At 35.7% G+C, this 72089-nt stretch overlaps 2 protein-coding genes across 3 annotated transcripts; one reads left to right on the forward strand and one right to left on the reverse strand.

The window, feature by feature from the left end:
* Positions 1-625: 625 nt before the first annotated feature.
* On the reverse strand, positions 626-33249 carry LOC100920881 (zinc finger protein 665). The gene is made up of 7 exons (XM_031944724.1): positions 32992-33249; positions 32736-32903; positions 31733-32228; positions 29455-29540; positions 15919-16045; positions 15282-15377; positions 626-3627 (listed from the first exon to the last, which is right to left on the reverse strand). Exons 1-7 carry the CDS (start codon positions 33247-33249, stop codon positions 1667-1669), a joined length of 3192 nt encoding a protein of 1063 aa, XP_031800584.1. The 3' UTR covers positions 626-1666.
* A 22118-nt stretch (positions 33250-55367) lies between these two features.
* On the forward strand, positions 55368-68025 carry LOC105749486 (zinc finger protein 483). Of its 2 annotated transcripts, XM_012542721.3 has the most exons (6): positions 55368-55700; positions 56878-57362; positions 58584-58663; positions 63095-63221; positions 63842-63937; positions 65846-68025. In XM_012542721.3, the coding sequence occupies exons 2-6, from the start codon at positions 56978-56980 to the stop codon at positions 67099-67101; spliced, it is 1944 nt and encodes a 647-aa protein (XP_012398175.1). In that variant the 5' UTR covers positions 55368-55700; positions 56878-56977; the 3' UTR covers positions 67102-68025. The 2 variants fall into 2 exon arrangements, with proteins under 2 accessions (XP_012398175.1, XP_031798986.1); XM_031943126.1 differs by lacking the exon at positions 63842-63937.
* The last annotated feature ends 4064 nt before the right edge of the window (positions 68026-72089 follow it).

A 72089-nucleotide genomic window follows, 5' to 3' on the forward strand; every position in this document is an offset into this window, starting at 1 on the left:
TACTGATTTCAATCTTCAAAAGGTAAGAAGCAATAGAGGAAACTGATCATCTGAATCTAATCTTGCCCAACAAAGAAGCAACTAACCTTCTGTAGCAGAAATGACAGGAACCTTGGAGACTAATGGTCACTCCTTCTTAGAGTTTGTGTTTGTGGAAATGAAAGTCAAGCAAAATTTGGAATGCAACTGAGATTTTAGTAGCACATACTTCAAAGAGTTAAAAGAAAAAATAAGTAGGATCCAATGACCCATTACTTAGCAGAAGTTAGCCCAGAAGGAACATAAAGCTCAAGAATGATATTCTGAAGACAGAATTTCCAATGAGTAGTGCAGATACACATGAAACTCATCACTGCAGTTCTTAAATCAAATGGAAGAACTGAGATTGAACACAAAAAAAGGACAGCCCTATAAATGTAAAATGTAAATGTAAAATGCAAAAGCCTAGGATGAGCTGCAACTACCAATGATGCTAAGGATAACAAAAGGGTTGTTTTAATTATGTTTTTGGATAAGACGAAGATCAAAGAAATAACTGCAGCTAAGAGTGGACAAATGGTAACGTGCTTTTTAAAATTTAAATTTATTTTTAATTTGAACTTAAACATTTCAATATACAAACAAAAAAAAAAAAAAAAACCCCAGAAATATAAACTTCTGGCTTACATTTTAAAAATATTAAATTTAACATGATTGAAACAAAACTACCCTTATTTATAACTCTCTTTTTTCTGTTCTATATATTCTTAAATGTTTCATTAATGTTTTTCTTTTCTTTTGTGCATCATAAATTATCACTATCTTCATTCCACCCCAATGTCTTAAAAGTGTGTGTCTCATTCTGTTTCACTAGTCTTATCATTTCAGTCCAGAAGTGAGTGTAGTTCATCATTAGAAGAGAAGACTGTTAAATGACTGACTGATCTACTTACCTCTTAAATTGTTTTCTCTTCCAAGAAGCGTTATGGACTGGGAAGACTAGAAGAAAAATTAATAGCATCAAGTAAACCCAAGATAAATGAGGAAACACTCAAGCAAGCAAGCATCTAGCCACTCTCAAATAGTTCAAATCACTAGTTGATACACCCTAGCACACTAAATGAATTGGTAGATCTCACAACTGAGCCACTATCAATAATTTGTGAGAGCTTTAGGAAGAGGTTTCACAGGACTGGAAAAGGGCAAAACATCCCCATTTTCAGAACTAAAGGAGTCTGCAAGCTGATCTATAAATGCATAAACAACTATTTCTGGAAAAAAAATAATCTTAGGGCACAGTATCAGTGGGTGAACCATAAGCTAGAAAGGGAAGTTAAACTAATTAAAAATTGGTGTGGCAAAAAAAAAAAAAAAAAAAAAAGTTGATGTAGTTTTATTAAGAACCTTTTCTTCTTTGACAGGGTAACTAAACTAGGTAGAGCATAATAATTCTGTAAACCAAAACTGTTAAAACCTGTTCTGGAATACAGCAACCAAATTAAAATGTAATTGAGAAATACTGAACCAAATAAATAAAAACACAATAATATGTTAATAACATTTCATTTTAAAATTAAGTCAATATGTTAGCACAGGGACAATATGTTGGTTACATATCAAAGCTCCCATTTCTATTTGAATCTGACATTACTACAGTAGACAGAGGCTATCAGGAAAACATTTTAATTCACTTCAATTCACAAATGTTTATTAAGCTCCTACTAGGTGTAAGGCACTTTTCTCCCAAATGAATTCTCTGATGTTGAAGAGCATATGCTCTTTGGGTGAAGGCTTTTCCACAGTCACTGCACTTAAAGGGTTTCTCTCCACTATGAGTTAGCAAATGTCGACTAAGGTGTGCCCTCTGGGTAAAGGCTTTCTCACATTCATTACATTTATAAGGTTTCTCTCCAGAATGAATTCTCTGATGTCGATTAAGGTCTGCCCACTTGGGGAAAATTTTCTCACATTCATTACATTTATAAGATTTCTCTCCAGAATGAATTCTTCGATGAATATTGAGCTGTGAAATCTGGCTATAGGCTTTTCCACATTCATTGCATTTAAAATGTTTCTCTCCATTATGAGTAAATTGATGTTGAGTTAGATGTGCTCTTTGGGTGAAAGCTTTCCCACATTCATTACATTTATACGGTTTTTCTCCAGAATGAATTCTCTGATGTTGAGTAAGACTTGCCCTTTGAGTGAAAGCTTTCCCACATTCATTACACTTATATGATCTTTCTCCAGAATGAATTCTTAGGTGAATATTAAGCTGTGAAAATTGACCATAGGCTTTCCCACATTCATTACACTTAAATGGTTTCTCTCCACTATGAGTAAACTGATGCTGAGTAAGATGTGCTCTCTTAGTAAAGGCTTTCCCACATTCATTACACTTATAAGGTTTCTCACCAGAATGAATTCTGTGATGTTGAGTAAGGCTTGCCCTCTGAGTAAAGGCTTTCCCACATTCATTACATTTGTAAGGTTTCTCTCCAGAATGAGTTCTCAGATGTCTAGTAAGTTCTGCCCACATGGGAAAGACTTTTGAACATTCATTACACTTATAGGATTTCTCTCCAGAATGAATTCTTCGATGAACATTAAGTTGTGAAAGCTGACTATAAGCTTTTCCACATTCATTACACTTAAAAGGTTTAGATCCACTGTGAGTAAACATATGTTGTGTAAGGTGTGCCCTCTGGGTAAAGGCTTTCCCACACTCATTACATTTAAAAGGCTTCTCCCCAGAATGAATTCTCTGATGTTGAGTAAGATTTGTCCTCTGGGTGAAAGCTTTTCCACAATCATTACAGATATAGGATCTCACACCAGAATGAATTCTTTGATGAATATTAAGCTGTGAGATCTGGATGAAGGCTTTCCCACACTGATAACACTTAAAAGGTTTCTCACCATTATGAGTAAACAAATGTTGAGTTAGATGTGCCCTCTGGGTGAAGGCCTTCCCACATTCATTACATTTAAAAGGTTTCTCTCCAGAATGAATTCTCTGATGTTGAGTAAGGCTTGCCCTTTGGGTAAAGGCTTTTCCACATTCACTACATTTATAGGGTTTCTCTCCAGAATGACCGGCATGCTGAAGGTTAAATTGTGAAATCTGGCTGAAGGCTTCCCCAAATTCATTATACATCAATCTATAATTTCCTGTGTAGATTTTTTGACATTTATTTAATTCTGAGTTATCTTGGAAAGTCTTTCCATGTGTGTCAAAGCTATAAAGATTTGGAAGTGTCTCATTTATTTTATTTGTATTCCCAGTGCCTAACACAGTGCCTGGCACATAGTAGGCATCTAATAAATGACTGCTGATTGACTGATTTACTATAGGAACTCTCTGTTGTGTAATTAGGATTGAGCTCAGACTGAAGCATCCTCCAAATTCACTGTTTTCAGAGTCTCTTTCCATACTTAAAGTTTCTTCATGTGTGATTGTTACTTGCTTCAAATGCCTTTCCTGATGACTCTGATGCCTCATTAGTGAGCCATAACATTTAAAAGCTTCTAGTCTAGAGTCCCAGGAACTATGCCCCATAGTTCTTTCCATTAGTGTCTCCTGAGATGATTCGTCTATAGTAGTTCCCCACACTGGAATGAACGCCACTTCAGGTCCAATGTCCCAATCTGAAAGAAATTTGAAAATATAAACACCCTCTTTGCTAGGAGAAATAAAATTATTGTCTCAAGAATTAAATAATAAAATGTAGAAAATGTCTCATGAAACAACTTGTACTTCTATAGTCCCTTTAATATCAACAAAATGTTTTCCTTATAGAAATCCTGTGTGGTAATTATTATAATTATCAACAATATAATTTTCTATAAGAAGAAAAACAAACTCAAAAAAGTTAATTAAATGGTATACTCATAGGGGAACAGTTAATAAAGAACATAATTCACCTAAAATCAATTCTAAAGTTCTTTCCTATTAAAGTAGTAAGTGTATACTTTTTACTATGTATCTTATAGACACAGCTTTAAAAAACTAAAAATGCCATTTATAGGCATATATTTTTTGACTGTTCTCATAACAGTCTTGCCATCCAAAAATAATATGAAAAGAGAAAGGAATAAACAAGGGTATTGACTAAACAAAGGAAAATTAAGAAATATTAAGATGAACAAATACTGGTGAAAGCAGGATATGATCAGAAGAAAGGACTTTTTTATCACACATTTTTCCAAATTACAAAGAAACCCAAATGGCTAGTATCAGATATAATAAATTCCTAGACTATCCTGTTTGAAAAAAAGTGATTGTGAAGTTGGAACTCTTTGGTCCATCCCTTAGACCTCTGTGCGTCTTTAAACAATCAGTTTAGTTCCATGGTCTCATCCTCTGGGGAAGTCTTCTAGTCAGAAATCCAAGTTATGTCAAACTGAGACCCACCTAAGAAGTCTTACCTTGCCATACCCTATCAAAAATCCCAGTCATGTCACTGAGGTTAAATTTTCCCTACAAAATCTACTTAGGACCATCCCATGGTTCTTGTCTTCCTCTGGGTCACTCTGCCTTGTGAAACCCTTCCCTTTCCCTTTTCTTTTCCCCTTCCCCTCCCCCCTAGTCACATGGTATCTCTCCTAACTCTGCTATGCTTCCCCATCCCATTTCTCCTCCTTAGAGCTAACATTTTTTTATGGCGATAAGTCCCTTTCAGGATTTAGCCTGCCAGCCAAGGGCATAACCCAATCTCATGGGGTCCTCCCTTTCTAATGGGTAATTGCAAACTCCAGAGGAACTTGCCTTTCTATGGTCTCCCAACTCTATTTCATATTTACAATTCCTGCTGTCTACTGTATCCCTTCATTTTGTCTGTAACCTTTTCCCCAAATAAATCTACATTTTGTCAAAGAAAATAGTCACCGTGAATTCTTCACATGACCAATGCCCAATTTTTGGTGCTTCCTATTATCTGGGTCTATATCACCCATATTATCATCAGTTACATAAAATTGATGTGAATTATCTTCCCCTATCCAGAAGAAGCCCAACTGGTATTAACAGATATAACCAATTCCCTGACCACTCTGTTTAAATACAGTGATTGTGAAGAGGGAACTCTTTTGTCTGAGCATCTTTAAACAATCTTTGATTAGCATATTTTTAGATAGGTCTGGATCTTGGTCAGCCAGGTGCATTCCAATTGGCTCCTTGATCCCCCATCTTTGAGTTCTCCAATACTTCCTCTCTCTTTGACCCCCTCTCGGAGTTCCCACCTTTACTTCTCTGGTCTCCCTGAGAAACCCCCAAAGCTCTATTTCCCCTATAAAAAGATCTGTTTATGATGAAGAGCTTTCTTTGCTAAGCCTACCATGAGGATACTTTCTCTCCCTCCTCATAGTGCCTTCCTTTTAATGGCACCTTTCTCTTTATTCTAGCTAACTGGTTAGTGTGCTAAATTCCTCTCTGGATCTAACCTGCCAGTCAGCGGCTTCCTCCCACACCTCATGGAGTATTTCCTTATTTCTGGTAGTGAATTCCCCTGGGGCACTTATCTTTTTCCTTGCTAACTATATGCTCTCCCAACTTCATTTCATATTTGCCATTCCTGGTGCCTATTTTACCTTTTATTTTGTTCTGTAACCTATTACCCTAAATAAACCTGCCTTTTGCCAAACAGAACAGACATTGTGAACTTGTCACATTTATCTCAAACTAGAATTTGTTACCCTGACCTCATCAAAAAACCATCAAAGTAAACCTATGCAAAAGCCATCAGAGTAACTTTATGATAACACTAATTTCTAAAAAGTACAAAATTAAGTGGAAAACAATTATATTGATTTATCCCATAATTCAGTAAATTCAAAACTTCTTTATCTAATGTTGGCAATACTACACAATGAGGTATAGAGGAGCACTGAACAATTTCTTTAACCTAAAAATTAAAGGCAAAGAATCCAACTTTCACTTTACAATATGGGAAGTACATTTTTAAAAGTAGAACCAATTGGAAGGTGACATTACTAAATGATTTTTCTTCCACTAGCCACAACAAACTTCTAAGATTAACTAGTGTAAGGCCAGATCTAACTTGGGTTAGTCTGGTGATACAGGCTTGGAACTGGACTAAAATAAGACACTTATGTATCATTTAACAATTAACAAATTTGCATAGCCATAGCACAGAAAGGATACTTAGCAAAGATCATTGATTCAATTGGACAGAGTTTCACAGGCTCTGCACCAGCTATGCTGGCACAAGGTTTAAAAGCTTGCCTTAAGCCTAAGGGAGAACCTCCTTATTTCTTATAAGCTGGCTTCTGTACTAAGACATTAGAAAGCCACATGAATAATACAAGTCTTGCCAAAAAAAGGTAAGTCTTTTAAGGGAAAACTAGCTTAGTTTGTGATGCGGATCTGCTCCTAAAACAATTAGTTTCAAGGAGTCAATCTTACAAAGTTTAAGATTTTGGTTTAATATTCAGACATAAGAATAAAATTTGTTTGGGGGGTACTTACGTAATCATCTGAAATGTTATACTGGACTATAACTTACTGGTTTTCTGTATATTGACCTTCTAAATACAGGATAATTTATAATTTATTTTAAAAGGTATCATGATGCAATAGGTCAAAGTGAGGGGGGTGAATCTTGAAACTTTCCTCCTTGAATTTTGAGGTGAACTCTGAAACTCTCCTCTGACAGAGACCCACCCTTCAGGGCAGTTAAGTGAGTTCATTAAGATTAGCCCAAGACCAAGCTGATAAATGGTCAAAGGATATGAAGACAATTTTCAGATGAAGAAATTGAAACTATTTCCAGTCATACAAAAAGGTGTTCCAAATCACTATTGATCACAGAAATGCAAATTAAGACAACTCTGAGATACATTACACACCTGTCAGATTGGCTAAAATGACAGGAAAAAATAATGATGAATGTTAGAAGGGATGCGGGAAAACTGGGACACTGATGCATTGTTGGTGGAGTTGTGAACAGATCCAACCATTCTGGAGAACAATCTGGAATTATGCCCCAAAAGTTATCAAACTGTACATACCCTTTGATCCAGCAGTGTTACTCCTGGGCTTATACCCCAAAGAGATACTAAAGAAGGGAAAGGGACCTACCTGTATGTGCCAAAATGTTTGTGGCAGCCCTGTTTGTAGTGGCCAGAAACTGGAAAATGAATGGATGCCCATCAAATTGGAGAATGGTTGGGTAAATTGTGGTATATGAATGGTATGGAATATTATTGTTCTGTAAGAAATGACCAGCAGGAGGATTTCAGAGAGGTTTGGAGAGACTTACATGAATTGAAATAAGCAGAACCAGGAAATCATTATACACGGCAACAACAAGATTATATGATCATCAACTCTGATGGATATGGCTCTCTTCAACAATGAGATGATTCAAAGCAATTCTAATTGTTTAGTAATAAAGAGAATCAGCTATACCCAGAGAGAGAACTATGGGAAATGAGTGTGAATCACAACATAGCATTCCCATTCTTTCTGTTATTGTTTGTTTACATTCTTGTTTTCCTTCTCAGATTTTTTCTTTCTTTCTAGATCCGATTTTTCTTGTATAGAAAGATAACTGTCTAAATACATATACATATATGGATTTAACATATACTTTAACCATCTAGGGGAGGGAGTGGGGGGAAGGAGGGAAAAAGTTGGAACAGAAGGTTTTTCAAGGATCAATGTTGAATAAGTACCCATGCATATCTTCTGTAAATAAAAAGCTATAATAATAATTTTTTAAAATAAAAATCTACCAAGAACTTTCATCACACAACAAAATTTAAAAAAATATTCATAGTAGCTATTTTTATGATATAAAAAGTTGGAAATTAAAGATTCCTTTAAGTTAATTTAATTTAATACCCATCAGTTGGGAAATGACTGAACAAGTTGTATATATGAGTGTGAGTGAATACTATTTTGCCATAAAAAATGAATTGAGAAAAACACTATTAGTAATATAAAGTGAAATGAGCAGAACCCTGAGAACAGTATCCATGGTAATATCAATATTGTAATTGTGAAAGTCTTAACTACTTGATCAGAATAATGATCCATGACAATTCCAAAGGAATCATTATGAAAAATGTTATCTACATCAAAAGAGAGAATTGATCAATATTCTTGACTTCAGATTTTTTCCTCTACACTTTTCTAATTTTTTTTGGTAACATGGCTAATTTCAATTCCTTTAATAAACATTTACTAAGCACCTTCCAAAAAAAAAGATTATATGATGATCAACTCTGATGGATGTGGCTCTCTTCAACAGGGAACTATGAGAAATAAGTGTGGACCACAACATTCTTGTTTTCCTTCTCAGGTTTTTTTTCTTTCTTTCTAGATCCGATTTTTCCGGTGCAACAAGATAACTGTATAAATATGTATACACATATTGGATTTAACATATGCCATCTAGGGGAGGGGGTGGAGGAAAGGAGGGGAAAAGTTGGAACATAAGGTTTTGCAAGGGTCAATGTTGAAAAATTACCCACAATTAAAAACACACAACTTCCCCTCTCTCCCCCAACATGAACTAAATCCTGGGACTTCTAGCTTTTCTCCTCCTCCTCAGGATTTGTTAAATCTCTCCCAGACTGCAGGAAACACCTGGCCATTACTCTTAAGGACCCCACCCAGTCTTTTGAAGGATCCAAAGCCAAGCCCTCCTTTATCTGTCCTAGGGAGATGTTAATGTCAAACAATCTGCCCCAGATATGGGGAGGAAGCTGCAGAAGCCAGATTTGGTCCCTCATATTTCTCCCTTAAAAACAGTTGTTGGAGTCTTTCATGATAGGAATTAGGCTTTAGCAGAAGAGAGTGGCCACAGAACTAAAACAAGATTTGGAGAAAAGTCCCTATTCTTTGGCTGCTATTTCCGGGAACCCCCAGATGTCTGTGCTTTATACTCCCCAATCCTTGTCCTGAGTTCAAGCAGGAGGAGCAATGGTGGAGGCACTGCCTACAGGGGACAATCTGTCTCCCCAATGCCCTGACTTCCGGCAGGAGTTTGGGGCTTGATCAAGCTCCCCCTTGCTCTAGTTCCAACATTGACATCAGCAGTGGATCCACTGGATTTCTTTTTGCTGTGGGAGGGGCTTCTCCACTCTCACTCTGGCACTCTGGTCTCACTTGCTCCTCCCCGCATAGAGTGGGGATTTCAGGAGCTGCCTTGAGACCTCTCCTCTGCCTCACCAGCTTGATGACCTGTCATTTAAATGCTCGTTTATTATTCCCTCCTACCCTGCTCCTTTGTGATTTAATGGTGAAATTGGGGACCCAATTTTCTCAGACCTCCAGAGAAATTTTTTTATGCATGAACTTTTAATTAGAGAGTTAAGAGATCTTAAGAAGCTTAATGGAATCTTATCTTGATTTGCAGTCCAGACGGGCAAGCCACACCTGGGCAATCCCAGACCTATTTTCTATTCTCTAGCCTCAAGGGGCTACAGGGTCTCCTTACCCAAAGCTCGCATAGCCTGACAGTCTGTCAAATATTTGGGCATGGCTGGCTTTTGCAGGATCTGGATTTCCAATTTGGGGATTATTGCCAAACCTCTCTGATTCTATTCAAGGCCCAATAATCTTCTTGACTAGGGACCTGATCAGGCAAAGGCTTTTAAAACCCTGAAGGCCAAACTGACCTCGGTGCCTGCCCTTGCCCTGCCCAACTTAGAGAAGCCTTTCACTCTGCATGTGGATGAAAGGCATGGACAGGCTTTGGGGGTCCTTACTCAAACTCTGGGACCTGACCCCAGACCAGTTGTTTACTTCTCAAAGAAACTGGACTCAGTTTCCCCAGGATGGCACTTCTGCCTCAGAGCAGTAGCTGCCATAGCCCTTTTAATTGAAGAGGACTCAAAACTGACCTTGGGACAGACATTGGAGATTTTAACTCCCCAATGGGTCCAGAGCAAAGCCAAAGGGCATCAGTGGCTCACAAGTGGGAGACTTACTAGATATCATACACTCCTGTTAGATAATACCCCCAAACTGACTCTCTGAGTATGCCACACCCTAAATCTTGTCACCTTGCTCCCTGATATCTCCCAACCGGGAGAAATTATCCATAATTATGAACAAACTCTAGATTCTCTCTACTCCAGCAGGCCTGACTTAAGGGAAATTCCCCTTGAGAACCCAGATGGGGAGTGGTTTACAGATGGCTCAGTCTTGGACTCTAGGCTACTTAAGTGCTCCTTTCACTGTATACAATGCCAGCACCCAAAACACAATCCCCACCCCTTCAAGGAGATAAAAGTGGGAATTTGGGGAAAATGTTCTTTGGTTCTTAAATAAAGACACAGCAATGCTAGTCCCCTGGGTGGGACACTTAGAACATCCTTTCCAAGCTTACTGGCCAGTGAAACTTCTAGCATTTCCTCTCCTACTTTTCTTGATTAGCATTCTATGCCCCTGCCAGCAATTAACTCCTTAACTAGTTTCAGCTAGGGAATTTTGTAAGCAGTGGGGATTGTTCAGCATTGTTAGGTGGGCTAGCATCATCCTTAAGGATGACACCTCACTTTTAAATTTGTTCCTGAGGTTTCCTCTAGGCTTCAAGCTGCAAGTTTTCAACTGCTCCTCCAGCCTGGAGATCATGGGATGACTGACAGGGACACACAACACCTCTTGTATGCTGCTGCTGCTGCTGCTGTCTTCAGATCTCATATTTCCCCTCCTGGCATGAACCCCAAGTGAACTCAGTAACATCTCTACGATCCTTGCCAGCTTGAAGCAGTTACAGAAGAGACCTTCACCCCTTTACCCCAAATGAATTTGGGTGTGACTACTTGAAGGGGGGAAATGACGAAGTGAACCCTGAAACTGTCCTCCTAGATTTTTGTGAACTCTGAAACTGTTTTCTGACAGAGACCCATCCTTGAGGGCAGTTAAGTGGTTTCATTAAGATTAGCCCAGAACCACTCCCTACTTAACTCAAACATAAGTGGTCTCATTCAGCTGGAAATTTAGGCCTGGGGGCAGTGATAACATTGAAGGAATCTCATTCAATTGAAACCCCAGTCTCAGATTTCCTATAAAAGACAATTTTAAACTCCAATTCTTGCAGAAGTCCAAAATAGTATGCTTTGTCAAGGGACCTCTCTTCTTGGCACAGCTGCCTACTAAAACTCCTGCCTGCTGTGAAGAGACCTTCTTCTCAGTGATAACCTTTTGTTATTTCTCTGCCAGGACCTTATCATGAAGAAGTCTGCCTTCCTAGCAGAGCTGGCTTCTCAGTGCCAACAGAATTAACTTCCCTTTTGCCATTCAAACTTTTTGGGTTCGTGAATTCTTTCACTTTGGACCTGTGTCTCCAACCAATGAGGGCTTCCTACAGTTTTCTAAAATGCCACTCACTGCATCAGAGTCAAGAAGTCTAGGTTTAGACACATTCTGGATATGTTACCATGGCCAAAGCGTTCTGAACTCTAAGAAAACCCTACCTCTATAAGTCACAGTGGAATTTTTGATCAGCGTTTGTAGAAGTTTCTAAAACCAGGAATTCTCCACATGTATGAAATAGTGTAATGCCAAAGTTCACTTTTAATGGGGTGACCAGTCCCTACAATTGTCCTATTTCGTAATTCTGGCTTCAAGGTCATGACCGTCCCCTCTTAATGGTTGAGATAAAGGTGTTATAGACATTCCTTAATGTCATTAGAATATCAGTAACCTCCATCTATGAGGCTATCCCCACCTAGGTTTCTGCATTATGTCATTATTCTTGTTATTCCATAAAAGGTTTGCTGTCCCCATACTCTGGGCTAGACTCTTTGAGAGATGATAGTCTCTTCTAGCTCTGGGATCCATTGGTCCCAATATTTCTCTCCATTTAATAAACTATTGAATTGGTCTCTAATCTCTGTCTTGCTCAGTTTCTTTTGGCATTACAATAGAAGGTTAAAAAAAATTAAAACATAAATTTCATAGTTGTCTGAACTGTAAGGTATATCAAAAAAAGTCCTAAATCAAAAATTAATAGATGTTTTTGGGGAATTAACAGATAGCTCTTCAAAGGAGGCCTCCTATATCACACAGATTTAGGTTTAGATATTAATTGCCCTTGATGGCCTCTGAAGTACCTTTCAAATATAATATTCTAGAAAGTACTTTAAGTACTTTGTCCAAATTCTAACTTCTAATTGCTCATAAGGAAAAGAGCTGAGGTACAAACTATGGGGAAATTACCTTATTTATTGGTATTGTTTGATTCTGAATGTATAGGTTATATTGACCCCCAAGAAATATACTAGGGTAGTTTTTGTGGCAAGAAATGCTTGGATTGGGACCTTAATCAAAAGTCGTTAGACTTTCTTGCTGACATATATCTCAAGCAATTCATGTACCTTATCTGGAAACTTCCAAGTACAGTGCTCTTGTTTTAACTTAAATTTTGAGGTTTCAGGGAGTAAGTCAAATCTTTCTTCTGGGTCTCCCCTCTGCCAAATCAACTTACTAAATTTTTTTCTAAAAATCTTTTTAGGTTTGGGATTAGTTCTCAATCAACAAAATAGAGGTCTCCTAAATCCAAGTCAAAACTCTTTTCCACTAAATCAAAGAGTAAATTTTGTAAAACCTATCTTATAAAGAGCTTTGAAAGATTAAAAATGATAGCATTTAACAACTCTCATGAGCCTTGGCATTTAAGGAGAGTCTAAAAAGTTAAAGAAATGAAGGTACTGCTAAACTATGGAGATTTTGAAGAAATGAAGATGAACCAAGTGTTGCCAAGACAGGATGCAGGACGTCATCAATTCATACTTTGAAACCTTCTAAAGTCCCCTGCATATAACTTGTCATATTAAACTTATTTTAACATTGATTTCAATGTCTCCATGATCCACCAATGCCTTCATTCAACCTAAGAAGTACGAAAGAACTACTAAGGTAAAAGTTACATGGGCTCCTACTCAGAAGGTAGTAGATTCCTATTCATGAAAAATCTTCAACCAAGGATAGTCTAAAAGGAGTGGTTATATTATAAAAGGGATTCTTGTTCAAGTATGGGTTGAACTAGATGGTTTCTAAGGTCTTTAAACTATGACACAGAAGCATATGACAACTCAATACCATTTCATAAGAGAAAGAAGTATAACATAAGATGATGAAAAGATCCTAGATTTAAATAGAAGAAACCAGTGATGCCTTTTAAGAACAGTTTCCAAAAATAAATGCACACTGAAGCCCAGTTCTAGGGTATAAAGAAAGGAATATAACTAGAGGCAAAGTCCTTAACATCTCTGAGTCTCAGTTTCCTCATTCGTAAAATGAGACAGGGGTGTCCTCTAAAATCCCATCCCTTACAGTCTACATCTAGGATCCTAGGACTGAGTGTTGAGAGATTAGACACATTGGGCAGATATTTAGTGATAATGAAAATATATGTAATAGCTCAAACCAATTTATTTCACCCCTTCTCTAAAAATTTGGAAAACTTTAAGGAAAGGTTGTTGGAATAATATTTTAAAAATGTTTTCTCCCTGATTGAATATCTGAGCAAGTGTTGCTGTTCATCTGCTGTTTAGTCATCTCTGACTCTTCATGATCTCATTAAGGATTTTCTTGGCAAGGATACCAGAGTAGCTTGCCATTTCCTTCGTCAGTTGCTTTTACAAATTGAAAAAACTGAGATGAATAGGGTTAAGTGACTTGCTCAAGGTCACACAGCTATTAAGTTTTTGAGATTTAGATGTGAGCTCAGGAAGTCTTCCCGATTAGAGATCCAACTCTATCCACTATATCATCCATGGGAACAGGTTATTATTTGTCCTTCATTCTCAAAGATGATACAACATCAGGTTAAGTGATGCCATGACAGGCAAATAAACTAAATTTAAATGAAGAAGGGTTGTGCTAGGTTACCTGCCTCACTTTCCTTTCCAACTATCTGGGTCCAGTGGAAAGATAGATCAAGATGACTGGAGATCTGTATGAAATGGGAGAGCTTGCATTCTCCAATTGAAAAATGGTCAAAGGATATGAACAGACAATTCTCAGATGAAGAAATTGAAACTATTTCTAGTCATATGAAAAGATGCTCCAAGTCATTATTAATCAGAGAAATGCAAATTAAGACAACTCTAAGATACCACTACACACCTGTCAGATTGGCTAAGATGACAGGAAAAAATAATGATGATTGTTGGAGGGGATGCGGGAAAACTGGGACATTGATGCATTGTTGGTGGAGTTGTGAACGAATCCAACCATTTTGGAGAGTAGTTTGGAACTATGCTCAAAAAGTTATCAAACTGTGCATACCCTTTGATCCAGCAGTGTTACTACTGGGATTATATCCCAAAGAGATTATAAAGAAGGGAAAGGGACCTGTATGTGCACGAATGTTTGTGGCAGCCCTTTTTGTAGTGGCTAAAAACTGGAAACTGAATGGATGTCCATCAGTTGGAGAATGGCTGAATAAATTGTGGTATATGAATATTATGGAATATTACTGTTCTGTAAGAAATGACCAACAGGATAATTTCAGAAAGGCCTGGAGAGACTTACACGAACTGATGCTAAGTGAAATGAGCAGGACCAGGAGATCATTATATACTTCAACAACAATACTATATGATGACCAGTTCTGATGGACCAGGCCATCCTCAGCAACGAGATCAACCAAATCATTTCCAATGGAGCAGTAATGAACTGAACCAGCTATGCCCAGAAAAAGAACTCTGGGAGATGACTAAAAACCATTACATTGAATTCCCAATCCCTATATTTATGCCCACCTGCATTTTTGATTTCCTTCACAAGCTAATTGTACAATATTTCAGAGTCTGATTCTTTTTGTACAGCAAAATAACATTTTGGTCATGTGTACTTATTGTGTATCTAATTTATATTTTAATATATTTAACATCTACTGGTCATCCTGCCATCTAGGGGAGGGGGTGGGGGGGGGGTAAGAGGTGAAAAATTGGAACAAGAGGTTTGGCAATTGTTAATGCTGTAAAGTTACCCATGCATATATCCTGTAAATAAAAGGCTATTAAATAAAAAAAATAAAAAAAAAAAAAAAAAAAGAAATGGGAGAGCTTGGCCTTTTTAAGATAAGGTCTTCAACAAGTCTCAATCTGACTATGGCTGCATTCATTCAGGGATGAAGACTAGGTAGCAATTGAGGCAAAGAATCTTCTCTTTCACCTAATCCAAAAATTAGTAAATAAATGAATAAATAAAGTAGTAAATAAATGAATAAATCTGGGAGGAGAAAACCCTCAAGGTTTCTGGCCAAAACAAAAACATTACTGGTTATTAATTCCCATTTAATAGTTTTTCATTCACTCACATGGGCAGATGCCTCTTGAAGCTTCATTTTTCAACAACCATGGCACTTCTCCATGTTCCAACTGAGAGAACATATCTGGTCTGGAAATTGAAAGTCCTATACATGGAAAAGAAAAGCAAAATGGATAGTCACACCAAGAAAGGAGTCATTCAGAACATAAGCCAAACCCTTTAATGGCTAGTAAAGAGAAATATGCTAAGAAGACCAAAGGATACTTCAAAGAATTTCAGGAGGATATTCAGTAATGAGTTCTTAAAACTTATAGGGAAAATGGATCACAGAATTGATTTCAGCTCATAAAGACATCCAAGTTTTTTATTTTTTCTCATAGACAAATACACATTTCTTATTGCACTAAGATACTGACAGAATCCTGGACAAAGAAAAGCAATTGATTGGAAAAGGACATTATCAAAATTAGCAATGAGGAAGTTAGTTCTACAAGGCAAAAATCTTTAACTGGGGAAGAATGAATAGAAAAATCTTACAGATTAGCCTGGAAATGAACCAAGAATTCCTGTCATCTATATAGTAATTCAAAATTCAGCTAATACTTTCAGCATCACAGCATTTTGAATAATCAGTACAGCAAAAACATTGCAAAGTGAAAACTGGGAGTCACAAGGAAAAGTTTTACCAATAAAGATCAAGTTTCGATAGTTTTCCATCAGCACATCCCTACAGAGATCCTGTTGACTGGGGTCCAATTGTGTCCACTCTTCCCAAGTGAAGTCTGGAGCCACATCCTGGAATGTGATGGTTTCCTGAAGGAGCAAACACATTTCTGCTTATCTAGGATTTACTTGTACCTTGTTGCTTATTCACCCCTGTGTCAACTATAATATAAAACTGGTGGTGGATGGACAGTGTTCAGGCTGCAGAATCATCCTACATCATTTGTTATTGCATGTCTACCTTCTATACATCACTTTATGTCATATTTGAAGCACAAAAGGATAATGCAATATATTCTCTATTTATTATAAGGTACTTCCATTCTTTAAGAATCACTGAATCTTGTTAGCCAAGAGGAACCTGCATCCCATAAACAATCACTAAAGTCTAGTAGTGCTGAAAGATCTTCCGAGAGGCACAAGGCACATAAATAATCCTGTTCATTTGCTGAAGTTCATCTTTATTAACTGTTGTATAAATAGTAAAAATAAAAATTAAGTCATGTACTTCCTTCCTAAACCTGCAGATTTAACAATCGTATTATAATTACAGAAACTCACTCTCAAGGAAATAAAAGATTATTACTCAATAGAAATACATTTGAGTTATCTCACTAGAAAATTCCAGGTGGTATATGTGCAAGAATGTTTGTGGCAGCCCTCTTTGTAGTGGCCAGAAACTGGAAACTGAGTGGATGCCCATCAATTGGAGAATGGCTAAATTAATTGTGATATATGATGGCTAAATTAATTGTGATATATGACTATTATGGAATGTTATTGTTCTATAAGAAATGACCAGCAGGATGATTTCAGAAAGGCCTGGAGTAACTTACATGAACTGATGCTGAGTAAAATGAGCAGGACCAGGAGATCATTATATACTTCAACAACAATACTATATGATGATCAATTCTGATGGACGTGGCCCTCTTCAACAATGAAATGGACCAAATCAGTTCCAACAGAACAGTAATGAACTGAACCAGCTACACTAGTGAAAGAACTCTGGGAGATGACTATGAACCACCACATAGAATTCCCAATCCCTCTATGTTTGTCCGCCTGCATTTTTTATTTCCTTCATAGGCTAATTGTACACTATTTCAAAGTCCGATTCTTTGTGTACAGCAAAGTAACTATATGGACATGTATACATATATTGTATTTAACTTATACTTTAACATATTTAACATGTATTGGTCAAACTGCCATCTGGGGGAAAGGGTAGGGAGAAGGAGGGGAAAAGTTGGAATAAAAAGTTTTGCAATTGTCAATGCTGAAAAATTTATCCATGCATATATCTTGTAAATAAAAAGCTATAATTAAAAAAAAAAAGAAAAAGAAAGAAAATACCAGGTGGTAATATACAGAAAGAAAACTATCTCTGCTCTCAAAGATTTTATAATCAACTGGAGATAAACATATCACATAAGTAAAAGCAAAGCAGATACAAATCAAATAAAGACCTCCTTTAAGAATTGGCTCTAGAGTTGAAATCTAAAGGGAGCTAAAGATGACAAGAAATAGAGATAAGGAGAGCAGGGTGCAAGTATGAAGAGGTGTAGGTATAGAGGAAAGCCTGACAAAAGGAAAACCTTGTTACAGGAATATAAAATTCATTAATTTCCTTGAAATTATCAACCTTTTGCAGGAGATGAAACCCAATGCAAAGGGAGCAGTAAAAGAAATTGACTATTTAAAAAATTTTTTTATATCTTTTTGTTAATTTACATTGCCAAATTTTTCCCCCCAGAATCCTCACTTTCCCTTTCCAGAGAACCATCCCATAAAACAAATTATGTTTTTAAGAATAAGAAAAGAGAAAGAAAAATCAGCAATATGATAAATACATCAAAAAATTGTAAAAATAGACATGGGCCACACCCAACAAACTTCTACCTTCACAAGAGAATGAAGTTGGGGCATATTCTCATGTCTCTTCTTTGAAAACATGCTTGCTTTTTTGTAATTCTGTTATGTTTATGTTGTTTATATAGTTTCATGTTTTTTTTTCTATTTACACCTTAGGGGTTGTGTACATATTTTCTTGACTTTATTTCCTTCTGTCCTAGTGCATGTAAATATTTCCATGCTTCTTTGTATTCATCACATTCATAATTTCTTATAGCATAGTAACATTCCTATTCATTCATGTTTAGTTGCTGCTCAAATGAAGAGCATCCTCTTTGTTTCAAATTTTTTTTTCTGCTATAAATATTTTGAGGTATATATAAGGACTTGTTAATGCATTGGGGTATAAAACTAATAATGGAATCTCTGAATCAAAGGCATGGAGATTTTAGTCACTTTTATTTGCATAATTTTAAATTGCTCTCCAAAATGTCTTTATCAATTCACAACTCCACTGGCGATTAATTTTTGTTTCTATTTTCCCACAATCCCTCGACAACTTTTCCATCCTATGTCATCTTTGCCAACATGCAAGTTGTTAAAGCAAAACTTTAGGATTGTTTTCATGTGCACTTCTCTTTTTGTTAGTGATACGAACATTCATATGGTTGTTAATTGTTTATAATTCTTTTAATAACTCTTTGTTTATATCCTTTGATTATTTGTATATTGGGAGATGAAGTAACACTTGAAATATTTCAATAAATTTTGTAAACTATCCCTTTGTTAGCATAAGTATATCATTAAAATTAATTTTGGTAAAATTAATTTAATTCCTAATTAATGGTTATTATTAACCAAAATACCAATTATTTAAGTTGGTTTTTATTTCTTTTAGAAACATAGTGTAACTAGAAAAAAAGAACAGCAAAATTAATATGGAAGAACAAAAGGTTGATAATTTCAAGGAAATTAATGAAAAAAAATCAAATGAAGGTGGCCTAGCTAGCTGTACTTGATCTAAAACTATTATTATAAAGCAGCAGTCACCAAAACCATTTGGTATTGGCTAAGAAATAGATTAGTTGATCAGTGAAATAGGTTACGTTCACAGGACAAAATAGTCAATAACTATAGCAATCTAGTGTTTGACAACCCAAAGATCCCAACTTTTGGGATAAGAATTCATTATTTAACAAAAACTGCTAGGATAACTGGAAATTAGTATGGCAGAAATTAGGCATGGACCCACACTTAACACTGTATACCAAGATAAGATCAAAATGGGTTCATGATTTAGGCATAAAGAATGAGATCATAAATAAATTAGAGGAACATAGGATAGTTTACCTCTCAGACTTATGGAGGACTAAGGAATTTATGACCAAAGAAGAACTAGAGATCATTATTGATCACAAAATAGAAAATTTTGATTATATCAAATTAAAAAGCCTTTGTACAAACAAAACTAATGCAAACAAGATTAGAAGGGAAGCAATAAACTGAGAAAATATGTTTACAGTTAAAGGTTCTGATAAAGGCCTCATTTCCAAAATATGTAGAGAATTGACTCTAATTTATAAGAAATCAAGCCATTCTCCAATTGATAAATGGTCAAAGAATATGAACAGACAATTTTCAGATGATGAAATTGAAGCTATTTCCACTCATATGAAAGAGTATTCCAAATCACTATTGATTAGAGAAATGCAAATTAATATAACTCTGAGATACCACTACACACCTGTCAGATTGGCTAAGATGACAGGAAAAAATAATGATGAATGTTAGAAGGGATGTGGGAAAACTGGGACATTGATGCATTGTTGGTGGAGTTGTGAACAGATCCAACCATTCTGGAGAACAATCCTGAATTATGCCCAAAAAGTTATCAAACTGTGCATACCCTTTGACCCAGCAGTGCTACTACTGGGCTTATACCCCAAAGAGATACTAAAGAAGGGAAAGGGACCTGTATGTGCCAAAATGTTTGTGGCAGCCCTGTTTGTAGTGGCCAGAAACTGGAAAATGAATGGATGCCCATCAATTGGAGAATGGTTAGGTAAATTGTGGTATATGAATGTTATGGAATATTATTGTTCTGTAAGAAATGACCACCAGGATGAATACAGAGAGGCTTGGAGAGACTTACATGAATTGATGCTAAATGAAATGAGCAGAACCAGGAGATCATTATATACCTCAACAATGATACTGTATGAGGATGTGTTCTGATGGAAGTGGATTTCTTCGACAAAGAGAAGATCTAATTCAGTTCCAATTGATCAATGATGGACAGAATCAGCTACACCCAGAGAAGGAACACTGGGAAATGAAGGTAAATTGTTTGTACTTTTTGTTTTTTTCCCCAGGTTATTTTTGCCTTCTGAATCCAATTCTTCCTGTGCAACAAGAGAACTGTTCAGTTCTGCACACATATATTATATCTAGGATATACTATAACATATTTAACACGTATAAGAAAAATCTTATACATCTAGGGAAGGGGGTGGAGGGAGGGAAGGGAAAAATTGGAACAGAAGTGAGTGCAAATAAAAAATTACCCATGCATATGTACTGTCAATAAAAAGTTAAAATTTTTTAAAAACATATTGCAATTGAATCTACATCAGTAATGTATATAACTAGTTAGATCAATGTCCAAGTATTTTATGTATTTTATAGTCATTTTTAATGGCATTTCTCTATTATTATTATCTTTTGGGTTTTGTTATTACACAGAATGTTGATTTTTGTTGTTGTTGTTTGGTGGCCTGCATCACTGATGAAGTTACTATTGCCTCAATTTGTTATCTCTAGTGATTTCATAAGAAAGCCATCATACCATCAGCATTTTGGGATAGTATATAGTATAACGTAAAGACACCTTTCATTTCATTCTTGTTATATTGCTATTGCTAACATTTCTAGAATTACATCAAATAATAAATAACAAGGAGAGTAGGCATTTTTGCTTTACTCCTGTACTTATTGGGAAAGCTCTTAGAGTATCCACATTGTTCAATGATGTTTTTTGGTCTTAGGTATATACTTTTTGTTATCTTAAAAAAAGGTTCCTCTATTGATATATTTGTAGCATTTTTAGCATAAATGAATATTGTACTTTGTTGAAGGCTTTCTCTTTTATCTATTGAAACAAGTATGTGGTTTTGAATATTTTTGTTTTTAATATAATTATGCTGATTATTTTCCTAATGTTGAACTATCTTTGCATCTCTGGTATAAATCCATTTTGGTCATAATCAAAGATTTCTTAATGATATTGTTGTAGTCTGATAGGATCTTATTTTAAAATTTTGAATTAATATTCATTAGTAATATTGGTCCATAATTTATCTTCTATGATTCATACTTTCCTCGTTTAGTATTAAGATTGTCTAATAAAAGGATTCTATTAGAGTTTTTTCTTTCTCAATTTCTTTCTTTTTTTTCTTTTTGCAGAGGCAATTGCGGTTAAGTGATTTGCCCAGGGGCACACAGCTAGGAAGTGTTAAGTGTCTGAGGTCACATTTGAACTCAGGTCCTCTTGATTTCAAGGCTGGTGCTCTATCTACTGTGCCACCTAGCTGCCCCTCTTTCTCAATTTCTGAAAATAATTTGTGTGAAAATAAATTTATAAAGCAATAGAATTAGTTATAACTAATTCTATTGCTTTTTTTTTTTTTTTTTTTTTTTTTGGAGATTGGATTATTCAAGTCCTCTATTTGGTCTTCAGTTAATCTGAATATTTTATATTTTTGAAGATATTATATTTTCCCCCCTTTTTTAAATTTTGGTGGCAGTAAACTTGTAAGTGCAAAGAAAATTTTGATACTGTTTAAAAAATTTTGTCTGGTTTTTTTTTTTTTTTTGCTGTTCTTTTCATTTTACTTTCTGTCCTCTTTTTAATTGGGTTTTTCCTTTTATTTATACACTAGATTTGTCCAAAACAGAGAAGGTAATAAAAATCTCCTGCTGTCATATTATATTTTCTTATAATTTTTCCTTTATAAATTTAGAGTCTAAGAATTTGAAACACATTAAGTTTAGTGTGATACGGATTCACTGGATATGGTTTCTTTCAACACAAAGTAGTTTATTTGTTAATCTCTTACTTTGAATTTTTTTCCTTTGATAACATTATTGCAAGTCCTGATTTTTTTGGATTCATCTAACGTAAAGTAAATTTTGTTACAGTCCATTTATATTCTCTGCCTGTGGGGTTATTTTTTTTGGTTGTTGTTTTATTTTGGTTTTGGCATGTTTATTATAACCAATTTATGGTGGGATTTTATTTATCTCATCTTTCACTTTTTTCCTTTTATTAAATTAATTATTCACATTTTCCTCCATTTATCTTTAAGTTTTTTTTTCCTCTAATGTTTTTCCCCATTCCTCCTCTTCTATCATAAGTTAGTTTTACTTTAATTTAAGGCAACCCTATTCTCAAAGGCTTTCCCTACCATCCTCAGATTCTCTCTTTTCTATTTATCACTGCTTTCTCTAGCATTACTTAAATTACTTTCCTTCCCTCCCCTCTTTTTTTTCCTCTCACTTAAGGAGTCACGAAAATTTTCCTCTCTCATTAAAATTGTTTTGTTCAAAATTTTGTTCATTCTTTTCTAGAATAGAATTCTTTCCCTTGTTCTGTTATTGTTTCCTTTATGTCTACTCTAGACTTTTATTCTTTGATTCATGTACTTCATATTTATTCCTTCCTTATGCTACATTGTCCTTATAGAATTAAAGCTTCTAAGGTACTGTTTTGAGGCCCTCTTCTGAACAGCTTCCGTTATTGTCTTGTAGATTTTGTCCTTCCCCCTCCTCTTTTTTTGTTGTGTTTTACTTTTAAAACTATTAATTCCTTCTACAAGATACAGAGAGGATGGAATTATTTTCCCAGGATAGGAATCTTCCTGTGTCCCTAATAGTGCTGTTCATTACTACTCATCATAATCATTCTTTCCCCTATTTGCCATGAAATCTCTCTGGGTCCCTGCCCTTCCACTCTTATGGTGTCAGGTGCCCTCAAGAGTTCTGATTCTCCTTTGCCTAGGACAGGATTCTTTCTGTTCATGGAAGCACAATACTCTGAAAATAGTAACCTTTAAATATCAAATTCTGGCAGATTATACCCACTGTAAAGCCCTCATCTCGCATTATGGAACATCCCTCTCCTCCTATAGAATATTCTTCAGTGGGGCCCCAACCACAATCCCAGATTATCCCCCTTTTTCCTGTTTCAATCCTTTCTTTTGCTACATCACCTATTCTCCTATAAGCCACCTTCTTCCTGAAAGACTACAGGAATTACTTTCAATTTATGTTTTATAAGAGACTTAATTAGGATTCATCACTTTCCCCTCTACTTTATTTCTTCCTTCTCCCTTATTTTAGCACCCTTTCATACTTCAGTTGAGTCCCACAAAAACTGATTCACCTGTAGGCAATGTGTTATGAGGATTGGTACATGATGTTTTAGACTTGTTTCCCCACTATTAGTTTCTCCATTTAATTGCCAGTTTGATTCATGTCTCTTTGTGTACTTTTAGAAGGAAATCTCTTAGTGATTCCTCTGCTCTAATTTTGTTGTTATTACTTAAACCTCTCAGAGATCTTTTTTTCTTGCTTTCCCCCCCATTTCTAGTTCATACCTTCCTCCCCCTACCAGGCTACATTACATGACTTCCTTGGTTGCTATATTTCTTTACCAATTGTGTTTCTGTTATCTGGAGTGTTTGCAAAGCAATAATCTTACATGGTCTTTTTGTTGTAGGAATGTTTTAACTATTTCACTTTTACTCAATATCCATCTTTTTTTCATTAATGATTAGGTTCAGATTTGCAAGGCATGTCATTTTAGGTTTCATCTTGAGCACTTCTCTTCTTCAGATTATATTATTTCATTCTCTACTGTGGTTTCAGAGGTGAGCTGACTAGCCTTGTTTTATTCAAAATCCTTTCTTTTATATTTGAAGATCTTTCTACTGATGGCTTGTGAAATTAGTTGTTTATCATTAGAATTGTTATTTTACTATGATGTCTTGGAAATTGCAGAATTATTCCTTTTTCTGGAGGTAGTCCGTAGGTTCTTTTGATTGACATTTTGTTTTCTGTTTTCATAAGTCTGGTCAATTTTGTTTTATTTCTTGCATTATAATGACTTGTGTTCTTCTAGGAGACTAACAATGTTTCAATTATCTCTATGCATTCTGTCTTCAAGACTGCCATGCTTTGCTTTTATGAAGATCATGTTTCCTTTTATAACATTATTACCACTTGCTTCTCTTTTTCCAGATTGATCTTCACTTCTGTGTATTTGCATTTACAATCAATTATCCTCTTTTTTGCTACTTTGGTGAAACTACTCCCAGGATTTCAAGATTTTCTACTCTACCAATTCTTTGTGCTGCACATGCCATAAATTGTACTTTCACAATTCTTAATTCTCTTTTGAACCATTCAGGAACATTCTGCTATGGTTCCATGTTCTCCGGGAAATCCACAAGATATGCTGCCTCACTAGATATTAATAAATTTTCCTTTAGCCTGTGATATTTATTAATGTCAGAGTAAATGCTTGACTCCAGGCATTCACTTCATTTGTAAACACACTAGTACTACTCTGCATTCACTACTGCCAGTCTTTCCTAATTCCCAGGCCCTCAGAGAAATCTCCAGTCACTGTCTTTTGCAATGCTTAAACCAATTTTACCAAGTTTACCTCTGTCTGAGGTCTTCAAAGAACCCTGGCCACCGTTTCGTAGGAACTGTGGTTTAAATACTGGTAGCATGCTTAAGAACAGCCATGTGCAAGCTCAAAGTCTTTTATTCATGTGTTCACATCCTGTCCCTGATCTCCTGCTGACACCTAGGTGAACACCAGGTTAAAGAGAGTGACTTCCTCCTCCTTAGAGCTTAAATAGGGTCTATGAGGTCACACACACAGTCAATCAGAGAAGGAGACGCCTCCCTTAATGAAGCAGATCTCAATGTGACCAGAGTTCCTGCCCACAAGGCGGTCCCTACTAGTTCAAAGCTGACCTATTTCCGGGGACCTCAGGGCTTCAAAGCCTCTGTTTACTTCTGGACTGCACTAAGCTATGACTCCTTCTTTTCCTTTGACCCTAACATGTCAGGACTCATTTATCTGAATGATAGGCTACATTCCCTTCTGTTATTAAAATTTTTCCTGCTGGTTTATTGCTTTTGCTCAGTCTCTGAGTTTTTTTCTCCTGAAATCTGTCAGTCATTTTTTTTTAAATTTCCCTATTACTTTCTGACTCTCGCTCTGAATGTGATCAAAGCTGTCTCTCCTCCTAAATTGAGAAATACACTTTCCATTGGCCTCAGCCTCTGTCCCAAGTGTCTTTCAGAGAGGATTTACTGGTCTTAGATAGATGCCAGACTCCTTTATTTTAGATCTGGTGAAGTCCTACACACAATGGCAGCCTGCTTCAGTCCCCTCTGTTCTCACTACTCTACCCCAGGAGGCGCAAGCTTCTCATATTTTTGAACATGTGTCACAAAAGAGGGTGGGGGAAGTTCTGCTTTTTATTGTAGCAGCAAGGGGTAGGTGTTAACTGGCAGAGAATGCATCAGCAACAAGATAACTGCAAAGTGAACTCAAAGAAACAAACCTATGGGTCAGGTTGTACTTCACTGGCAAAAAGCAAGGGATGGTAAGGAAGGAGCTATTAAGTGAACACATTAGAGATTAGCTTTCCAGTATTATTTACCTCAATTTAGGGTTCTTGGTGTCTCACAGCATAGATACAACTGCAACCTCTTGTACATAATTCTTATATTGCAGAGATTTTTATTTTTATTTATTTATTTTGCTGAGGCATTTGGGGATAAGTGACTTGCCCAGGATCACACAGCTAGGAAGTGTTAAGTGTCTGAGACCAGATTTGAATTCAGGTTCTCCTGACTTAAGGGCTAGTGCTTTATCCACTGCCCCACCTAGCTGCCCCTTTGCAGAGATTTTAGAAATCATGTGGATCAGAACGAGTCTAATTTTCCATTTTGTCACAAAACCTCAATTGAAACAAAATTTTCATGTTTAACACCAATTTTTAAATCAAGATTTATAGATTCTACCTTCAAAAGGTCCTTATCAGTCAATCAATATACAAACATTTATTAATAACTCCAATGTGAAAGGCATGTCTAGATATTATGGAATACAAAAAAAAAGTTAAAACAATTTATAGTTTGGGGAGAGAGGCAGGAAACATGTATGTACTTTAAGCAAATACAAAATGTAAAAATAAGTAGAGGTAACTTTAGATGGGAGGGAGAGAAGCAGGGTTTTACATTTGGAGGGACAGGAGAAGGTATAGTATAAGAAATGATGAAAGGTTTCAAGACGATGGCAGTGCTTAAATTAAGATGAAAAGGAAGTTAGATCACAGCCTATGAGAGTCAGAGGTGAAAAAGGAATGCATTCCGGGAATGGGAGACAGCTTATGAAAAGGCACAGAAAAGGGGATGGAATGTCCTGTACCAGGAATAGTTAAGTCAGCCAATTTGCTGGGGGGGAAAAAAATCAATGCATGAAGAGAAATGCAAGAGACATTAAAAACCAGGTTATGCAACTACACCAAATAGATGGGGTCTCACATCTGCCACTTGGACCAGAATTTAAGTAAAGGGGGTTTTAGAAACAGGACCTGGTATGTTGTTCAAAAGTCCAGAGTAAAAACTGGCTATTTGTCATTTTTGGTGTTAGGGTGACTGATTACAGCTAATCAATACAAAAGGAATGTGTGATTGAGGTTGGAAGTATAATCAAGGAGGACAAAAAAAGGTTGTCATTCAGGAAGTAAAACCACAAGGACTAGTGATCCAGCACATAGCATAGAAGGCTAGAGAAGCTCAGTCTTAAAGAAGTAGGCAAAGTACTAGAAGGACTTCAGGGCAGAACCTTTCTCAGAATTCCAAGGCCCTATGCCATAGAGAGCTGAACTCAAGACAGGAAGATATTAGATTTTATGTTACTTCATTACTGCTACTTTACCAAAGGTTATAATTCAACTGAAACAACAGGGCACTAAAATTAGAACCTGATACTGGGTAACAAATTCAAAGGGAGACTCACAGAAATTCAAACTTAGCAATTTATCCCATTCTTATGATGAAGAAGTACTGGTAACTTTATCAACAAATCATTATAAAAAATTTAATCATTACTTTCTTCACCCCAGGTTGGACTACTTAGAAAGCATCTAGCTAGTCTGATATTCAACCATCTGCTTTGGCCACAACCAAGAAAATTTTAAAAAGAAAAGAAATCCTCATAATAGTAACTGTTGTTATGATAATAAAAAAATAAATCTGTGATTTCATCTATTTAATTTCATCCATCAGTCCTTCCTCTGAGATTCTTGTCCATGTGTCAGTCACATAAGCTTTACCATATAAGATCTACCCAGTGTGTTAGGGGAACTTCTTCCCTTTCTCCTGACATCCTGAGAATTTAATGGAGTCTCTAAACTATCTAGTCCATATATACATACTATACTTTAAGATTTACAAAACATTTTACATATGGAAACCCATTTAATTTGTGTTTCATTTATAGCCTCAGACATTTCATAGGGAAAATGGGAGAAAGCAGCTGCAGACCATGGGCTCTTCATTTGAGTCATTGTTTAAATAGACAAAACAAGTTTAAAAATTCTTGGAAATGTTCATTATTTGAAAGTTTCTGGGCACCCCTTTTTTCTTTAGAAATCATAGTTTAAATACTACAAAGTACATATCCAAAAATTATTGCTTAGAGTAAGACTAGGCAATTTTTATTATAGCACTTGGATAAAAGTGCTAAATAACACCAGAACCAGTAGATTTTCTTACTAGTTCCCTGTTTTCATATTTTAAAAATTGTATTGCATCTTTTCAACAGGCTAGAGATAAAGGGTATCTCATAAATTTTAGCACAGTTTTAAGCTTTAAAAGCTTAATAACTATTAAGCTTTTAAAATTTAAAACAGCACCAAGGTTTCGAAACATTTAGTATATCTTGTGGAAAGTGACCATTTAAGGAGTGGAGAAAAAATTTTTTTCTCATACTGCCCAAAAACAGGAACTCAAAAGTGAGTGGAAGGTTGAATGCATCAGTGCTGAGCTGGAGTCTCTGAAGTAGGAACTCTCAATATCCATTCCAGCAGAACTGAACTCAACCTTGGGAAGGTCAGAAATGGGGATAAGCAGATCAATCTATTTCTAATAGTTTGACATAGCTATATAGTTAGCCTGACATAGCCATGATTATTACATATAATATCATTTTTTCTAGTCTAAAAGATTAAAATCCTAGAATTGACTTAGATCGTACCCTCTCCTTTCACTTTTTCATTTGCCTTCTCAAAATATTTCAATTATTATCCACTTCTCCATTCAAATGACCAGCATTCAATATTTTCTTCAAACTTAGCTTCCACCACTACTTAACATGAATCATCTGCCCTATTCAGGAGAGTATATTCACACTGGTTACTGCAACTAACATGTACCTTATCTCTTCTGGACATATGATCTTTGCATTCTTTTCATTTAAAATCTATTTTTTCACCATCTCTAACAAAATAATACTTTTTTCTCCAGTACTCATATCCTAAACCTAATCTCTTCTGTCTCTGATAGCAAACAGATAAGATAGGTATATAGATCTTGTTTTCTATATCATGAAGGCACTTGATGCTTTTCATTTTTTTTTCTTATGTCAGACTTGGCATTCAAACAAGATTATAATGCCCTTAGTTCCAAGGACTCTTTTACATTTCTTTTGTATCATTAGGATGACTACCATATCAATAAGCACATTTTTTTTTAAGCAGAAATACCTGGGGCAGCTAGGCGATGCAATGGATAGAACACCAGCCTTGAAGTCAGGAGGACCTGAATTCAAATTTGGTCTCCGACACTTAATACTTCCTAGCTGTGTGACCCTGGGCAAGTCACTTAACCCCAATTGCCTCAGAAAAAAAAAAAAAAAAAAAAAAAGAATCTAGGCCAAAACAGAACTATCTTTATTCCTTTGCTTTTAAAATTTATTTATAATTTTCATTATTTACTTTTATAATATTTTGATTTCCTTTTATTCTCCCTCCCTCCCCTACACCCTTCCCAAGATGGTAATCAGTCTGATAGAGGTTATACATATATAATCATATTAAACATATTTCCACATTAATCATGTTGGAGAATGTTTTTTAAATGTATCTTTGGCTACAGGTAGAAACTACCTGTATCAATGCAGATCTGCAATTTATTGTCTTAGACAATTTCCTAGAGCACTGAGAGGCTAAATGACTTGCCCCATTATTATTACAAAGCTAGAACTTGAATCTAAATCTTTGTGACTTCAAAGCCAATTATCCACTACATTAAGCTACTGTGTGAACACCCAACAGACTAAAACAAAAGCTGGGCAAAGGAAATAAGAAGTATTCCCTAGGAAGTTCATCATCCTTCAGAACAAGTCCAGTATCTGGTGTGGAAATGACAGGATTTTATATTTGTAGATATTTCAAATATCTCAGTCCGGAAGAGAAGTCAAACAAAATATAACAGAAATGTATCTGGACTGAGACTCAAGTAAGCACTGTAGGAAAAAGAAAGAGGACATTTTAACTCACCTGAAAGCTGGCTATTGGTGACACAGCAGACATTCCCTGCTTTTCTGGGCTTCCCTCTTGAAGAGGACAATCTTGAGAACTTGGAACTAGGGCAAAGAAAGAATAAAAATAAAATCAGTATCCCCGCTCTTACAAATTCAGAAAAAATGGCGACACTACCTGGAGCCCTAATTTTACATCCTATAGTGACAGCAGATTCCCAAGGAGACGATTTACATTCAAACATCAGACACACGTCTACATAGACACAATCATTATATGCCTAACCTAATGTTTTATCTGAAGTGTAAAATTCAATATTTCTGCCACAATTTTTGGATGAGGAACTATCTCTTTAAGACTATGGAATAAATCAATTTTCTGGCTTCTTTTTAAAAAATTACTTCCTAAGAAAAATAATATTGTCAGCTAGGCAGAGAAGTATTATATCATTGCAACAGCACATGAGACTTAGGACCCAAGGAGTCAAAACCAAGCTTAACCATTGTTCTGTGTTCCTGAACAAGTCAAATGATCAAATTATACCTTAGTTTTCTCATCTCCAAAAGCAAGCTAATTATATGTCTTATTAAGTTCACAGGGTTCTTAAATGAAAGCATTCTAAATGACGATGTTTAATGGTGAGCCCTAGCCATCGCTCTCGATCATAACCATCCATGTCAGTCCTATTCTAGTCAGGTAACTTACACCATTCTACTTAATCTTTTCCACTGTACTCCCCCAAAGCCCAATTTTGCTTTTAACAAATTACCCCTCATATTAAACTTTTCATTTCATGTTCCATCTACCTAACTCTCACTGAAATCTAGTTTTCCTTTTGCATTTTTGGTCTTCACACTAGTCCAAATCTGACTTTACTCTTGCCCTTGATTTCATCATTATCCACAAATGTTCTATCTTCACAGTCCATAACTCTATTTTGGGGGTCATAATTTTCTGTTCTTTCAGTTCTACCTGTGCCTCCTCCTCCAGCTTTCTAAACCCACTCTCTCTCTTAAAACTTCCTGTTCTCTCCAAGTCAGGAAGACTGACTTGGATCCCTGCATTTTTGCAGGGATGAATTTTTAATTGCTAAATTTGATGCCCTTTCCACAGGTCTCTGCCTCCTTGACTTTGCCACAGCATTAATACTGCTGACTATTGGGAAACTGCTTGCTCTTTTATAGTTCCCCTTCTACCTGACTAATCAATTTCTTCTCAATTTCCTTTGCAGCAGTATCTCTCCATGTCCCATTCTATCTAAGGCAGTTATATGTACCACAGGGCTCCTCTTCTCTCTATGATCTCATCAACTCCCATGCATTAAACTGCCACATCCATGAAGATGACTCCTATATATATACATATCAAATACTCATGTCTGCTGAGTTCTAGTCCCACATTTCCAACTGCCACTAAGAATTCTTCACTTGAATGTCCTATAGGCTCCTCAAAACTAATCCACATATTCAAAACTTAACTTTTCTTTGTCCCAAGCTAATTTTTCCTACTAATTTTCCTATTTCTGCAAGATAACACTATTCTTCATATTAGAAGTCATCTCTGACACATTAATATCACTCGACTATCATATCCAATTTATAAATTTTGTTGATTCAACCTCAATATCAATCAAATTTGTCCCTTCTTTCCACAACAATTCTAATTCAGGATAATCTTTGGTCCCCCTACATCCACTCTTTTCTTCAAATCTAAACTCCACAAAGCTGCCAAATTGCTATTTCTAAAGGATAGTCTAACTATGTCATTCTCCTGAACAAGATACTTCAGTAATTCTTCGGCATATAAACTCCTTTTTAACATGTAAAGTCCCTCCTTCACTATCTGGCTCTTGCCTATTTTCCAGACTGATTAATTACTCCCCCTCTTACAGTCTATATTCCTGCTAACCCATTCCCTGGCAGTTTCTCATGAAAAATATTCCATTTCCCACATCTATGCATTTATATAGGATGTTCCCCTATTCCCACACCTGAAATTCTGGAGGAAAGCCCTGTGAGAATTTACAGGAGACTGTTCCTCTGTCTTTTGATCCTTACAAAAGCAGCCCATAAAGAATGCTTTCCCATTTCAGCCAAATGCTTTACAAATAGGTAATGAGGAAGGAGGGAGGGACTGAGAAAGAACACACTCAGCTAAATAACATAAAACAGCAGGATCAACTTTGAGATTAAAAAGTTATCACTCCCAGCCCTAGATTCTAGATAGTTATCTGTCTTCTAAAAACTTCCCTTCACTCCCTGAAGAGTTTGCGCTCTTATCTTTCTGTAGTTCTCACCTTCCTCCTCAAGCATTTGGGTCAAATCTTCCACCAGGGTGATCACCTCCTCAATGTTCTCTGGATGCTGGGACTTCACCCAAATTCTGATCTCACTGGGCAAGATGGTCAGGAATTGCTCCAGCACCAGCAGCTCCAGAATCTGCTCCTTTGTATGAATCTCTGGCCTCAGCCACTGAAGACAGAGTTCCCAGAGCTGGTTCACAGCCTCCCGGGGTCCAGCTTTCTCTGGGTATGGGAAACATCTGAAGCTCTTGCGAAAAGCCTCAGGGTTAATTTTTTCTCTTCCTAGAGTTGTTACCTGTTCCTTTGAATCATTCCTATCTTGTTCATGCACCCCCACGATTTGGGGGTTCAGAGAGATGGTCATCATGTTATTCAAAGCCAGCATCTCTCCACCTGGGACTGTTACCACGGACTTCAAATCTGCATTCTCATGAGAGAGCCACTTCCCTTCAGCCTCAGGCTGGATACCTGCATACATTCTTGAGGGACGCTGTGGACAAAGATGTACATACACACACACAAATATATATATATGTGTATGTATGTATAGTGATTTACAGAAAGAACCAAGATTTCCTAGTCTCACACTTTAGGACTGTTAAGAGAGGGTGTACATACAAATAGTACCCCATTAAGTGAGCAGCGGCAACAATGCAATACCGTCGTTAAGGAGGTAATCTCACAGCATTGTCTCATATTCACACAACTGTGCAGCTACACACACACTCTACACATATGGACGTATTTAGTGTCTTTTAATTCACAAAATTTCTTTACAACTACCTTGTGAGCAAGTTAGTACTTAAGACTTAAGAACTGGAGAAAATAAGATCCGAGTTCAGTTAAGTGATTTATCTAAAATTGCACACTATCACAACCAGGGTCAGAGACTCGGGACTTGAGTCCTGAGTTCAGCGCCCTTTATCCTATCCTAGGCTGTCTTTTTAATAGAAATACACACATGCAGACAAACACACAAAGAGATTCCTTCTCCCACCACTCCATGCCGCTCATAGCTGATAAATGCATGCATTTTTCTTGTGAGGTAAACTCCGCGAGGACCGAGACTGTGTCTTAGTCGAGGACCGTCGCGGTCTCTCCACCAGCTCCCTCTCCAGCCGTCAGCGAGCAGCCACCGCCAGCCCCGCCGGGTCTTCGGGGGAGACTGAGGGGCGCGACAGCAAGACCCGGGGCGAGAAGGCGGTACAGGAGGCAGCGGGGGGGGACAAAACTCCTCAAGAACCGAAGCTGACGTCCAGCGCCGGCGGGCCTTCTCTGGCCTTTGGCCCACACGCTGCCCTAGGGAGGAAATTCTTCCGCCACCAGAACTCGATCACTCGGACCAGAGACCCGCAGGGCGTCAACAGCTTGCGGGGCGGGGGAGGGATCTCTGGGTCATCAAAACCCTGTGCTTTGTGTCCATCAGAGTTCACTGTGTGACCGACCACACACCAAACCCGCCGTAGGCAGAGCCGACAATTACGACCAGAACAACAGCGGTGCGTGCGCATCCGCGCCCTACCCAAGGTAATGACCCGAGCCGAGTCGCCTGGAACTACGATTCCCAGAATCCTACGGGCACAAACGGTTCTGAAGGGCCGAAAAGAATCTAGACTCGGAGTCCTAGGACTTGTTTTCAGTGTCCGTTCTCATTGTGGGTCCCGGCCCCTGCTGTTGACAGCAGCCATCATTTTCCCCCCTGCAGAAATAAGAGTTGGACTAGATGAGAAACAAGGGGTTCTTTAGCCTTTTTTTGTGATTATCATAGACCCTTTTTGCAATCCGCCTAAGTCCCTTCAGAATAAGTTCTTTTTCTTTCTTTTTAAAAAAAATTATTTATTTTTGTTTGTTTGTTTGTTTGTTTGTTTTATAATAACTTTTTATTGACAGAACCCATGCCAGGGTAATTTTTTACAACATTATCCCTTGCACTCACTTCTGTTCCGACTTTTCCCCTCCCTCCCTCCACTCCCTCCCCCAGATGGCAAGCAGTCCTATACATGTTAAATATGTCACAGTATATGCTAGATACAATGTATGTGTGCAGAACCGAACAGTTTTCTTGTTGCACAGGGAAAATTGGATTCAGAAGGTAAAAATAACCTGGGAAGAAAAACAAAAATGCAAACAGTTTACATTCATTTCCCAGTGTTTTTTCCTTTGGGTGTAGCTGCATCTGTCCATCATTGATCAATTGAAACTGAGTTAGATCTTCTCTTTGTCAAAGAAATCCACTTCCATCAGAATACATCCTCATACAGTATCGTTGTTGAAGTAAAAAATGATCTCCTGGTTCTGCTCATTTCACTCAGCATCAGTTCATGTAAGTCTCTCCAGGCCTCTCTGAAATCATCCTGCTGGTCCTTTCTCACAGAACAATAATATTCCATAATATTCATTTACATTTATTCAGCCATTCTCCAATTGATGGGCAGCCACTCAGTTTCCAGTTTCTAGCCACTACAAACAGGGCTGCCACAAACATTTTGATACATACAGGTCCCTTTCCCTTCTTTAGTATCTCCTTGGGGTATAAGCCCAGTAGTAGCACTGTTGGGTCAAAGGGTATGCACAGTTCGATAACTTTTTGGGCATAGTTCCAGATTGCTCTCCAGAATGGTTGGATTTGTTCACAATTCCACCAATAATGTATCAGTGTCCCAGTTTTCCTTCATTCTCTCCAACATTGGTCATTATCTTTTCCTGTCATCTTAGCCAATCTGACAGGTGTGTAGTGGTATCTCAGAGTTGTCTTTAATTTGCATTTCTCTGATCAATAGTGATTTGGAACACTCTTTCATATGAGTGGTAATAATTTTAATTTTATCATCTGAAAATTGTCTGTTCATATCCTTTGACCATTTGTCAATTGGAGAGTGGCTTGGTTTCTTATAAATTAGAGTCAGTTCTAGAATAATGTTTTTAAATGTTTAAAATAAACTACATAAAATTACAAGTGAAACCAATTACATTGAAACTCATTTATCAACCTTCCTCCCTTTTTTTTTAGGTTCATAGACTTATCATCAGATAAATTCCTCATAAGTAATACTTTAATTCATCACCTCAAGCATAGATTATTATGACAGCTTACTATTGGTCTCCTTGCCTCTATTGTCTCCCCACTTCAGCCTATCATCCACACTGTTGCCTTTAAGAGCGTATCAAAGGCCAGGGTCTTCCACTGCTTCCAGAGCCATCTGCAGTCATCCTGATCTGCATGGAGCCTAACTGGCTCTGGAGGAGAATGTAAGGCTGGTGACTGCATAGCTCACCCTCACCTAAATACCCATTCATGCCATGGTATAACCTTCCTGATATCAGTTCTTTTTGAGAAAAGAGGACAAAGAAACAAAACAACTGTCCCTCCTGTTCTCAATAAATTCTAGTGGTTTCTTTGTCTCAAGAATAAGACTCAACTATTTTAGTTATCAAAGTTCTTCTCAATCAACCTATTTTTGTCTCTTTAGTTTCTCTAGCAGATTTTCACTTACTATCTTTAAATATCAGCACCCAGTAAAGCAGACTGATTGAGAATGAATGGGTAAATGAGTAAATAAGAAAGCTCTGTCAAGAGGAAGGTTCATGATTATCCAACTCCATTTACAGAGGATGAAACTAAGACAGAGTTAAATGACTTTTTCTAGTATCTCAATTAGCTAGTAAGTATGAAATCTGGTCTCAGACCCATATCTTTTGTCAGTTCAATACAATATTCTCTAAATTGTTTCCTCTAAGGTGTACTTTTCTTTCAAAAAAAATTTTTTTTAAATGAAGATCTGTAGAGAATATGTATATAGTATTGGTTATCTCTAACACAGGCAGCTAGGTGGAATTATTGTGTGTTGGGCCTGGAGTTGGGAAACCCTGAGTTCATATCTATCTTCAGATATTTGGTTGTCTGGGTGTAGATAAGACATTTAACCTCTGCTTTGGTTTCTAAATCTGGGAAATGGGAATAATATTTGTTTAGTGTTGGGAGAATCAAATGAGAGATTTATAAAACATGTAGCACAGGGCTTAGTATATTGAAGTCACTTTATAAATACTTATTCCCTATCCTCTCTGCCATCCCAAAGAAAAATTGAAACAATTTAAGGGTTTGTTTTAGAAACAGCTAAACAAACTGTAGCATATCAGTCCACTGTAAAGAATGGTGGAAAAAGCATTGATTCTTCAGTCAAATATAAAATATAAGTTCCTTAAGGACAGGCATTGTTTCATTTTTACATTTTTATCCTAGCTTGACAAAGTTGGCATTTAAAGCTTGTTGACTGATTGATTAATACAATTACAAAGTATTATCTTTCCTTTACCCTGGTCTGTTCCTCTACCACCAAAGCCAGTCATAGGGATATCTCATTGATGTGTTGCTTCAACTTTCCCACTCATGACTTGAAATTTCCTAATATTCTTTTTCTTTAAATTAGTTTATTTTAGACTAGTTGATCAGTAAATAGGTTAGGCTCACAGAACAAAATAGCCAGTGACTACAACAATCTAGTATTTGACAAACCAAAAAGCCCCACCTTTTGGGATAAGAATTCAGTATTTGATAAAAACTGCTAAGAAAATTGGAAAATTGCCATAGACCCACACCTAACACTAAGATAAGGTCGAAATGGGTTCATGATCTAGACATAAAGAATGATACAATAAAAAATCAGAAGAACATAGGATAGTCTACCCCTCAGATTTGTGGAGGAGGAAGGAATTTGTGACCAAAGAAGAACTAGAGACCATTATTGATCATGAAATAGAAAATTTTTATTATATTAAGTTAAAAAATTTTTGACCAAATAAAACTAATGCAGACAAGATTAGAAGGGAAGCAATAAACTGGGAAAACATTTTTACATCCAAAAGATCTGATAAAGGCCTCACTTCTAAAATATACAGAGAATTGACTCAAATTTATAATAGTTCAAGCCATTCTCCAGTTGATAAATGGTCAAAAGGATATGAATAGACAATTTTCAGATGAAGAAATTGAAACTATTTGTAGCCACATGAAAAGGTGCTCCAATCATTATACACTTCAACAACAATAATAGATGCTGATAAATTCTGACAGACATGGCTCTCTTCAACAATGAAATTATTCAAACCAATTCCAACTGTTGAGTAATGAAGAGAAGAGAATCAGCTACACAGAGAGAGAGAGAGAGAAAGAGAGAACTATGAGAAATAAGTGTGGACTACAGCATAGCATTTCCACTCTTTCTGTTGTTTGCTTGCATTTTTATTTTCCCTATCAGGTTTTGTTTTTGTTTTGCTTTTTTTTTTCTTTCTTCATAGATCCGATTTTTCTTGTGCAGCTAGATAACTGTATAAATATGTATACATATATTGGATTTAACATATCCTTTAACATATTTAACATGTATTGGACTACCTGCCATCAAGGGGAGAAAGTAGGGGGGAAAGGAGGGGAAAAGTTGGAACAGAAGGTTTTACAAGGGTCAGTGTTGAAAAATTACCCATGCATATGTTTTGTAAATAAAAAAAATAAATAACAACAAAAAACAAATGAGTGCTATAATCTAAGACAAAAACAACAAAAAAAGGTGCTCCAAATCACTATTGATCAGAGAAATGCAAATTAAGACAACTCTGAGATATTACTATACACCTCTCAGATTGGCTAAGATGACAGGAAAAGATAATGACGAATGTTGGAGGGGATGTGGGAAAACTGGGGCACTGATACATTGTTCGTGGAACTATGAACGGCTCCAATTGTTCTGGAGAGCAATTTGGACTATGCTCAAAAAGTTATCAAACTGTGCATACCCTTTGACCCAGCAGTGTTTCTACTGGGCTTATATCCCAAAGAGATCTTAAAAGAGGGAAAGGGACCTACATTTTCAAAAATGTTTATGGCATTCCTCTTTGTAGTGGCAGGAAACTAGAAACTGAGTGGATGCGCATCAATTGGAGGATGGCTGAATAAATTATGGTTTATGAATATTATGGAATACTGTTGTTCTGTAAGAAAGACCAGCAGGATGATTTCAGAGAGGCTTGGAGAGACCTACATGAACTGATGCTAAGGGAAATGAGCAGAACCAGGCATGGCAACAACAAGACTATCTGATGATCAATTTTGATGGACGTGGCTCTCTTCAACATTGAGATGATTCAGACCAGTTCTACTTGTGCAGTGATGAAGAGAACCATCTACAGCCAGAGAAAGAAACATGGGAACAGAAGGTAGAACACAACACAGCATTCTCACTCTTTCTGTTGTTATTTGCTTGCTTTTGTTTTTGTTTTTTTCTCAGTTTTTCTTTTTCTTCCTTCTTGATCTGATTTTTCTTGCACAACCGGATGGCTGAGTGAATATGTATAAACATATTGGATCAAATATGTATTTCAACATATTTAACATGTATTGGACTACTTGCCAGATGGGGAAGGGGGTAGGAGGGAAGAAGAGGAAAATTTGCAACAAACAGTTATGCAAGGGTCAAAGTTGGAAAAATTACCCATACATATGCTTTGTAAATAAAAAGCTTTAATTAATTTTAAAAAAGTTTATTTTAAAATGTAAAAACTATTTTTAGTTCTTAGGTCATATACAAAACCAGCAGCAACTAGGTTTGGCCATTACCAGTCCCTGATCTATATATAAGACATTGATAGAGAAAATGTTAACACAGATTAAACTTAAAAGTATGTTATAAGAACTAGTTGTTGTTTACCAGTATACTCCTAGATGTAGTCCATCCAAGCTAGGTGGACTGAAATTCAACTGGGCAACTAGTTACCGTCTTGCTATCTCTTTCCTTAATTATCTTGGTTATCAACTTCCCATTAGCTGTTTTTGTTCTATTTTTTCCCATGTAAAAGTCTAGTACAAAAATATTTTGCTTTTTTTTTTTTTTTTTGATAACTTCTGGATAACTCTTGGGAGTAATTGCTATGCTAAATGATTTATTTCTGTGAAAAGATACAACTATAATTAGGCACAGTTAGATCTACCATCTTCATTTAACTTTGTCATTTCTCCATAAATCTACTTCCCCAAGAGAAAGAAGTAGACAATAGAGGAGAATAATGTGCAAAGATTTAAGGATGTAAGACAAATACCCAATTATCTGGTGAACTTTATTCACTTTATTTCAGCTTGCTGCCATCTCCAAATACCTCTGTGTATTTTTCTGGATAACCAGAATGGTTATGAATGAAACATCACATGGACTGCACAACTACCACAGTACTATCCTTAGAATACTAAAAGAAGAAAACAACCTCCAATGTATTGGCTAAATCCTCTATGAAAGATTTATTGAAAGATATGGAATAATAAAAATAACTATCATTTTAAAAGTACCTTCAGGCACTGTGCTAAGAGCTGTGTGTGTGTGTATACTTGTGTTTATCTATCTATTTGTCTGTGTGTTTTCCAATATCATTTTTGCAATGACTCTGGCAAGTAGGTGCTATTATTCTCTCCATTTTGCAGATGAGGAAATTGAGGCAAATAGATGAATTGACTAGCTTAGAGTCATACACCTAGTAAATATCTGAAGCTGAATTTGTACTCAGAGCTTTCTAACCCCAGATCCTTTGCTCTATCCACTGTACCACCTTGAATTGCACAGGATAGGCATAAATGGTGCTATCTGGACTATTGCAAAGAATATCTTTGCCAGTGAGACTGATCTTTATGAAATTTTTGGAATATGCATGCCTTGGCAATAGTATGTATGTGTCATTTTGTAGGAAGCAGGCTGAAACAGTAGATGAAAAGCTAGACCTGGATTCAGAAAGCCCTAAATTCAAATTCAATTTTAGACACTAGCTTATGTGATCTTGGACAAGTCACTTAATTTCTATCTATTTTGGTTTCCTTAGCTATAAAATGGGGATAGTAATAGCATCTACTTCTCAGGGCTGTTGTGAAGGTAAAATGAGATAATATTTGTAAGTGTTTTGCAAACCTTAAAGGATTATAGAAATCTAGCTATCATTATTATTATCTTTAAACTCATTCCAAGATGAGCTTGGTTTCAGAATATTGTCACCCTTGGTTCCCCTCGTGTCTGATCTGTTCCTCTCTTCTATTGTGGGCACTGCCAAACAATATGTTATTGATGCTGTAGCTTTCCCCCTCATTGTATCCTAATATTCTCTTTCTCTAAAAATAATACCAATTCTCACTCCTGCACATCCCACACAGTAAAATTCGATTTGAAGTTTCAACAGTAACAGCTACCATTTATATATTTAGAGGCAGCTTGGTTTAATGAAGAAAATGCTGAAGTTGTAGCAAGAAAGACCTGAGTCCATGTTCCATTTTTGACAGATATAATTGTGTGGTCTCATAACTCTTGGTATTCTAGACCAGTGATAACACATCAAATAGAAATTAGAGGCCACTAAAAGAAAGAGCTCTGTGAGCCAAATATTGACTTAGTTTTTTAAATGTCATATAATCTTATATTTTATTATGTGTTTTAAAAAATTTTCCAATGCCATCTTAATGTGGTTCAGGTCAGCAATGTTGTCTACCAGCCTGCATGTTTGATACCGCTCCTGTAAGCATCTTCCCTCTGCACAGTATGATCTATCTACTCTCCTACTTGCTCCTCACACAAGGCACTTTGTTCTCTTACTATATACATTTGCACAGGCCTGTAATGTTTTCCTCTTCATCTTTAATATCTAGCTTCTCTAGTTTCCTTTAAGACTTTTTCTCAATTTTCATCTTCTGCAAAATGCCTATCCAGGTTCCCCTCTTCCCTAGTCTCTTTCTTCTTAAATTACATTCCACTTATATCTTATGTATCTTGTATATACATAGTCATTGGCTTGTGTTCTTCATTAGAAAATGAGTTTCTTGAGGTCAGGTACTGTATTTTTGCCTTTATCCCCTGTGTTTAACAGTAACTGACACATACAAGTGTTTAATAAATACTTGTTGACTCTTTTTATTTGTTTGTTTTTTTGTTTTGTTTTGTTTTGCTGAGGCAACTGGGGTTAAGTGGACTAACTAACTTTAAGAATATAAGTTGCTAGAGAGGATGTGAATTTGTAGTAGTGGAAGGAGTTTCTTCACCTAGAATATCCCAACAAAATAATAGGCTCCGTCCCTATGCCTGACATTTATGCTTTACTTTATGGTTTGCAAAGCACTTTACAGATACTAACTATTTCATGTGATCTTTATAACCCTCTGAGGTAAGTGTGTTTATTACATCATTTGATAGATGAAAAAACTGATTCTGAAAGAGGTTAAGTGACTTAACACCAAGAATCATAACTGGTAAGAGTCTAAAGATTCTAACTTGAATCTTCATGACTTCAAGTCCAATACTTTATCTGCTTGACTTAGAGTCTAAGATAAGTTAAAGAAAAATGTATTTGAAGTTATATCTGTGAAGATGTATAATAATAAATGTACCATTTTGCCAAGCACAAAATAAATTGGAGTGAATGATTATGTAAAATCAAATGGATAATAAGTGACAGAGTTGAGATTCAAACCCAGGTTTGATGACTCTAAAAATCCAGGGCCATTTGTGTTATGTCACACTACTTAACATACAACTTTGTAGGGTTAGCAGAAGAACATAGAGTGAAAGAGGCTCACTCTCTAATTAGTCTTCTAATTATTCTAATTGTTTCGGAAAAAAAGCAAATTTGTTCAGTGACACTCCTCTCCTAAAACTGGAGTATCAAATCCTATTGAAGCCTATTGCAATCTCAAATTCTTCAGGAGCCATTACTCTTTATCTATTAGAGGAGGGCTCCTCAGTTCTATTATGTTGTTTTTATGTTATCTGACTACTTCTGAAATTTCAACAATAGTTTGTTTGAATTTATTTCATTCTGTACTTACCAAACCACCTATAACATGAGTATTTCTACATCCTAGGAAAAACTAAAAAAGGGAATTGCAAATGTAACCCTAGTTTTCCCCCAAGTTTGGATGGTTTATATTTGCATATTGCAACATCTGTAGGAGGAGATGTGTTTCCTGATTGATAGAGAGAAAGCTGAGTTTGTACCAATTATACAAGTAAGAGACTTCTATGTATTCTTCAGAAGACATGCATGGACAATGGATAATCCAAGGAGTCAATTAAGAGTGGGAGAGACTAACTTTTTTTTTTTTTTTTTTAATTTAATAGCCTTTTATTTACAGGATTTATACATGGGTAACTTTACAGCATTAACAATTGCCAAACCTCTTGTTCCAATTTTTCACCTCTTACCCCCCTCCACCCCCTCCCCTAGATGGCAGGATGACCAGTAGATGTTAAATATATTAAAATATAACTTAGTTACACAATAAGTATACATGACCAAAACATTATTTTGCTGTACAAAAAGAATCAGACTCTGAATTATTGTACAATTAGCTTGTGAAGGAAATCAAAAATGCAGGTGGGCATAAATATAGGGATTGGGAATTTAATGTAATGGTTTTTAGTCATCTCCCAGAGTTATTTTTCTGGGCATAGCTAGCTCAGTTCATTACTGCTCCATTAGAAATGATTTGGTTGATCTCGTTGCTGAGGATGGCCTGATCCATCAGAACTGGTCATCATCTAGTATTGTTGTTGAAGTATATAATGATCTCCTGGTCCTGCTCATTTCACTCAGCATCAGTTCGTGTAAGTCTCTCCAGGCCTTTCTGAAATCATCCTGTTGGTCATTTCTTACAGAACAGTAATATTCCATAATTTTCATATACCACAATTTATTCAGCCATTCTCCAACTGATGGACATCCATTCAGTTTCCAGTTTCTAGCCACTACAAAAAGGGCTGCCACAAACATTCGTGCACATACAGGTCCCTTTCCCTTCTTTATAATCTCTTTGGGATATAATCCCAGTAGTAACACTGCTGGATCAAAGGGTATGCACAGTTTGATAACTTTTTGAGCATAGTTCCAAACTACTCTCCAAAATGGTTGGATTCGTTCACAACTCCACCAACAATGAATCAATGTCCCAGTTTTCCCACATCCCCTCCAACAATCATCATTATTTTTTCCTGTCATCTTAGCCAATCTGACAGGTGTGTAGTGGTATCTTAGAGTTGTCTTAATTTGCATTTCTCTGATTAATAATGACTTGGAGCATCTTTTCATATGACTAGAAATAGTTTCCATTTCTTCATCTGAGAATTGTCTGTTCATATCCTTTGACCATTTTTCAATTGGAAAATGGCTTGATTTTTTATAAATTAGAGTTAATTCTCTATATATTTTGGAAATGAGGCCTTTATCAGAACCTTTGACTGTAAAAATATTTTCCCAGTTTATTGCTTCCCTTCTAATCTTGTCTGCATTAGTTTTGTTTGTACAAAAACTTTTCAGTTTGGTATAATCGAAATTTTCTATTTTGTGATCAGTAATGATCTCTAGTTCTGCTTTGGTCATAAAGACCTTCCCCTTCCACAGGTCTGAGAGGTAAACTATCCTATGTTCCTCTAATTTATTAATAATTTCATTCTTTATGCCTAGGTCATGAACCCATTTTGACCTTATCTTGGTGTACGGCGTTAAGTATGGATCAATGCCTAGTTTCCGCCATATTAGTTTCCAATTTTCCCAGCAATTTTTATCAAACAGTAAGTTCTTATCCCAAAAGCTGGGATCTTTGGGTTTGTCAAAGACTAGGTGAGAGACTAACTTTGAAATGAAGGATATGCATGGGAAGGTGGCCCCATTGGGTCCCTGGATTTGCTAGAAATTATAGAGGCTGCTGAAAATAAAATTCTTCTAGGTGAAACTGTTCTCACTCTTCCAGTTTTAGCTGAAATTTTGTCTTACTCATGGCTGAAGAATTCATCCATTCTTTGGATTCTTTGGTATATTCTAATCTGTATTTTTTTCTCCAGTTGTTATTTACTATTTTGCTTGGATAAATGGGTTAACTCAATATTTACTATTTTGGATAACCATTATTTGGTGGAAGATACTAAATGTTGCATATATGCAAAGAGTTAATCTCCCTCTTGAGAGAATTAAGGAAACAGCTTTTTAGCAGGATGATTTAAGAAAGGCCTGGAGAAACTTCCTGAACTAAAGCTAAGTGTGTTAATTAATTCTGATGGATGTAACTCTTTCAATAAAGAGGTGATTCAAGCCAATTCCAATATAGTCTTGTGATCAAGAGAGCCATCTGCATCCAGAAAAAGGACTATGGGGATTTAATGTAGATCACAACATAGTAGTTTCATCTTTTTTGTTGTTTGCTTTTTTCCCTTTTTGATCTGATTTTTTTGTGTGTGTGTGTGCAGCATGATAAATGTGAAATGTGAAAATATGTATAGAAGAATTGCACATGTTTAATATATATTGAATTACTTGCTGTCTGAGGAAGAGATGGAGGAAAGGAGGGAGAAAATTTTGAAGGTTTTGTAAGGGTGAATGTTGAAAACTATCTTTGGATATATTTTGAAAATAAAAAGCTATTATAAAAGATTAAATTAAACATAAAAAAGGAAACCACTTTCATTTTGAACTAATCTCTTAGACTACCAATATTTGAAGGGAAAGATTAATATGGTTATCTAATTTCTTTAGCCTATACCTTATTTAGAAAATGGAACAAATAATAGTTCAGCCTTTGAAACAATGTGGGGACTGCTTGTCCTTCTCTGAACGAGATGAGGCGAGATCTTTTAAGACAGTTGTGAAAATCAAGTAAGGCTTCATCTATTTCAGAGTTTGAGTAGGCCTGAAGGACTTTAAGCATTGAATCAAGGGCATACCTAAATCCCCTTCCTGCTATCCTCCTATGACATCAGTGTCTCTCTGTTTCCATCAAATCTGGGCAACTATGTACTTATTGGTCAAGTTCAGTTTCTTGGATAGTTCCCTCATTTAGAATATAAGATCCTTAGCCAATAAAGATGAGAGTCAGTGGTGGGAGGGGGTATTTGCATTAGGGATTAACAGTGTTGACCCTGCCCCTGACAGTGCTTCCTCCCTTCGATTGTCTGCTCGATAGGTGGGACCCCCTTTTTGAGAGAATGTACAATAAACTTTGCTTTGCTTCTAAAGATCTCTCCAGCTTTTTTTTTTTTTTTTTTTTTTTTTTTATTAAATGGTGACTCCTCACCATTTCTGAACCACACATCTTTAAGCTAGTGGAGTGTTATTGTGAACTTGGGCCTTGGTGCTCCTGTCTGAAAAGGTGGAACAGACCAGCTCATACCCAATCCTGCCTCCCACAAACAACATCTATATATTTAGACAACCCATGTAGGCACATATATTATGCATCCAAAAATCTTTTCTGTGAACAGCTTGCCTCTTTTTAAAGCTTATAATAAATTTATCATGTTAATTTCAAACCTCTTTTGCTCATTTGTGTACTTCTCACTGTCCTCTGTTCTTTTTTAATCCTTTATCTTTATTATTCACAGCTCCCTTGTCTCTAAATCTTTCCCTAAATTTAAAAAACAAAACAAAAAAGTCTCTCTGCATCAAATAAACATCATACAAAACAAAAATTGCAACCACACATAGACCATATGTAAATACATATATAACAATCTGCATCTTATAATCATCTATTTGCCAGAAAGTGGGTGTTTGGGATGAAGACACCTACCCAAATTGACTACTCAGAGATCACTCATAAAAAGCAGAATTATTTATTAGAATCTCCAAGCGGACCTATCCCGGTCTGCGAGCCGAAGTTCACAGCAGGAGAGAGCCACTCCCTTGAGAATGCTCACAATTTTTATACATTTCAGACAAAGAACCCCCAAAATCCCTCCCTCTATATGGTGTGATTGGTCACATAAGTCTCTATTCCCCTATTTGGTCAGTGGAATGTAATAGATAAGGTGATGTACAGCTTCCTCACCATGTATCCTTCTTTGGACAATGGAATGTAGTCCAGGCCTTATCTAAAATCACATGCTTCCAGAAAAACCAAAATGAAGCCTTTAAGGCTTCAATTAATTTAGCTCATAGTCACTGATCAATATGTGCTTGATCTGTAAGTCTATATGATTTATTTTCAACAGTAGGTTGCTCTGTATACTTCCTGGAGATGAAATAACAATAGCTAAAATTTATAATGCACTTTAGGCTTTTCAATCTTTTATATTTCCATGTATTATCTAATTTGATTCTCACAACAACTCTATTATTATTCCCATTTTACAGATGAAGAAAATGTGATTAGACAGAGGTTAAAGGACTTGCTCTCTGGGTCATGCATCTAATATGTAAGGCAGAATTCAAATTTAATTCTTCCTAACTCCAGGACCCCGGAGCTATGCCTCTATATAAGAAGTTAGAAGACAATTTTACTCTGTTCAGAAAGTCTTATGTTCAGACTTCTGAAAATATCTTTAGAATTTTTAACTCAGATTACTTAGATTCTTCCCAAATGACCTTGACTACTGCCCTATACTAACCAAACTCATCTTCACTGTATCTATGTCCCACAAATTTCCTTAGACCTGGAATAGTTGTTGCCAGTCACTTACTACAAACACTGGTCAATTCTAGATTCTTCAGTTCTTCAATTGAAGATTCTTCAATTCTAGATTCCATAAGAAGCTTGCTGCTTAAACCATGGAATTCCATTATGCACTTTAACTTTCCAGGGATGATTTCTTTAGATTTAATGTATCATGGAACGCAGATACCTTTACTCTCCCACCTGACATCCTTAGGAATTTTAATGGATAATTCATTGTAGGCTTCAGATCGTGAATGATTCCCTTTCCTAGTATCCTAGGTTCTGATAGCTGAAATTTAACCTTAACCCTGTCATTTTCAAATTCTGTCCTGCTTTCTTTCCAATTTTAACAATCCCATATGTGTTGTGTTACCCTATCAGAAGGTAACAAGCTCCTTGAGGACAGGTATAGTTTTAGCTGCTTGTATTTGTATCCCCATTGCCTGATACATAGTAAACATTTAATAAATACCATCATTTAACAAATACCTTTTCCTTTCCTTCCTTCCTTCTTTCCTTCCTTCCTTCCTTCCTTCCTTCTTTCCTTCCTTCCTTCCTTCCTTCCTTCCCTTCCTTCCTTCCTTCCTTCCTTCCTTCCTTCCTTCCTTCCTTCCTTCCTTCCTTCCTTCCTTCCTTTCTTCCTTCCTTCCTTGACAGTATACTTTCCAAGGATGTCCACATTGTTAATGAGATTGACACATATTACCAAAGTTAGCTTAGTATTTGGGAGACTCTGAAGGAAAGTGTGGAAGAGGAGAGATATTAGACTGACTACCAAACTGAAGATCTACAGAGTTACTGTGCTGACCTCATTGTTGTATATCTGTGAAACTTGGACAGTGAACCAGCACCATGCCAGGAAACTGAATCACTTCCATTTGTATTGTCTTAGGAAGATTCTGAAGATCACCTGGCAGGATGAGATACCACACACTGAGGTCCTTTCTCGAATTAAACTGCCAAGCATTCCAACTCTATGGTAGGGAACACAAATCTGTAAGACTGGCTACATTGTTGGAATGCCAAATATATGCTTGCCAAAAAAAATTATTTTATGGAGAACTCACTCAGGACAAGTGCTCATAAGCAATACAAGGACATTCTCAAGGTATCTCTTAAGAATTTTATAATCAATTGTATAACCTGGGAGACACTGGTACACTATCACCTAACATAATATGCCCTCATCAGAAAAAGTGCTGTGCTGTATAAGCAAAGCAGAATTAAATTAACCCAGAAAAAGCAAGAAATGCACAATTTTAGAGAATCCACCCCATATGTGCTTATGGACCATTTGGGTCTCACCTGTGGCAGAATCGGACACATTGTAACTTTATTCTAACATAGCGATGTCATTTTGGTCCTCTTTGAAAACAAAGGATAACAAGAGATATGAGAAAAATATCCTCACAGCTTTTGAATAGGCTTGGACTTGGAGGAATGTGTGGCAAAACAATACCTATATCTGGGAGAAATCAAACTCGAAAATTTCCCCCAAAGTTGCTGTTGTCAAATGAGCAGTGGGTATCTTGGTTCTAGTATCTCTAAGTCCACCATCTATCAGTGAAGGGTCATCACTAATTAGAACCAATTGCAGCCTATTTGAGATACTAGCTGGGCTCTAATTTGTTCATATTTTTGTGAGAAATAGATAGAGATTTATTTGGTTTCTACAGAATTATAAAAATTAAATTGGTAAAATGAAACAAATTAGAAAATTGAAATCCACAAGCACATCAAAGAATAATTAGGGGTAGAAATTTTAGATTTGAGCAGGCGCCTTCTGAGCTTTGTCTCTGTAAGAATGTAAGCTCTGGGGGAGGAGGACTTGCTTTTCAGAATTGAAAATAAAACACTGGCTTTGTGGTTCCAAAAGTGTATCTACTAGCCTAGGCACCCATTCTTGCAGAATGCAAAATAAATCTTTCCTGCATTCATCAGTGAGTCAGTGGAGTTTTTGGTGAAATATTTGGTATAATGTTGTTTCTTACACTTTGACCATCCAGTTAGCTTATCCAGAGATTTATAGGAGAAAAAGCAAAGGCAAGTGTTGACAACAAACAACAAACTCAGAGGAAGAACTTGGGAAAGTTGATTTTGTGACTTCCAAGATTCTGGTGATTGGAAGGATAAAAGGAATTCTGGCAGAAACTCAGCAAGAGAAGAGGTGTGTTCTCATTTTATGAATGGACCGTGCTCAGGGAACAATCCACAGAATACAACTCATTGACTCCCTATTTTTCTAGGAAAAATTTCTTTATCAGTAATGGATTATTTGAAAGACCATATTAAAGAGTTGCTAGTAAATATCATCATTACAGAGATCAGTAGTCCATATACACAATCTAAAAGACTTTGAACAATAGGACCAAAGAGAATTGTAGAGGGCTGAAACTCTTGAGTCAATGCACTGAGGTCAGGACAGCTGAGCACTTGAGGCTAACTGATTGGACAATATTCTGTGGGCATATGCTTGGAAAATGGCCCTTCCCTCCTGTGCTGGCTCGATGATTGGTGTATACAGAGAATTGTAGGAGGGACTAGGAGGTGGAGTAAGACTAGCCAGAGGCACTTTGGAGGTGGACTAAGAAGGCAGTTCTGCAGATCCTACTTCCATCCCCTTCACTTCTACCCCTAAAGACCAAGAATAAAGACTAAGAACTTTTGGTTATCCTGACTCTGGCTGATTCTAAGGTATCCTAGGTGCTAGCACAGAGCTACTAGTAGACAAAGACAAGAGTTCACTGTCTCCCAAGAAGATACAAAAACAGCACTTGGTTTCATGGAGCTTACATTCTAATAAAGAAATAACCATATGCCTATCAACTGGGAAATGGCAAAACAAGTTGTGGCACATGAAGTAATGAAATATTATTGTTCTATTAAAAAATGATGAACAAGCTGATTATAGAAAGACCTGAAAAGATTTACATGAACTGATGCTGAGCAAAACAAGCAGGACACTGCTTGTCACTGATAATGACAAGATTATCAGTCAGCAATGAATTGAGGAGTGGTCTCTGGAATCAACAATAACAAGAATGTGTGATAATCAACTATGAAAGACTTGATTTTTCTCAATAGTTCAGTGATCCAAAGCAATCCCAATAGACTTTGCACAGAAAATGCCATCTGTATCCAGAAAAAGAACTAAGGAGACTGAATATAAGTCAACATATGCTATACTTACTTCTTTTTTCTGTTTTTTTTTTTCTCTTATAGTTTTTCCCTTTTGCTCTGATTTTTTCCTCCGAACATGATTCATAAAGTAATATGTATTAAAAAATAGATAAACTTACTACAGTAAAAAAAAAAAAAAAGAAATATACATATAGGGAGTAGGGTTTATTGATTATCATATTCTTTACAGAAATTGTAGTGTTGGTTTGATTACTGATAACTGAGCTAAAGTTGGAAAGAAGGGGAAGAGAATTGCACTGAGGCATGGCATAGAGAGGAATGGTAAATGGTGTAGTGAACCTGGATCTAAGTGAGATAAAAAATCTCACTTGGAGCTCAGCATCCTGGAGTTTGGAGTATAATTTCTGATAGAAAATAAATCAGTAGTATAATTGTTTTTAAATACACAGGGGAAAAAACTCCCCAAAAGGCATACAACTAGATCAATTTTGTTGCTACCTTGTAAACTTAACATAGATGTATGTGTGTGTGTGTGTGTGTGTGTACATGCACTTGCATGTATGTGTACACACACATACACAAACTATTTAAAAATTTGAATTTTTATTTTGGAATGGGGATGAAGACTAAATTTCCTGGCCTGAAAGTGCCACAACTACTCACTGGAAATGACAAGGCCAACTGGCAGCCTGATACTTCTTTGTTCTCAGGGGCTCACCAGATTACTGTGAAATTTAATGTTTTAGACCTAAGTAGCTCAGAAATCCTGAAGTTGAAAAGAGCAGGGATTTCCAAGCCCTATGGGTACCAGATATTGCGAGTTGCTTTAGCCACATGTGTTCTATATATAGCTCCAGTATCATTATACTCTAAATCTGAGCCCATTCTTCCCACATATTTTTGGGAAAGTATACTCCAGATTTAGGGGGAAATGTTTTATAGCTGCCATTAGTAGTAATATTCTAAGATCTAATTTTGTCTATTGGCTGATTGTTAATGGGAAGCACATTAGTAGGGGCTTGTGAAATGTAGTGTTAGGAGCTCAGCCCCAAGGTTTTACTTCAAGAACCTGAGAGTAATCTTCTCCTCTCCACTAACCCACTGCAACCCAAGCATCAACTTTTAAGTGCAAACTCTGTAATTCTTGCCCATTTTGATTCCTTCAATTTCTGTTTCTTCTCCTATTGCTCTTGTTAGAATATCTAATGTAGCATTAAATAATATTGTTAATAATGAGTTCATCTTACTGGGAAGACTTCTAGTTTATAAATAATACTTGATGATCGTTTTAGGTAGATGCTTCTTATCATTTTAAAGAAAAATCCATTTATACCTATGCTTTCATTTTTTAAAAAATAGGAATGAGTATTGTATTTTGTTAAAAGTTTTGTTACATCCATTGATATAATCATGTGATTTCTAAACTTTTGTTATTGATATGAATAATTATGTTAATAGTCTTCCTTATATTAAACCATCCCTAAATTCCTGGTATACATCGTATTTGGTCACAATGTATAATTTTTTGTGACATATTATTGTAGTTTCTTAGCTAGTGTTTTTTATTTAGGATTTTTGTATCCGTATTCATTAGTGAAATTGGTCTATATTTTTCTTCAACACCCTTTTTGTAACATAAAAAGGAGTTTGGTAGAGTACCTTTTTTGAGAAATATCCAAATTATTTAATATTGGAATTAATTGATTTATAAATGTTTGGTAGAATTCACTTGTAAATCCATTTGGTCCTTTTGCATTTTTCTTAAGAAGCTCATTTATGACCTGTTCAATTTTTTTTTTCTAAAATAAGTTTGTTTAAAAATTGAATTTCCTCTTCTGTTAATCTAGGCTGCTTATATTTTTGTAAGTATTCTTCCATTTCACTTAAATTGTCAAATTTATTGGTATATAATTGGGCAAAATATCTCCTAATAATTACTTTGATTTTTTCTTCTTTAGTGGTATATTCATCCTTTCCATTTTTGTTACTACTGATTTGATTTTTTTCTCTTTTTAAAAAAAAATCATATTAACCAATGGTTTGTCTATTTTATTTTATTTTTTTCATAAAACCAACTCCTACTTTTATTAATACAATGATTTTCTTACATTCAGTTTTATTAATCTCATCTTAATTTGGATTTCCAATTTGGTATTTAATCGTGAATACAAAAGTTGTTCTTATTTTAGTTTTTTAAAAAATTGGAGACAATTCATTGGTCTGTTCTTTATTTTACTGATGAAAGCATTTAGAGATATACTTTTTCCTCTGATTATTGCTTTTGAACATAATACAGATTTTAGTATGTTGTCTCATTGTTGAGGTTGGGAAAGGGGACCCCAAAAGTTGGGGTCATAGATTGGTGTCATGAGGTGTCTCAAAAGAATTTGCAGGTTTGAACCCATTTCCTAGTCAAGGGGCAAAGTTTAATGTACGTAATGCTGTAGTGTGTTTTCTAGATCCCCTAAGAATCTTGGGACCAGTCCAAGTCCTTGGTCTTAGTGGAGGAGTGATGAAGCTGGAACCCATGAGGATGGTCAAAGATGGAGTCTGTTTATTTCAAGTCCTCTCAGCCCCTAAATACCTTAATACAATTACATCACCACAGCACACTGAACAAGTACCAACTATAGTACCATTACCTCACCACTGCACACTGCTCAAGTGCTAACTATAAGCACCCTGCTATTGATATGTAAATTTTCCTTACTATAAGTATCCCTTGCTTCAAGTAGAACACAGGTTGTCACCCTGACTTCTCAGGAATGCCAAGAGCTCTTAGAGGAGATGGGAAGCCGAACTAGACATTGTCAGCAGGTTCCCCTAAACTGAAGGATCTTATACCTTACCAAGACTTCCCCTTCTGTCTGTGGCTTGCTAGTAATGCCATTACAAAATGAGCTGAATTTCTAAAAAAGAAATTAGCAAGGAAACAGAAGCAAGGAGACATATCCAGCTTTCAATCATTGATATACTAATTCTATGGCTCATAAATTCTTTGGAATTTGGTTCTTGCTGACAAGATTATCAGTCAGCAATGAATTGAGGAGTGGTCTCTGGAATCAAGCAGATTGTCAAAACAATAGCAATCCTAGGTTGGATGTGAGTGTGTGTGTGTGTGTGTGTGAAAGTAAGAGGACTTTCGAATCAGATAGATTGCCAGAACAGAAGCCCAAAGTCAGGGGACCCCAAAACCACCACTATATTTCCCTAGAAGCTTCATCATTATCGTTCTTTTTAATGAAATTATTTGTTTCTATGATTGATTCCTTAACTCACTCATTCTTTATGATTAAATTATTTAGTCTCTGATTAATTTTTAGTATTTCCATGATCCCTTAAAAATATAATTTTATTGCATTATGATCTGAATAGGATGCATTTAATATTTCTGCTTTTGTGCATTTATCTATAAAGTTTTTGTATCTTAATGTATGATCAATTTTTGTAAAGCTAGCTACTATGTACTGCTAAGAAAAAAAAAAGTATCTATCATATATCTAAGTTTATCTAAGAGTGTATTCATCTCCTTGACTTCTTATTTTTTTTTATCTAATTCTGAGAGGGGAAGGTTGAAGCCACTCACTATTAAAGTTTTCTGTTTCCACTTGTAATTAATTTAACTTTTCCTTTTTTTTATTAAAGTTTTTTATTTTCAAAACATATGCATAGACATTTTTTCAACATTAACCCTTGCAAAACCTTGTGTTCCAATTTTCCCTCCCTTCCCTTATGCTTTCCCCAATGACAAGTAGTCCAATATATGTTAAACATGATAGAAATATATGTTAAATCTAATGTATGCATACATATTTATACAATTATTGTACTGCACAAGAAAAATTAAATCAAAAAGGAAAAATATGAGAAAGAAAATAAAATGCAAGCAAACAACAAAAAGAATGAAAATGCTATGTTGTGATCCACCCTCAGTTCCCACAGTCTTCTCTCTGAATGTAGATGGCTCTCTTCATCACAAGATCATTGGAACTGGTCTGAATCATCTTATTGTTGAAAAGACCCACATCAATCCGAACTGATTATTGTATAATCTTGTTGCAGTATAGTGATTTCCTGGTTCTGCTCATTTCACTTAGTTCATGTAAGTCTCTCTAGTGTTCTTTGAAATCATTCTGCTAATGATTTCAGATTATAAAACTGCTAAGTTTTATAAATTCTCCAACTGATGAGCATCCATTTAGTTTCCAGTTTCTTGCTACTACAAAAAGGGCTGCCACAAACATGTTTGAAGTGTGGGTCCCTTGCCCTCCTTCAAGATCTCTTTGGGCTATAAGCCCAGTGGAAACACTGGGTATGCACATTTTGATAGCCCCTTGGACATAGTTCCAAATTGCTCTCCAGGATGGTTGGATCCATTCACAACACCATCAACAATGTATTAGTGTCCAGTTTTCCCCTCCAATATTTGTCATTCTCTTTTCCTGTCATCTTAGCCAATCTGAGAGGTGTGTAGTGCCGTCTCAGAGTTGTCTTAATTTGCATTTCTCTTATCAATAGTGGTTTAGAGTATCTTTTCATATGACTAGAAATAGTTTTAATTTTTTCATCTCAAAATTGTTCATATCCTTTGATCATTTGTCAATTGGAGAATGGCTTGAATTCTTATAAATTTGAGTCAATTCTCCATATATTTTAGAAATGAGGCCTTTATCAGAACTTTTGAATGTAAAAATGTTTTCCCAGTTTATTGCTTTCCATCTAATCTTGCCTGCATTAGTTTTGTTTGTACAAAACCTTTTTAACTTAATATAATTATCTATTTTGTGTTTAGTAATGAACTGCAGTTCTTCTTTGGCCACAAATTCCTTTCTTTTCCACAGATCTGAGGTTAATTATCCTTTGTTCTTCTAATTTGCTTATAATATCACTCTTTCTATTTAAATCATGAACCCATTTTGACCTTATCTTGGTATAGTGTGGTAGGTGTGGATCAATGTCTAGTTTCTGCCATACTAGTTTCTAATTCTCCCATTAGTTTTTGTCAAATAGTGAGTTTTCATCCCCAAAGCTGGAGTCTTTGGGTTTGTCAAACACTAGATTACCATAGTCATTGACTATTTTATTCTGTGAACCTAACCTATTTCATCAATCAATTATTCTATTTCTTTGCCAGTACCAAATGGTTTTGATGACCGATGTTTTATAATATAGTTTTAGGTCTGGCACAGCTAGGCCAACTTCATTTGCATTTTTTTCATTAATTCCCTTGAAATTTTTGACCTTTTGTTCTTCCAGATGAACTTTTGTCATTTTTTTTTTTCTAAATCTATAAAATAATTTCTTGGGAGTATGATTGGTATGACATTGAATACATCTTTTCCTTTTAAAATATGGATGTGATAGCATTTGGAGCATATAGATTTACTATTAATATTACTTCATTATCTATGGTATTTTTTAACTTATGATATATATATTATATATATATTATATGTAATATAAACTATATATATATATATATATATATATATATATATAGTTTCCCTGTTTATCTTTTTAAATTAAATTCATTTTAGCTTTAATTTTGAGATCATGATTACTACCTCTGCTTTTTTGGTTTCAGCTGAAGCATAATAAATTCTGCTCTGTATTTTATATAGTTCTACTCTTTGTATCTTTCATTTAAAAAAAACATGTAGTCAGATTTGGGTTTTTAATCCACTCTAACCTATTTCCGTTTTATGGGTGAATTCATCACATTCAAAGTTATAACTATAATTACTAGCTTCATATTTCTCTCCATTCTATTTTTCTTCACGGTATGTCCTCCCTCTTAATTCCCTCCCCCTCTAACCATTGGCTTCTAAGAATCTCTTCCTTTTCCTTTCATCGTTTCCTACCCAAAGAACTTCTGAAAAGCACTACCCAGACATAAATGTCGGGCTGAAAAACAGATTTTCTGAACCCCCACTCCGTCCGCAACTCTTTGCATTCATCCCAAGCTTTAGAATCAGTGCCCGGAGGATTCTGGGAATCGTAGTTCAAACCGGCTGAGTTCAGGCAAGCGTCAATCCGTGCCTTGACAACACGCATCAGATGATGCGGCCGGCCTTATTACCGTCACGTTAAACGGATCAGATCCACAGACACTGGCGACGCGAGCGTCTGTCTCTGCCCTTGGGCTCGTGCAAAGCGCGTATGTGTGTGTAGGGGGTGTTTCTGTTCGTTCTGGCGGCGGGAAGAGCGACGGGAGAGTTTGCGGCTCTGCGAGCCTCAGCTGTTCAGGCGAGCAGGCATCTTCTGCGCTGGGCAGTTTTGTCCTCACCTGCTCTCCGTATGTTAGTCGTCTCCGTCTCCACCTAATTTAGCTCCGCGCACGTAGGAACAGAGACTGGCCGGAGAAGGAGCCCCTGCCGGGTGAGCTGGCGGAGGGCGAGAGATCCGGGAGCGGGGGGAAAGATGCGCGAGAGGCGCCGAGGAGCTTGTGCTCCGCCGGGATGAGGGAGCGGCCTTTCTTGAGGCATGGGAAGGAAGCAGGTTTCCCGGCAGAAGCTGGTTTGACAATGGGCCTTTGCTCTCCACCCTTGGCAATTCGAGGCCCAAAATGTATTGTGAAATGAGATCGTTTTGCGGGACGCAGAGTAAGCGCCTTGCTGGTGCTGTGCTCGAACCCGGGTTTGTTGGCAGGAAGACCTGAGCTCGGATCTGGTGCCAGATGCTAATTACCTGTGTTATTTAACTTCCGTTTCAGTTTGCTCATTTGTGAAATGGGGGTGGGGAAAGGAGAAGAAATGGGGGGGTTTCCAGCTTTAAATCTATAACCATTAGGTTAGGGACTGCACCTGTGATCCCATCAGTACGGGAGCCTACATCGACTCCAATATAAGATCACATGCCCTGTGATTCTGTCACTAAGTGCCCTGGACCAATTCAAGTTGGCAGTTTCTCTGCAAAGACTGAAGGCCCGAGAGCGCTGACATGTGACGTGAAGGCCAGTCTGGGAATGGATGGAGAGGTGCTATTCCATTGGAACTCTTTTTGCTAAGCAACTTTGTACTTGACACCATTCTTAAGTAACTTAGATCGTTCTGTTGTGCAAACGATGATATAGCGTGCCTTTTTTTTTTTCAATGACATACACTTTTGGTAAGTTATTATAACAGATGCATAGATAAATAAGATTGACTCCTCCCATGTAAAGTTCATCAACCATGCAAAATGTATATATTTTTCAGCTCTGAGCAACACGGCGGGGAGTTGATTAAGTCAGCCTTACTGAATCTGTTTCTTCATCTGTACAATGCAGATAAATAAGACTTATTCTATAGTTGACAAGATATTTGTAAAGTGACTATTCTGTAAATAAAATACTCATTAGCTATGATCTTTTATGTGAACTTGAGCCAATGCTGAGAACTTAGCAACATGCTTAACTTAGTATTTTATTATTGTCTATCACCACTTTTTGGGTCTTTTGTATGTCCACATGTATGAAGTATGAAGATATAACTGGGACCCCTTCCTCCCTCCAACTAATTATTATATATTATTATTATATTATATATATATTAATTATTATATATTTATTTCTCAGCTTTACCCAGAAATAAATGAAGACATTCAGCCTGAGTCTGAGGAAAACTGATTGCTAAGAATGCAGATTTGAAGTCCATCGTGGTAGTTCCAGTAGAAAGATGCTGGCTCTGAGTAAGATGACTGTTCCCTTGAATCCCCCAAACTTGGATGTACAAGAACAAAACAGAGCCCTGAAAGTATATACCACCATAGGAAGAGAGAAAAAATTTAATCCAGAAGCTTCTCGCCAGAACTTCAGATGTTTTCCATACCCGGAGAAGGCTGGACCCCGTGAAGCTGTGAACCAACTCTGGGAACTCTGCCTTCAGTGGCTGAGGCCCGAGCTTCACTCCAAGGAACAGATCCTGGAGCTGCTGGTGCTAGAGCAATTCTTGACCATCTTGCCCAGTGAGATCCGGATTTGGGTGAAATCACAGTGTCCAGAGAATATTGAGGAAGTGGTCACCCTGGTGGAAGATTTGACCCAAATCCTTGAGGAGGAAGGTGAGAGCTACAGAAGAATAGAGGGAAAGAGCAAAGTGTCTTTGGAGTGTTAATAGGGAGAAATAGACAATACAGGGTTTCAGAGGGGTCTGTGGAGAAACAGTAGTAAAGGGATAAAATAGGAGAGAAAGAAGTTTTCCATTTCATGGAGGAGGAAGCAGGCACTATTTAGCTTTTTGAGAAGAATAAGTAAGAGCCTTTTTAATTCCAATATTGGTCCTCTTTTCTTGTGGCATCCAGTCAGCTCTATCTTACAGGTTCACTAGATGCAAGGCACATGACCACAAAATAGCATTTTTACAATGCTATTCTTGTAAGTGTATAGATATCAGGCACAATCCAACTATTCATCTTCCTGTATACTTTCACACAGTGTTCTCCAAAACAGTTATGTCAAACTGAAATACAAATGAGGCCTAGATATACAAAAGAATTCTGCAGGCCACATATTGACATAGAAAATCATATTAACATTATCTGTGTTCCATTGTATTTTCATTTATTTTGTTAAATATTTCCTAATTACATTTTACTCTGGTTTTGGCAGTATTGCAGGCAGTATTGACCTGAGGACCACATATTTGGCATGAGCATCCAGGAATATAATGACTTGAGTGTTAGGTTCATCCTATTATTTTGCATTAATAATTCTTTTAATCTTCTAAGGGCCCTTTGAGCTCAGTCATTTAACAAGGATTTACTAGAGCTTACTATGTGCCAGGTGCTATGCTAATTCTAAGGAAGACAAAGCAGTAAAGCATATACAAGTATCCTAGTTGTACAGATGGAAAAAATTAAAGTTCAGTAAGATCCTCTGTCTTGCTCGAGGTCACATAGAAAGTTTATATAGGTTAAATTTATTCTCTGTTCCACATTACTACTATAAGTAAACTACTTTTTCATAGATAAAAAAATTCAATTTCCTATAAAGCCATTTTCTGCAAGGATGTCAGCCATTTGATTCATTCTATATTCTATCATTTTGGCACAATAATAATTCCTCAAATGGGCATATAACTATGGAAAGATCCAGAATTACATGTTGCAGATGGCGTTGGAGACTGAATAGTTAAATCTTAACATTTCCCATGAAGCAGAATTCTATCCTTGGAAACTTGCCTTGACCACAAGAACAATATTATATTTTTATGTTGTGCGTGCCATTCTCTCTAAAAATGTCAGAGCCTTAGGGTTAGTCTTGTTCCCATCCTTTCTCCACAGTTTCATGTTCCTGTGATTCTTCTCTTCTTCAAGAAGAAAGCACAGAGAAGGAAGAAATGTTCCCAGTAACCAAATTTCTGGTGAGATGCATTGCCCTTTCCCTTTCTCACTATGGTCATCAGTATAGACACCTTTCTTTTTTTTGTTTTTTTGTTTACAGTTATTTAAAAAATATTTTTTATAACTTTTTATTTTCCAAATACATGCAAAGATAGTTTTCATCACTCACCTTAGCAAAAAACTTCTGTTTCAAATTTTTCTCCCTCCCGTCCTCATTACCCCTTCCTCTAAACAGTAAGTAATCCAATATAGGCTAAACGTGTGCAATTTTTCTAAACATATTTCCATATTTGTCACGCTTTGCAAGAAAAGTCAGATCAATAGAGGTAAAAAACCATGAGAAAGAAAACAAACAACAACAGCAACAAAAGGTGAAAATATCCTTTGATGCACAGTTAGTCTCCCATAGTTTCTCTGGATGCAGATGGCTTTTTCCATCGCAAGTCTGTTGAAATTACTTTGAATCACTTCATTGCTGAAAAAGAGCCAAGTCCAACACAGATGATAATCGCATAATTTTGTGATGGCTATGTAAAATGTGCTCTTGTTCTGCTCATTTCACTTAGTATCATCAGTTCATGTAAATCTTTTCAGGATTTTCTGAAATCAGCCTGCTCATCATTTCTTATAGAACAATAATTTTTCATTACATTTACATACCATAACTTATTCAATCATTCCCCAACTGATGGATATCCACTCAGTTTCCAGTTCCTTGTCACTACAAAAAGGGCACATATAGGTCCTTTTTCCTTTTTTTTTCTTTTTTTTTGCTGAGGCAATTGGGGTTAAATGACTTGCTCAGGATCATACAGCTAGGAACTGTTAAGTTGTCTGAGACCAGATTTGAACTTAGGTCCTCTTGATTTCAGGCCTGGTGCTCTATCCACTACAACACTTAACTGCCCCCCTTTTCCCTTTTTGTGATCTCTTTGGGATACAGACCCAGTAGATACACTGCTGGATCAGCAAAGAGACTGAAGATAGATTAAAGCATAATATTTTCACCTTTTTTGTTGTTTGCTTTTTTCCCCTCATGTTTTTTCCCCTTTTGATCTAATTTTACACATGTATAGACACATTTTTTCCCCCTTTTCTTGGGACTTTTATCTCAATCAAAGGCCTTATTCTAGAAATTGGAAACTCTATTTTCTCCTGGGATATGTGGCACATCCTGATAGCTAAATATCCCACAGAGAAAATTCTGTTTTCTAGTGATATTCCCTGTTTGAATCAGCCTTCAATAATACTTTTTTAAAAAAAAATTTAAAATGAAAAACAAGCCAATCAAGATTAGAAAGGAAGCAGAAAATTTGGAAAAAAATTTTATGTTCAGTGAGTTTGATAAAAACCTCATTTCTAAAATATATATAGAATTGACAAAAATTTTTAAGAATACAAACCATTCTCCAGTTGATAAGTGGTCACAGGATATGAATAGACAGTTTTCAAATGATGAAGTTAAAACCATCTATAGTCATAAGAAAAAATGCTCTAAATCACTATTGATTAGAGAAGTACAAATTAAGACAACTCTGATGTACCTTCTTATACCTCTCAGATTGGTTAAGATGACAGGAAGAGATAATTATAAATGTAGGAGGGGATGTGGGAAAATTGGGACAATAATACATTGTTGGAGTTGTAAAATGATCCAACCATTCTGGAGAGCAATTTGGAACTGTAGCCAAAGAACTATCAAACTGCATACTCTTTGATCTATCAGTGTTTTTACTGGGTCTGTAATCCAAAAGAAATCATAAAAAAGGGAAAAACACATTGCAAAAGTGTTTGTAGCAACCTTTTTTTGTAGTGGCAAGGAACTGGAAACTGAGTGGATGCTCATCAGTTGGGGAATGGCTTCATAAATTATGGTATATGAATGTAATGGAATATTATTGTTCTTTAAGAAATGATGAGCAGGCTGATTTCAAAAAACCCTGGAAAGACTTATATGAACTGATGCTGAGTGAAGTGAGCAGAACTATGAGAACATTGTGCACAGCAACAACAAGATTTTGTGATGATCAACTCTAATGCACTAGGCTTTTTTCAACAAAGTCTATTGGACTTGTGATGGAGTGAGCCATCCACATACAGAGAGAGGACTATGGAGACTGGATGTGGATAATAATGTGGAATGTGGAGCATAATATTTTTACCTTTTGTTGTTTGTTTGTTTACTTATTTTTTCTTTTTTTCTCTACATGATAAATGTGGAAATATGTTTAGAAAAATTGCACATATTTAACCTTTATCGGATTATTGCTGTCTAGGGAAAGGAGGAGGTGGGAAAGAAGGGAGAAAAATTAGGAATATAAGGTTTTGCAAGGGTAAATGTTTAAGACTATCTTTGCATATATTTTGAAAAATAAAAAGCTATCTTAAAAAAATTAAAAACATTAACTTGAATCTTTACATATAAAATAATAGAAAAACAATTTTATATAACACTAAATCTTTTATGTTTAATTATTTTTAAATATAGAATTTTTTTTTTATGGGAAGAGTCTTTATTACTCTCATTTAAGTAGCTCTTAGACAAGAGATACCTAAACTTTATTTTTTTTTTAATTAATTAATTTATTTAATAGCCTTTTATTTACAGGTTATATGCATGGATAACTTTACAGCGTTAACAATTGCCAAACCTCTTGTTCCAATTTTTCACCTCTTACCCCCCACCCCCTCCCCTAGACCTAAAAATATAGGGATTGGGAATTCAATGTAATGGTTTTTAGTTATCTCCCAAAGTTCTTTCTCTGGGCATAGTTGGTTCAGTTCATTACTGCTCCATTGGAAATGATTTGGTTGATCTCGTTGCTGAGGATGGCCAGGTCCATCAGAACTGGTCATCATATAGTATTGTTGTTGAAGTTAAATATAGAATTTAACATTATAGTATCTATATTACACTGCTTGCTTATATCCCCTTCTGAACTTCTTTTACTCTTTTCTTTGCAAGTTTAAATGTTTCATTGATGCTCTTTTCCTTTTTTTTTTCCATCTCTATCACAATACAATTTTCAACTTTATATAACAGAATTGTCTGTTTTGTGTTTTGTGATCATGCCTTCACTTGTTGGGTCTCTATTCATATTTTCAAAAGTTCCGGGGAGGGGGGTGGGGTAGCTAGGTGGGGCAGTGGATAGAGCACCAACCCTGAAGTCAGGAGGATTTAAATTCAGATCTGATCTCAGACACTTAACCCTCCTAGCTGTGTCACCTTGGGCAAGTCACTAACCCCAGTTGTGTCAGCAAACAAACAACAACAACAAAAAAGATATATATCTTTCCTTTTTCTAAGTTTTTTTAAAAGATTAAATTAGATTTTATATTTAAGTCATATATCCATTTGGAACTTTTTGTAATATATAGTATAAGATATTGTTCTAAACTTAAGTGGTGCCATACTGCTTTCTAGTTTTCCTAGAAAAATTTTTTTCAAATAAGGAGTCCTTACATCAATAGTTAGCATCCTTGGGTTTATCAAACACTTTGTGACTACAGTATATTCAGTTGCACTTAATTTGTATCATATTATTTACTCTTTAAGTAGTACTAAAGAATTTTGAAGATTAATGCTTTCTAATATATTTTGAATTATGGTACTGGTAGATTTCCTTCCCACTTTTTTCATTCTTTCCTTTAAATTTTTTGACCTTTTGCTCATCCAGATGAATTAAATTTTTATTTTGTTTTGTTGTACAAAATAATTTTCATGTTTTTATTGGAATGGTACTAGATATATAAATTAATTTAGTAGCACTGTCATTTTTATGATTCAATCATAAATAAACAAGTATGTTTTCAATTATTTAAATCTTTCTTATTTCTGAAAAAAAGTTTGGGGTTTTGTTGTTTTTTTTTTTTTTTTTTTTTTTGTAGTGGTAGTCATAAATTTCCGGTGTGTTTCTTGGGTAATTATCTTTAATTCATGCTGAAGTCATTTCTGTGTTAGTATTCTTTTGGAAATTAATATCAGAAAGTGTGGTTGATCAACAAAATACAATTTTGTTAGTTCTCTAGGTTTCAGTGATTTAAGAAGAAAGTACATACTTATTTAAAGTGGGTAGCTATTCCTTAGAAGACTAGGAAACAAGTTACTAACACTCATATGTGTCATACATCCCAGGGTATCACTGAATAATATGAAGTTTTAGAAGCACATTTTGAGAGGCAATTTCTTCCTGGCTAATGGACTTTAATGATCCTCAAAATATTTAAGTTCTTAAAAAACAGGTGTCCATATATTTCTTTTGTTCCCCACTAAGTCTTACATAAAATGGCACACAAGGGAGATAAGCAGTAAACAAATGATTTGTAATCACTTTGCAATTTAACAATATCAGAATTGTCTTCCATACACCCTGTTCATCTCTCCACCTTCTCCTGCAAGTGTAAAGAGGAAATTTACCCTAGAAAAACATTAATTTGTTTATTTATTTTAGGAATCAGTGACTTTCAAGGATGTGGCTCCTGACTTCACTTGGGAAGAGTGGGAGCAACTGGAACCTGTTCAGCAGGACCTCTGCAGAGATGTGCTGTTGGAGAACTATAGGAACTTAGTTTTTCTTGGTAAATCTTCTCCCGAGTGACTCCACATTTATGATTTTGAATTTTTTTTTTTAAAACATCAATCTTTTTAAAGACTTTTGATATCAAAGTTAGTTTTGTCTTAAAAAACAGTTTAAAAAAAGTTTTGCCTTAAAAACTCTAGTTTTGTAGAAAACTAGAGATCCTTAATTTTGTTTTAATCAAACCATGGGATTTTTTTGCTCTGTGTATTCAGATGAGAAATCTTTGCCCCATAGAACTAAAATTTGGACAATAAAATTGTTTACTCAATTATGATTCTAACCTTTTCTCATCCTGTGCTCACCTATGTCCTACTTTTCTGTCAAGAATCTAGTTCATAAACTTCCAGGTATTTGATATTAGTACATTGTTATTAAAAAGAACAAATAGGGGCAGCTAGGTGGCCCAGTGGATAGAGCGCCAGTCCTAAAGTCAGGAGGACCTGAGTTCAAATCTGGTCTCAGACACTTAACACTTCCTAGCTATGTGACCCTGGGCAACTCACTATCAAAGAAATTTTTCACTCACTATCAAAGAAATTTGAACTGTATTTTAGAATAATTTTTTTCCCTTTCAGGATGAATGTCCATTTGCCTTTTTTTTTTTTTTCTTAACATCAGGGCTCTCAACTTCCAAATCAAAAGTGACCTCCCAGATAGAACATATGGAAGTGCCATGGATGCTGGAGAGTGAGGCTCCAAGAGACATCAATCTATGTGAGTGAATGAAAAGATAACAGCTTGGAATTTACTACAAGCAATATATCAGCTGGTCAGTCAGGGAGAAAACATCTTTGAAATGTTGATCCAGGAATCACTCCCCTAAACTTTCCAGGTATTTGGAAAAGGGCAGAGTCTAATTAGCTCTTTTTCTTACATAGATTTTCAATTTTTAAGAAATAGTATTTGCCTATAGCCTTCCATTTTCTCAGTTTCCCTTCTCTCTCTTTCTCTCTCTCTTTTTTTTTTTTTTTTTGCTGAGGCAGTTGGGGTTAAGTGATTTGCCCAGGGTCACACAGCTAGAAAGTGTTAAGTGTCTGAGGCCAGATTTGAACTCAGATCCTCCTGATTGAGGCTGGTGCTCTACCCACTGCACCAACTCGCTGCCCCTCCATTCTCTTAACCCAATTTTAGTATTCATTAATCTATGGAAACTGCTGTTAAAGGCATCACTGATTTCTTATATTTAAATCCTGAAATCTTTTCATTCAGAGTCAACCTTTCTGCCTCTTAAGATGATCAGAATATTTATTAGGTACTATATATATATATATAGTAAGTACTATTTGGTGCTGGGCATTTGGAAAACAAATACAGCGAATGAAACAATCTCACTAACAGGAATTGCATTCTAATAGAGGATACAGTAAGGGGATGGATATGTGGGTATGTATGTGTGGATATAAATCTAACTATAAGCACATAAATTCAAGGTAGTTTGAGAGGAACAACCCTGACAGTTGAGGGAATTAGAAAAAATTTATTGTAGATATTGGTGCTTAAGCTGAGTATTGAAAGGTTTCTGTGAGGCAGAGATGTGGAGAAAATTCATTCCTGGTACAGAGGGACAGCTTCTGGAGACAGGACATGAAACATCATGTGTGAGGAAACAGAGATAAATCAAATTTTTTTGTGTATAGTGAGACTAGAAAAACAGATTGGGTAGTATGATCAGAATCTCAAGTATCAGAATTGAATGAGACCTCAACCTAAATCTGAACAAATTCCTTTCTGTTAACATAGTCATTATATTGTCATCCTGCCTCTACTTGAAGTTTTTTTTTAATCAGTCAACCAATAAGTATTATTAAGATGTATGAAGTATTGAGAATAGAAATACAGAGAATGAAATATTCTTTACTCTCAGGGAACTTATATTCTGATAGGAACTTGTCACCTTCCTATGCAGTCCATTTCCTTCTTTGGCTCAGAAGTTTTGATTTTCTTTAGTAGTTGAGTGAAAGGGTTAATCATGATATGATTTATAATGTTATTATCATAGAAATTTAATTTGATGCTTTTATTCATGATACGTTAGAAAAGTACAGGTATACATGGAGGTCTTGCAGTCTGATCTTATCTTGTTTTTACTTGTTCATAATACTTCATCAATTTCTCCTTTGTTTACTCTAGACCTTTGTTTATTTTTCCCCCTTTTGAGCAACTTTAACATAGCAATTCTTTATTGACAGATGTCAATAATGAAAGTAATTTATATCGTCTTTTTAGGTTTCCAGAACTCTGTGGAACAAGTAGTAAAAAACTTACATTCTTTATTCTATTGGGAATGTACCATGAAACTGATTTATTACAAGACTTGTATTCAGATCCCAACTCCATTCCTTAAAAGCTGTGTGAGTGGCAAATAAATAAACCACTTTGATTCAAAATTTTCTCATCAACAACAACAAAAAGATGATAATACTTTTACCACTACCCTCACAGGATTATTGTTAGGAAATTACTTTTTCTACTAATGGTACCCATAGAAAGATCAGTTATTTCATCATAAGCATGTTCTTCCATTTTATTACGTTCCTAAGATAATAAATTTCTTTATCCTTGCAAGGGTTATATTTATATTAAAAAAAAAACAAAAAACAACACAACTTTTTCCCTCCCCAGATTGGGACCCTGGACCTTCTGAAGCTAAGGAGTTATTTCCAAAGTGGAAAACTTCTGTAGATGATTCCTCTCAGGAGGCCACAATAAAAGGACATAATTCCTGGAGCTTTGAACTGGGAGAAGCCTTTAAATGTTATGACATGTTGTTGTGGCATCAAGGCCAACAGGGAAATCATTTGAAGCTAGGAACAGTCACTCATGAGGAAAATCCAGATAAGGTTAGACGTTTCAAAAACAGTGAATTTGGAAGAAGATTTAATCTGAGCTCAATGCTAATTACACAACAGAGAATTCCTTTAGTAAATAATTTCTCTAAATATGATATACATGACAAGAGATTCAAAGATAATTCAGAACTATCTGAATGCCCAAAAATTTATGCAGAAGAGGAATCTTCCAAGTATAAAGGATTTGGGAGTGTTTTCAGTCAGGATTTACAACTTAATCTCCATCGTACCCATCATTCTAGAGAAAAATCTTATAAATGTAATGAATGTGGGAAAGCCTTCACCAAATGGGCAAACCTTACTCGACATCAAAGAATTCATTCTGGAGAAAAACCCTTTAAGTGCAATGAATGTGGAAAAGCCTTTACTCAGAGGGCACAACTTACTCAACATCAACTTACTCATAGTGGAGAGAAACCATTTAAGTGTTATGAATGTGGAAAAGCTTTTACCCAGAGGGCCCATGTAACTCAACATCAGCTTACTCATAGTGGAGAAAGACCTTATAAATGTAATGAATGTGGAAAAGCCTTCACCAATCGAGGAATACTTACTGATCATCAGAGAATTCATTCTGGAGAGAAACCCTACAAATGCAATGAATGTGGGAAGGCCTTTACCAAGAGGGGAATACTTACTCAACATCAGAGGATTCATTCTGGAGAAAAACCCTATAAATGTAAAGAATGTGGGAAAGGCTTCAACCGGAGCACACACCTTAGTCTACATCAACACACTCATAATCAAGAGAAACCATTTAAGTGTAATGAATGTGGGAAAGCTTACAGCCAAATTTCGCAGCTAAATACTCATCAAAAAGTTCATTCTGCAGAGAAACCTTATAAATGTAATGAATGTGGGAAAGCCTACAGTCAGATATCACAGTTTAAAATTCATCAAAGAATTCATTCTGGAGAAAAACCCTATAAATGTAATGAATGTGGAAAAGGTTTTAACCGGAAGACACACCTTACACGACATCAGAGGATTCATACTGGAGAGAAAAACCTGATTATAGTAGGGACTTAATGAATGTTTTTTGAATTGAACTGAAGTGTTTGGTTGAATTTTAAATAGCCTATGTCTAACAACATTGCCATAATTTAAAAGGCTAGCTACCCTTCAGAGAAGAATATATTAGTTTTGCATGCTTGGTGAAGTTATGCTGAACTTTTCATCATCTCTACTTCCCTATTTTTTGTTTTTATTAATTTGAGAAACATACTTTTTCAAATACAAAGAAAAAAAGATTGTATATAATACTGCAAATCAAGTGTATATTAAATTAAACATTGTTTAACATAACCCTGTGTATTGTGTTCTTTTCTGAATTTTTTTTTAATGCATGTTTTTCTAACATTTTCTTGATATGCTTCTCTCTGTCTTTTTATTTCTCTCCTCACATCATCACTTCCACATGCTTTAACTTACCCATCCTAAATAAAAGTTTTCCCTTATGAAAGTATAATGAAGTAAAATAAATCCACACATTCTCCATATTTCAAAATGTGTCTTACTCTTATCTCTGTTTATTACTTTGTTGCCAAGGTGACATTTCACTCCACCTTTTCATATCTTCCCAGGTTTCTCTGAATCCTTACCTTTTGTCAGTTATGACATCTCAATAATGTTGTTACATTCCATATGCATTTCTCAGTTCTTTAATTTCCTGACCTATGCTATAGTAAAGAGTGTTGCAGTAAATATTTTTATGTATAAGTCATTTCCAATGTTGCTCTCTTTGGGGTATGTGTGTAGTAGAGGTGTTATTGATCAAAATGTAATGACTTCTCAGGCATAGCTCCAAATTGCTTTCCAAAATGGTCAAACTAATTCATAGCTCCACCAAGAGTAGATTAGAGTGCCTCTTTTCCTCCAGCTCCTTTTACAATTGTCATTTCTTTTTTTGATCATCTTTGCCAAATTAGTGGCTCTAAAGTAAAACCTCAAAGTTGTTTTAATTTTCATTTTTCTTGTTATATTTACTAGTTTAGATTTAGAATTTTTTTTCATATTGTGGTTGATAGTTTTTTTTTTTTTTTTTTTGAGAACCACCTGTTCTTAGGTTGGTCTTTATTTATTTATTTATTTTTTTGAGAATGACTCTTGTTCTTAATTTCTTATATCCATGTAATAGCATATCTTTATGAGAAAAATGTCCTCCAAAGATTCTCCCATTCAGTCATTTCCTTTCTAATTCTAATTGGGTTGATTTTATTTTTGTAGAGAGTTTTCAAATGCATATATCAAAATTATGTATTTTCTTTTTTTGTAGTTTCTATCATTTTAGCCAAGAACTCTTATTGTGAAAATTATATCTTTTCCAATTGTTTTATTAAATGATAATTTCTGAGGGCAGATGGGTAGTGCAGTAAATAGGGACCTAGAGTCAGGAAGAGTCATTTTTATCAACTTTTGAGTTCAAATGTGGCCTCAGAAATTTCCTAGCTTTGTGATCCTGAGCAAGTCAGTTAATCCTGTTTGCCTCAGTTTCCTCATCTGTAAAATGAGCTGGAGAAGGAAATGGCAATCCAGTCTAGTATCTTTGCCAAGAAAACCCCAAGTAAGATTGTAAAGTTGGATATAACTGAAAATCATTCAACCACAACATCTAATTTCTGCCAGACTACTTTTTAGTTTTCCCAGCAATTTTTGTCATCTAGGGAAACATTTAATTTATTAGTTGATGACCTTCAGTTTTTTAAGTACTATGCTACTATAATATTTGATTGCTTTTAGATCTTATATACCTAATATCTTCCATTGGTCATTTTATTTGCTTATATTAGTATCAACTAGTATTGATGATTGCTGTTTTATAGTATCTCTTCAGATTTGATACAGTTGACCAGCTTCCTACATTATGCATTATTTCCCTTGAAAACCTTGATTTTTTGTTCCATAAGATGATTTTGTTTTGTAGTCATATTCATGTAATTCTTGTGCATGGTTGACAGGTGAACTCAAGATATTTGAAAATTCCATAGTTATTTTAAATGGAATTTCTTTTTCTATCTGTACAAGGTTTTATTAATAGTCTGTCAGACTACCTGTCCAACAGAAGTAAATTATGTGGATTTACTTTATGTCCTATTCTTTTACTGTATTGTTTTATTTATTAATTTTTAGTTGACCCTCTAAGGGTTCTCTAAATAAACCACCATATCATCTTCGAATAACAATTTTTTATCCTCTTTTTTTGTGCTTCTTCCCTCAATTTCTTTAATTTTATCTTAATGTAATCTCTAATACCTTTAGAACTATACCAAATAATAGTGGTAACAATGGACATCCTTGTTTTATCCTCTAGGAGGCTTCTAACATTTCTTCATTATTATGCTAATTCTTTTTTTTTTTTTTTAATTATAATAACTTTTTATTGACAGAACCCATGCCAGGGTAATTTTTTTACAACATCATCCCTTGTACTCACTTCTGTTCCGATTTTTCCCCTTTCTCTCTCCACTCCCTCCCCTAGATGGCAAGCAGTCCTATATATGTTAAATATGTTGCAGTATATCCTAGATACAATATATGTGTGCAGAACGAAACAGTTCTCTTGTTGCACAGGGTGAATTGGATTCAGAAGGTAAACATAACCCGGGAAGAAAAACAAAAATGCAAACCGTTTACATTCATTTCCCAGTGTTCTTTCTTTGGGTGTAGCTGCTTCTGTCCATCACTGATCAATTAAAATTGAGTTAGGTCTCTTTGTCAAAGAAATCCACTTCCATCAGAATATATCTTCATACAGTATCGTTGTTGAAATATATAATGATCTCCTGGTTCTGCTCATTTCACTTAGCATCAGTTCATGTAAGTCTCTCCAAGCCTCTCTGTATTCATCTTGCTGGTCGTTTTTTACAGAACAATAATATTCCATAACATTCATATACCACAATTTACCCAACCATTCTCCAATTGATGGGCATCCATTTATTTTCCAGCTTCTAGACACTACAAACAGGTCTACCACAAACATTTTGGCACATACAGGTCCCTTTCCCTTCTTTAGTGTCTCTTTGGGGTATAAGCCCAGTAGTAGCACTACTGAGTCAAAGGGTATGCACAGTTTGATAACTTTTTGGACATAATTCCAGATTGCTCTCCAGAATGATGGGATTCATTCACAACTCCACTGACAATGCATCAGTGTCCCAGTTTTCCCACATCCCCTCCAACATTCATCATTATTTTTTCCTGTCATCTTAGCCAATCTGACAGGTGTGTAGTGGTATCTCAGAGTTGTCTTAATTTGCATTTCTCTGATTAATAATGATTTGGAACACTCTTTCATATGAGTGGTAATAGTTTCAATTTCATCATCTGAAAATTGTTCATATCCTTTGACCATTTATCATTTGGAGAATGGCTTGATTTCTTATAAATTAGAGTCAATTCTCTATATATTTTGGAAATGAGGCCTTTATCAGAACCTTTAACTGTGAAGATGTTTTCCCAGTTTGTTGCTTCCCTTCTAATCTTGGTTGCATTAGTTTTGTTTATGCAAAGGCTTTTTAATTTGATGTAATCAAAATTTTCTGTTTTGTGATCAATAATGGGCTCTAGTTCATCTTTGGTCACAAATTTCTTCCTCCTCCACAGGTCTGAGAGATAAACTATCCTATGTTGCTCTAATTTATTTATAATCTTGTTCTTTATGCCTAAATCATGGACGCATTTTGATTTTATCTTGGTATACGGTGTTAAGTGTGGGTCCATGCCTAATTTCTGCCATACTAATTTCCAGTTATCCCAGCAGTTTTTGTCAAATAATGAATTCTTATCCCAAAAGTTAGGATCTTTGGGTTTGTCAAACACTAGATTGCTATAGTTGACTATTCTGTCTTGTGAATATAGCCTGTTCCACTGATCAACTAATCTATTTCTTAGCCAATAGCAAATGGTTTTGGTGACTGTTGCTTTATAATATAGTTTTAGATCAGGTACAGCTAGGCCACCTTCATTTGATTTTTTTTTTTTTTCATTAATTCCCTTGAGATTCTCAAACTTTTATTATTCCATATGAATTTTGTTGTTATTTTTTCTAGATCATTAAAATATTTTCTTGGAAGTCTGATTGGTATAGCACTAAATAAATAGATTAGTTTAGGGACTATTGTCATTATTATATTCGCTCGGCTTATCCAAGAGCACTTAATATTTTTCCAATTATTTAAGTCTGACTTAATTTGTGCAGAAAGTTTTTTGTAATTTTTCTCATATAATTCCTGACTTTCCTTTGGTAGATAGATTCCCAAATATTTTATGCTGTCAACAGTTATTTTGAATGGAATTTCTCTTTGTATCTCTTGCTGTTGGATTTTGTTGGTGATGTATAAAAATGCTGAGAATTTATGGGGGTTTATTTTATATCCTGCAACTTTGCTATAGTTATGAATTATTTCTAATAGCTTTTTAGTAGAATCTCTGGGGTTCTCTAAATATACCATCATATCATCTGCAAAGAGTGATAGTTTGGTTTCCTCATTGCCTACTCTAATTCCTTTAATCTCTTTCTCGACTCTTATTGCCAAGGCTAGTTTTTTTAATACAATATTGAGTAATAATGGTGATAGTGGGCAACCTTGCTTCACTCCAGATCTTACTGGGAAAGGTTCCAGTTTTTCCCCATTGCATATGATGCTTACTGACAGTTTTAAATATATGCTCTTGATTTTAAGAAAAAGTCCATTTATTCCTATACTCTCAAGTGTTTTTATTAGGAATGGATGTTGGATTTTATCAAATGCTTTTTCTGCATCTATTGAGATGATCATATGGTGCCCTGCATTCCTGGTATAAATCCTACTTGGTCATAGTGTATTATCCTGGATATTGAACCAGCCCTGCATTCCTGGTATAAATCCTACTTGGTCATAGTGTATTATCCTGGGAATGATTTTCTGTAATCTTTTTGCTAATATTTTATTTAAGATTTTGGCATCGATATTCATTAGGGAGATTGGTCTATAATTTTCTTTCTCTGTTTTCAGCCTACCTGGTTTAGGTATGAG

This window comes from Sarcophilus harrisii, chromosome 1 (genome assembly GCF_902635505.1).
Source record: "Sarcophilus harrisii chromosome 1, mSarHar1.11, whole genome shotgun sequence".
Taxonomy (NCBI): Eukaryota; Metazoa; Chordata; class Mammalia; order Dasyuromorphia; family Dasyuridae; genus Sarcophilus; species Sarcophilus harrisii.

Excerpts from the sequence above, each read along its gene's own strand:
- LOC105749486 (XM_012542721.3), top strand. The coding sequence starts at position 56,978 with ATGCTGGCTCTGAGTAAGATGACTGTTCCCTTGAATCCCCCAAACTTG. Across the intron at positions 57,363-58,583 it reads CCAAATCCTTGAGGAGGAAG|TTTCATGTTCCTGTGATTCT; the intron begins GTGAGAGCTACA and ends CTTTCTCCACAG. Across the intron at positions 63,222-63,841 it reads TAGGAACTTAGTTTTTCTTG|GGCTCTCAACTTCCAAATCA; the intron begins GTAAATCTTCTC and ends TCTTAACATCAG.
- LOC100920881 (XM_031944724.1), bottom strand. The coding sequence starts at position 33,249 with ATGCGCACGCACCGCTGTTGTTCTGGTCGTAATTGTCGGCTCTGCCTA. Across the intron at positions 32,229-32,735 it reads GCTATGAGCGGCATGGAGTG|CGTCCCTCAAGAATGTATGC; the intron begins GTGGGAGAAGGA and ends CTTTGTCCACAG. Across the intron at positions 3,628-15,281 it reads TTCAAGAGGCATCTGCCCAT|ATTGGGACATTGGACCTGAA; the intron begins GTGAGTGAATGA and ends AATTTCTTTCAG.